At 43.8% G+C, this 60,948-nt stretch overlaps 2 protein-coding genes across 13 annotated transcripts; one reads left to right on the forward strand and one right to left on the reverse strand.

Annotated features, from left to right (window-relative positions):
- Nucleotides 1-7,746: 7,746 nt before the first annotated feature.
- Nucleotides 7,747-12,712, forward strand: HIGD1C (HIG1 hypoxia inducible domain family member 1C). 4 transcript variants are annotated; one of them, XM_073319405.2, is made up of 5 exons: nucleotides 7,747-7,833; nucleotides 9,915-9,984; nucleotides 10,264-10,366; nucleotides 11,463-11,597; nucleotides 12,049-12,712. In XM_073319405.2, the coding sequence occupies exons 3-5, from the start codon at nucleotides 10,273-10,275 to the stop codon at nucleotides 12,111-12,113; spliced, it is 294 nt and encodes a 97-aa protein (XP_073175506.1). In that variant the 5' UTR covers nucleotides 7,747-7,833; nucleotides 9,915-9,984; nucleotides 10,264-10,272; the 3' UTR covers nucleotides 12,114-12,712. The 4 variants fall into 4 exon arrangements, with proteins under 4 accessions (XP_073175506.1, XP_073175507.1, XP_073175509.1 ...); XM_073319406.1 differs by lacking the exon at nucleotides 7,747-7,833 and adding an exon at nucleotides 7,838-7,856; XM_073319408.2 differs by lacking the exon at nucleotides 7,747-7,833 and adding an exon at nucleotides 8,525-8,648 and having other exon boundaries at nucleotides 9,915-10,183.
- A 1,529-nt stretch (nucleotides 12,713-14,241) lies between these two features.
- SLC11A2 (solute carrier family 11 member 2) lies at nucleotides 14,242-59,819 on the reverse strand. 9 transcript variants are annotated; one of them, XM_073319389.2, is made up of 18 exons: nucleotides 58,893-58,974; nucleotides 44,799-44,978; nucleotides 43,326-43,409; nucleotides 38,193-38,329; nucleotides 37,012-37,137; nucleotides 35,207-35,326; nucleotides 32,806-32,912; nucleotides 30,093-30,163; nucleotides 29,884-29,951; nucleotides 28,983-29,138; nucleotides 27,423-27,581; nucleotides 26,720-26,806; nucleotides 26,311-26,430; nucleotides 25,839-25,988; nucleotides 24,468-24,541; nucleotides 23,568-23,721; nucleotides 22,699-22,752; nucleotides 14,242-15,985 (listed from the first exon to the last, which is right to left on the reverse strand). In XM_073319389.2, exons 3-18 carry the CDS (start codon nucleotides 43,357-43,359, stop codon nucleotides 15,908-15,910), a joined length of 1,695 nt encoding a protein of 564 aa, XP_073175490.1. In that variant the 5' UTR covers nucleotides 43,360-43,409; nucleotides 44,799-44,978; nucleotides 58,893-58,974; the 3' UTR covers nucleotides 14,242-15,907. The 9 variants fall into 9 exon arrangements, 8 of the variants coding, with proteins under 8 accessions (XP_073175490.1, XP_073175487.1, XP_073175486.1 ...); XM_073319386.2 differs by lacking the exons at nucleotides 44,799-44,978; nucleotides 58,893-58,974 and adding an exon at nucleotides 59,798-59,819 and having other exon boundaries at nucleotides 38,193-38,326; XM_073319385.2 differs by lacking the exons at nucleotides 44,799-44,978; nucleotides 58,893-58,974 and adding an exon at nucleotides 59,798-59,819.
- Between the last annotated feature and the right edge of the window lie 1,129 nt (nucleotides 59,820-60,948).

Below are 60,948 nucleotides of genomic sequence, written 5' to 3' on the forward strand. Positions count from 1 at the left end.
TGAAAATATAGAAAACATCAAAAAATTTAAATAAATGGTATTCTATTATTAACAGTGCGATTAATTGTGCGATTATTTTTTTTAATCGCTTGACAGCCCTAGTGGAAACTAATTTGTATATATCAGTATAAGGTGAATGTATATCATTTGTAACTGTACTGAATTAAAACCAGCAAGATGCTTGAGATAATGAATTATTTTATGCAACACTTCACAATGTCTGACACTAATAATGAAGCAGCTGGGCTTCACAGAACATTGTATTACCTGGGGGGAGGGGAGGGGGGAAATCAGCAAGCTGAAAAGGGACAGAGAGAAACAGGACTTTTCAAATGGCTAAAATGCTTCCACAGATATAAAAGTTCATAACACTCTAAAAACATGGGATATAAAACCTTTTCCTCCCACAAGTATTTCCTCTTTTGTTCTTTGTTACATCATCATTCAGGTAGCAGACATAAAAATTCTGGGTCAAGTTCAGTCCTGGAGTAGGAAGACTCTATTGGCTTCACTGAAATTACACCTGCTTACTTGGGCTGAATGTGGACTCAGATCTCTATATCGTAATAGCATCAATGCTGTCAGGAAGATTATATACACAATGCCACATGCTGCAAGTATTTGCCATAAAGAATATCCTGCTCCTACAAGGCGAAACTTCCTGTGGATTGGGGAAAAGCACAATCATGTGCACTCATCACTCTGTTGCTGACAGGGGCAGTTCTATGATAGCGTCTGCATCAAGACTGCTTTGATGGATTACTTGTTCACTCAAACAGATAGAGGTCATTTGCAAGTGGAAAATACCAAAATTTTAATTAGGGATGGGAGATTCTGATCAAGTGCATTTTAAACCCATTTAAACTTTCTAGTTCCACCTTTACTCCTAGAACTACTTCTTTGGAAAGCTATGAACAGTTTTGTTATTTTTGTTTGTTTTCCATATGCACACTGAAGGGGGTCCATCCGCTTACAATTCTCTGAAAGAAAGTCACCAAATATTTTGCTGTTCCTAGGCAACCACCATCTCCACCAGCATGCCAGAGTTGCTGTCAGTTGTGAACACGGTATCTTGTAAATTTTAGAGGTGTCAGCCCCCACAGTAGTAGTGTGGTGGGCGTGGAAGGGGTAAGTAGCCTTGATTCACAAGTGTAGTATCAATAGAAAGAATACCGGGTAATACAGGCACTACAAACACCCCAACAGCAAGGTCAGGACTGACCCAAACTGATATACTGTTGTTGGATTTAAAAATTACCTGTGACGAATCTCATACTAGGACACCTTGGACCAAATTCTTCTCTGGTGTAATTCCACTAAATCAGATGAGTTACACCAGAAAAGAATATGGCAGTCCCAATAAATACAGTAATTTATTGCAGTGCCTTGGAATCTGTTGATAAATCTTGGTAAATCTTGGGATGTCAGTCTGTTCTATTTGACTTTAAATTTATCTTCTAAGGTTCGTAGGGTAGGGTGTAGATTGCTTCTCAGGGAAGGACTAGGCACGTCAGTATCAACTGAACTAATAGCAAGTGATGTGAACTTATGAGCGATGTGGTAACAGCAGAGGAGGGCAGTGAGAGCATGTGGGTCTATGGGGGAGAGTGCTGCAAATCTCTATGTGGAAGGAAATGGTGTTGAGTGTGTTCTGTGCATGGGAGAAGTAGTGCATATGTGTATGCAGGGGAAATTATTGTGTTGCTATGTGAGGGAAGGCATGTAAGTGTGGTGCACGTGGCAGGAATGGACTGTGTCTGTGGTAGAGACAATGGTGTGTGTGCCTGTGTATTTGTGCATGTGCACAAGTGGGCAGGAATGTGAGTGTGAAGAGACTTGTTTATTCTGGGAAGGAAGGGCTTATGGCTGACCTGAGTGGAGCTGTGCATAGCAATGACAGGGTTTGGCAGTGTGCAAGCGGCAGTTGATTTTGCTTTGCCTGTATCAGTACATGTCACTGAAGCAGTATGCAATTACATTATTTTTCAGCAGCTGTGTTTATCCTGTCAAATAAGGGCATAAAATTAAAAACTTCTCATAAAAATAGCAACACAACTTCCACATTTTCATATTTTAATGTAAAATCAGATGAAACTCAAGCCAGATCATATTCACATGCTAGTTCCCCAGAACAGTGTAACAAGTATAGCTTCATCAGCATTGCATATACACTTTTTTTTAAAACAGACTAGCAAACTGGGATTTAGTGTTTTACATTTTCTCTAAAGGATTAGGCATTTCCCTCGTCCCCCTTCTTTAGTAGGCATTTTTGAAATGCTGAACTTATTTTTCATTCACACAGTCTTTTTGTGTGTGCGCGCACTAGTTTAGAGGAAATATGCGCAGATGTACAGTTGACACGGCCATACTTAAAAAGGCATGGTCATGTTACTGTTCATAATTTTTAAATAAATGTTCCTCATTTATAACACCACCTGCAAATTTGAAACTGAAACCCTTCCTTACAAAAGCTTCTTTCAGCTGCATAAGCACAGTGATTTGTTACTTCATGATAGCTTATAAGCATTCGAGTTGCACAAACTGATTTGCTGTTGCAGGGTTGCTTGAGTGTTGGGCTGCACACATTGGTTCGTGGCTATACGGTAACTCAGGAGTGCTGGGATATGCACCTTTTTAATTTGGGGACTGCTTTTTGTGCTGGAATGCTGGCACTGTATTTTAAAATAAGTACTCAAGTACTTATTTTGAATAAAATAATTATATGCATACTATACACAGCCACTCTCATACAATGGTAATAACTGGGACCCTATAAGAACTTGATTAGAATAGATTGTTGACAGACAAAAATAATAGATGTGGGAAATTCTGGCCCTTCCACACCTTAACAGTATCTTAGAAAGAAAAAACCCCAACACCACCGCAGTGACTGGCTGTCAAAATCAAATCAGATAGCCCACTTTACAACAATTTGACTGTATCCCTCCCCCCCTTCATATTTTGCTAGTTTTCTTACACTGTTAGCTTTTTGGGATGGGGATCCTGACCTCATGTGTTGATCAAACACCTAGCACTGGGGGTCCCAATCTTGGTTGTGGTTCCTGGGTGTTACTGAAACTGAAATAAAGTTATCCTTTTTGGAATTCTGTCTCATTCAGATTTACGTACCTGTTTTAGATTTTAGTCCAATTGCCTAATAAAGCCTCGGTATGTAGCTAAGTAGGACAAAAAGGTTTCTCAAACCTTTCTCCTCTCCTCCTCTTTATCCTTCTTGAGTTTCTTGTTGTTGTTTATCTTAGCGCTCAAAGAAGTTTTGGCTTGACTGTGTTGTATTTGGTATGAGAGAGACAAGAAGGGTGAGGTACTGACACAGCTACAATTACACTGTATTTGGTATGGTCTGATGCAGATTAGGCAGAGTCAGCATTTAACAAAGCTTTCTGAGCCCCCTCTCCTCCTGATTTGTAACATCTCTACCCTTCCCATTCTGGGCCTCCCTTGCAGAGAGGTTGTCAAATCCAGCACATCAATCTGGTGGTGGTGTAACAGAGATAAAAGTCCAGGAGGGGCCATGCCAGCAATCTGGAACTACTGTATTTCTATTTCATTCCCTAGAGCCTTGGGGGTTGGATATGGAATCTGTGCCTTACCTGTTCAGATGTGTGTTGTGGCTTCTGGCAGGTGTCAGTCCCAGCTATTACAAAACGATTACATATTTTCTTTTGGATCAACACATGGAGTTTAAGAAATTAGAGATTTCTAATGCTCTGAGATCTTTTTTACACTTGTATTTTAATCATGTATTGCTTGCTTCAGTAACCCTTTTCTACTCATTCTCTGGTTAACAACCTAAAGATCCAAAGCCATTACTTTTCTCTTCTCATTAACCAGTTTATTAGAACACGAGGGGAATTACATAAAATACCACCAACAAAGCAGCACTTGGGTAAATAAAACAGATTGACATTCCATTTTTTTATAGTCTGTTTGAGGAGATGATGCCACCTGCTGGGCACCTGTTGTAAAATCTTTTAAAAGGGGTATTCAAATAATTTCCACTCTACCACCTAGCCACCTCTAACCTGACTGGCAGATTTCAGATATTTTTCTCTAAAATTATTACTACTCATATTTTCATGTCTTCAAACTCAACAGAAACTTCAGCTGTGATCACAGGTTCAGTCCTTCTAGGGGCACAATGTAGTGTTTCCGCTGTGAGACCATATTTAGTTCCGATGGAAAACAACACATCCCTCTAAACCCCACCCACATGGTTCAGATATTTGGCATCCAGCAACTGATTCCCCTCATGGTTCAGATATTTGCAGTCCAAATCCATTGGCACAAGAGCACAAAATGCCCTTGATTAAAGGAAATGTATGTGACCATGTGGCTGGTGCAGTTTCACCCAATACACTGATGAATGATATAAGAAATACCTATGGGTCTGATTCTAATGCCATTACTCTAAACTGCAAGAGAAATTTAGGCAGGCAGAATGTAATTATTAGTCAGTATGGGAAGGGATTATGTCCCTAGCCTCTTTGCCAGAAGCTGGGAATGGGCGGCAGGGGATGGATCACTTGATGATTACCTCATCTGTTCATTCCCTCTGAAGCACTCGTCATTGGCTACCGTCGGAAGACAGGATACCGGGCTATATGGACCTTTGGTCTGACCCAGTATAGCCGTTCTTATGTTCTCAATTAGCTGCACTGGAATTTAGACAAGACATCGGGGTTCACATACCTGCTCCTGTAAAAAAAATGTGCCATGTCATCTTTAATGACAACAAACGATCAGGATCTTGAGTGTTCATCATACCCAAAACAGCATATCCAGTAGTGCATTGTCCCCTAACATCATGGTGAGACATTGGGTCAGTACTCACTCAGAGGGAAGACTGACACCTACTGAATCACCAGTCCCACTTCTTGCAGCATTATCCTTGAGGAAGATAGCGCTTGTAAGAGCAGACAAAATCACAGCATGAGGTGGTACAGCAGCAGGTGTTTAGTTATGCCAGAAATACTTTCTAGGAAGTCATAATAACAGAGAGAACTCCTCTTAGTATCTGCACTACCAAATTCCTCTGCTTTCTGAGGATGAAACTGTGCGAGCATATGGTTCACAGGCAGAGAATAAATATTTCATTAATCATAGGTGAGGATTCTCTTCTATGTATGTTCTTCTCTCTATTCTTTGTCAACTGCTCCCCCTCCTGGACATCTTCCTTTCTGCAATACGTTTATCGTTGTAAAATATGGATAACTTCTGTGCTTTCAGCTGCTGTGTTTGGATATATCTAGAGTGGTACTTAAATCTGAGAACTCCCAAAGGTGTCAGACAAACTCATCTTTCCTGATTCAGTGAATGTTCTTCAATAATATTTAATTATTGTATCTCTCTCTCTATATATATCTATATCTATATCTATATATATATATATGGAGTGGTAACATTTTCAGACCTTTTAAATAAAATAAATTCGGGGGGTGGTTGTTTTTTTGCTTCTGGGTTGCTGAGTTATTGCTAATTATCCCGTCATCACTACTGGCAGAATGTTCCTTGTACTGCTGTCATCTTGTTCATGTTAACATTTTAAATACATCATTCAGACATTTAAGTATCAGCTGGAACAGCACTGTGAATGGGCTTTCTTTAGTGACTGATGTGTGTCCTGCTGGAGGTGCACTAACAGTAAAACCAGGCATAATATCACCCAAATTTATCCTTAACAACAATTTGGATCATCAGTGACAGTGAAGAATGGGCTAAAGCTACATTTAAGCCAGACAGGCTTGATCTCTCAATCATAATCAAATTTACTTCTACCCCACACACTCCTACCCTAGTGTTTATATCACACTGTTTATTACAGAACATGATGGTGAAACTGGTTAAGTAAAATGGAGTATGTCCATGCTGGTAGTCTGCGGAGAGTTGGAAAGTCACAGGGTGCTGGCTTTTCCTCGTTTCCCATTGCCTGAATGCCTATAAAAGCAGCTTAAACAAGGAGGAGGAGCCAGCCTAGCCATCTCTATTAGGAGAGGCTGCTACATAGGAGAAGGATGAGATGAAAGGGGAGTCACAAGCCACCATCAGGAGTGGAACTAGGAGTTGCCAATGGGACCAGAAACCTCCACAGGGGAAGGAATGTTCAAAGCAGAAGGGAATCGGGCAGCTGGTGCAGAGGAGTGGAGAAGAAAGGGACCTGATTACAGAAAATCATATGCCAGGTACCAGAGGTGAGAGAAAGGGAGAAGCGTAGAGCGAAAACTGCGGTGTGATCGGTTTAAAAAACAAAAAACAAAAAACAAACGTGCATTGCATTAAAGATATTAACTCTACCTCAATACTTTCCTCATTTTACTTTTCCACATAAGCTATTATAGTAGTTGCACAGAGCTGATGCCTGACTGCAAATGGGATGGTGTTGAGAGGGGAGATGTTCTCACTATTAACAGGTAGCCCACATTGCCTGGTGTACAACAAAGCTCATTTCAAGCTCCCTGCTGTGTTATTTTGGGGGCTGTGTCCCTCTCATTAAAGGTTCCCATCACATGAAATGGTTTCTTTGGTCAAACAAAAAAGCCCCGCATCTTTTGCAGCCTGACCCATACAACAGAGCCGCAATCAGCTCAAACGCTCCCTTCCTCCTGTTATTTTTATTATTCTTCCCCACAACCAAACTGTCATCCCCCCCCCCTTAAAAAAACCCATATCCATTTTTGAAAATCACATACTTTTTCCAGGCACCATACACAGATGTTTTCTGCCTGATGGAAGGATGCTCCAGCCACTGCATATTTACAGCCTTTTAGCCAATCTCAGGGATGCCACGGGAGCCACAAAAGTGCCTGCTTCCTTACCTTCTTCCCACAGGGCCCGCAAAAGAAAATTGCAGGCACCGGTGGTGAGCATGGGTACAGGGCACTAGCTCAATACAAGCCCTGCTCTCCCTGCAGGCAAGGAAACAGCTGAGCCAGGTGGAAGTCATTCAGGGTTGGAAGGGAGAACAGCCCAGTGGTTAGGGCGCAAGCAGAGGACTTGGGAGGCTTATTTTCAGTTCCCTGCCTGGACAGACTTCCTGCCTCACCTTAAGCAAGCTGCTCCAGTCTTCCCGTGCCTCAGTTTCCCACCTGTGAAATCAGCACTTTTTTACATCCTAGGGGCATTGTGAGATTAAATGCATTGGGGACAGCGAGACTCTCAGCTCCTACAGCCATGGGAGGGAGGGCCTATAAATATCTTCCATAACAGGAGCCGGTTTTTGTGACATAAAAAAACCCTAGTGATCGGCTGGGGGAGAAATGGGTCCTGAAATTAAGCTGAGGACTCCATGTAGGGTGACCAGATGTCCCGATTTTATAGGGACCTTCCCGATTTTGGGGTCTTTTTCTTATGTAGGCTCCTGCTACCGCCCCACCCCCTGTCCTGATTTTTCACACTTGCTGTTTGGTCACCCTGACTACACGAGCTGCTGCTGTCTGTGTGAGGTCGCAGCTGGGCCAGGCCTTATAACAGGGCGGGGGGGCTCCTAGTCTAGCTCTCAGGTGGGCCTGGCCAGCGCAGCCCTGCCCCGTGACGAGCTGCCCGGGGTAGGGGAGGCCCCTGACTAGGGCAGCTTCGATTATTAGCCTTAGGGCGGGGGCAGCCCCGGGGCGCACCCGCCGCCCCGCCCTCGCGCGGGCTGAGCCCACGCCAGCGCGCGGCTCGGCCTTTCCCGCCGTTTCTGAGGCAGCGCGAGCCGTGGCCGCCCGACAGCGCCCGTCGCCCCCTCCCCCGCCTCGCTGGCCATTGGCTGCCCTCGTGTGACGTACGCCAAAGCGGGTGCGGCTTTGGCCCGGAGGTGCGGCCGGCTGGCCGGAGGTTGAGTCATGCTCGTGCGGCTGGTGGGCGGGGCCAGGGGAACGGCGAAATGGGGCGGGGCTGGGGGGGCGTGTAGGATGGTCCCGGGGGGAGGGGAAAGAACAAGGGGGGGGGCCTGTAAAGGGGGGCAGAGGAATGGAGGGAGGGGGAGGGTACGAGAGGGGCTATAAAGGGGGACAGAGCAATGGGGGGCTGTAGGGGCAATAGAGGGAGGGGATGGTGCTGGTGGGCGGTAGGGGCAATAGGGGGAGGGAACTGGGGGGGCTGTACAGGGGGACAGAGCAATGGGGAGGATACTGGGGGGGCTGTAGGGGCAATAGAGGGAGGGGATGGTGCTGGTGGGCGGTAGGGGCAATAGGGGAGGGAACTGGGGGGGCTGTACAGGGGGAAAGAGCAATGGGGAGGATACTGGGGGGGCTGTAGGGGCAATAGAGGGAGGGGATGGTGCTGGTGGGCAGTAGGGGCAATAGGGGGAGGGAACTGGGGGCGCTGTACAGGGGGAAAGAGCAATGGGGGAGGGGGGTGGTACTAAGGGGGAATAGTGGGAGGGTACTGGGGGGTTGTAAAGGGGGACAGCAATGGGGGGAGGAGGATACTGGGGGGGCTGTATGGGGTAGGGGCTATAGGGGAAGGGGCAATGTGGGGAGGGGGAGAATGCTGGGTGGCTGTAGGGGGGAAGGGCAATAGGGGGAGGGTACTGGGGGCCTCAATAAGTCATCTGGTTCAGGCCCCTGCACTAAGATAGGACTAAGTATTATGTGGACCATCCCTGACATGTGTTTGTCTCACCTGTTCTTGAAATCTAACCTCCCTAGGTAATTTGTTCCACTACCCTGACAGGAAGATTTCCTAATGTTTAAACTAAATCTCCCTTGCTCAGTTTAAGACCATTCCTTCTTGTCCTGTCCTAAATGGATAATGAGAACAATTTATCACCCTCCTTTTCATAACAACCTTTTACCTACTTGAAAATTATCATTCCCTCCCCTCCCCCATCTTCTCTTTTCAAAACCAATCCAATTTTTTCAGTCTTTCCTTATAGGTCATGTTTTCTAGATCTTTAATATTTTTTGTTGCTCTCCTATGGGCTTTCTCCACTGTGTCCACATCTTTCCCAAACTGTGGTGCTCAGAACTGGACAGAATACCGCAGTTGAGGCCTTATCAGTGTGGAATGGAGTGGAAGAACTACTTATGTACTGCTTACAATGTTTTTTTGTTTTGTTTGTTTGTTGCAACAGTATTACATTGTTGACTTATTTACTTTGTGATCCACTATAACCACTCATCCTTTTCTGCCCTACTCCTTCCTAGACAGTCATTTCCCATTTTTTATTTGTGCAATTGATTATTCCTTCCTAACAGGGATACTGTGCAGTTATGCCTATTGAATTTCATCCTGTTTATGTCAGACCATTTCTCTAGTTTGTCAATATAATTTTGAATTCTAATCATGCCCTCCAAAGTACTTGCAACCTCTCCCACCTTGGTATTGTCCACAAACTTTATCAGTGTACTTTCTATCTCATTAGTAATATCATTTATGAAGATATTGAATAGAATTGGACCTGGGACAGATCTCTGTAGGACTCCACTTGATATGCCCTTCCAGCCTGGTTGTGAAAACACTGATAACTATTCCCTGAGTCGATTTTCCAACCAGTTGTGCACCCACCTCATAGGTTTGTCAAGGCTATATTTCTCTAGTTTGTTTATCAGAAGGTCAAGCGACAGTATCAAAAACCTTACTAAAGTCAAGGTATCATCTACTCCTTCCCCGTGGCTTGTTACCCTGTCAAAGAAAGATATTAAGTTCATTTTGATTCAATTTGTTCTTGACAAATCCATGTTAACTGATACCTTGTTTTCTTCTAGATGCTTACAAATTGATTGATTGTTTGCTGCATTATTTTTCCAGATACAGAATATGAGCTGACTGGTCTATAAGTCCCTGGGTTGTCCTTATTCCCTTTTTTACAGCTAGGTACTATATTTGCCCCTTTCTTCTTCTCTAGGGAAGGGGAAATGGGTCTCTAGAACATCCAATTTTTTTTTTGAATGAAGTATGTGTTTATTCCACAGATACAGCTACGAAGGGGAAGCTTCATTTCCGAGCAGGTCCTGCTGAATTATCCTTTGGAGAACTGAGCAGGTATAAGTGACAAACTTCACCCAGCCCAATTGTAATGCCAAAATAAAACCCTTAACAGGGAACCAGAGGGCCTCTAAAATGAAATTAAGCAGCAGATGATATTGCATTAAATGAACGACAACTAGAAAAAGGGAATCTGCTTACGTACGACCACGATCAGTTTGCAAGTTAGCTGCTCTGACACCTGGGAGTCTCATAAGTAAGTGGTGCCTTAGCAAATAAACACTGGAGAAGGAAACAATCTCTGGATTTGAATTGTCAGCCCCGTTTTGTTTTTAGACGTGAGAAATGTCTTCTGATGATCACTGGTCTGCGGAGGAAGAAGACAGTCAAGTATCTAAACTGACACGGAAAGCCAGAGACTCTCCATTTGTTCCTGTAGGTGAGTTGAATCTTTCTGTGCACACAGAGTGCTGTGGACAGGGTTTTATTGTAATAATTCTGGCCTGTTTTTCCTCAGAAATAATCTCTTCAGTTATTAATGGAGATTAATGGATTTTTTCCAGAAATAGCTAAAATTTACACTAGTTAAACATGGAACAGCAAAATTGATAGTGTGAAAAGGTTTTTCTCCTTCCACTGTCACCTATCGTACTCTATCCTAATAGGATGGCTAGACTGGAGTATAGATGTGTTGCAAAAGTGGCTGTTACTTTATCAGTAGTCTGATGGAAGTCTGTTATAACCTTCATTTAAAAGGTGTCTTTTTAAAAGGTGTAATTGTGCAGCTTCCTATAGTACCTTCTACAAACTAGGTTTTCAGGAACTGTGCAGACCTGGAAAGGCAAGGAGAAGCCTGGCAAAGTTTCATCCATCAAACTTCATTAGGCTTCCCTAACATTTAGCAGCAACAGCAGGACTGTCAGAACAGAAGCTCTTCTAAACCGTAAAGTGATTTGTATGTACCAGACTAAATGAACACAGGATAATCTGTATACACTGTTGTCAATTTAGCAGGTTGCGATGATACAGCTTGCTTTTTTGCAGAGTGTGGGGGTGATTAATTGAAAGATAAAAGAATAATTGTTGTTCAATTTATATACCAAATAACAAAAGTAATTGAAAGTGATTTATAGGCCCTGACTTCACTTCAAAAGCAAAAAAGGTAGAGATAAAATTAAACCTCTAACTGATGCTTCCTTCCCTACTTCAGAAAGAAAAGAAGTCAGATAATATGAGTGTGGTTATAGCTATACTAGATGGTTTTGGGAACAAAACCACCATTTCCTGGTACAGAAAGTTGGATGCTTTGTTCAAACAGCATGTCTAATTTAGCATTTGGTAAACACTAGTTTTTTAAGTCAGAAGGGGCAGATTCTGCAAACCTTAATATGCTGATTCCTCACCCTATGCACTATTTGGTAGATTTTAGCTTAAGGCATGTATTACTTAGAATAATATCTGACATTCTTTAAGCCAAAGTTACATTTTCTGGTTGTACAAATTTATTGAACTTCCCCCTCCTTCTGAATGCATAGGGATGGCAGGCTTTGTTGCTGTCGTGGGCTACGGTCTCTACAAGCTAAAACACAGAGGAGATCAGAAAATGTCAGTCCATCTCATTCACATGAGAGTTGCAGCACAAGGCTTTGTAGTAGGAGCAATAACAATAGGTAAGATACTGATTTGTGCAGAGACCTTTTTAAGATACCTTTGCCATAGCTGAGCCTCTTTCTGAGGGGTGGATGGGTTAGTCTTCTGCCCATATTGTAGTGAGCCTACTCGTAGGCTGCTTGACTAACCTCTACTTTCAGCAAGTATTCTCCCATTTCAAAGCTCACAGCTATATCTTCTGTAAATCACTATAGCTCATGATTCATGATATAGGTATTCAAACTGGGATGTCTTGGACCATTTAATGTCCAGCTGTTACCTCCTTGCACCACTTATTTTTTAGGATATTTAGAGAAGACATTTTTACTGCTGAATAATTTTACCTGTGCTTCTTTGCAGACATTATAATTAAATGAAAAGAAGCAAAACTGTTTGCATGAAGAGTAATTGCTGAACTATCTTTCATATGAAAAACACCAATAGATAACAGTATCTGCTCTCTTTTGTTAGGTGTTCTCTTCTCTATGTATAAGGATTACGTTAAACCTCAGATCAAGAATGGGGCCAAAAAGTGAACCAACTCCATAGGACCAAGCAGGAGAGGAAAGCATATGTTCAGAATTATTTATTTAGAATTTCTCTCTGTAAACATTGTAAGAATTTTAAGTAATCACCACCAGGACTTCTGTTAGCTCTGCCATTGAATGGCTGCTCTATGCTAAAGCCAACTGTTGGGATCAATACCTAAACTCACAATATCTATGTCTATGATGCTAGAGGCAATAGACTCATCGTGACTGACAGCACAGTCAGTATCAATGTTTCAGCATTTCCTGCCAGCTAGAGTACTGTGCAAGGAGGAGACCTGTTATCTAGGGCAGAGGCAGCCATCGACCTACATCAAGCTCAGAATGTTGCAGTACTCCTCCCATGCAGCCTAGTTAGGAAAGAGGGCTACAGTATGGTAAGAGAGCATTACAAGATTGTTCTTTGGGGTTGGCAGTAGACAGTTAACAGAAGACCTGAATAGTCGAATGTCTTGTACCACTGCTGGTTGTCTAAATGTTTCGTACGAATATATTTAGTAGGCTGCTGTTTGTTTATGCTGTTTTATTTATTAAATCTTTATATATAGTGTAACCCACTTGGTTACAATAAAATACTCATGTTTCAACTTGCTTAAGCCAATGGTTTTAGTTACAATAAGTAGATTTTGAACAGGTGCTCACCATGAAATACTGGGTCACTACTCTTTGGCCTGCTGCATATTTCATGTCATTGCTGTTGAGACCTTCACCTGCCGGACTCGGTTTAACAAAGATGCTCTCTAAACCACAGCAGTGATTAACGTGATACAAGTAATGAGATTACAACAAGAGCCTCTTCCTTCCAACTAAAGCAAGTGTTTGCAAACAAAAGCTCTGGCAGCTATTTAAAAACTCCCCAGAGATAACACATTAGAGGGACTCCTGGTTCAGTTACTGTACAGGCTGAGACTTGCCTGACACGGAAAGATGGCAACAAATTACAGCTAGCACCAACTGGGGTAGAGACCAAGGCTAGAGCCAGCCTGCCTATAGAAGGAATCAGCTGAGGAGGTACTATTCCTCAGCCTTAAACCAAGTTCCTTAGTGTCCCTTGTATGTAGCTACAGCAGCAAGCAGAAGCCCAGTATCTAAATGACACTAGGCCAGCTTGCTAGATGCCTAATCCACACTGGCCAAGGGTAACATTGTAATGGGATTTACTAAAAACAAAAGCAAGTACCACCTGCAATAGACTTAGGCTATGTCTACACTACAGGCCTTACAGCGGCATTGCTGTACAAGCGGTAAGGTCTCCTGTGTAGCTGTGCTTTGCCAGCAGGAGACAGCTCTTCGGCTGGCATAATTAAACCACCCACAATGAGCAGCATTAGCTATGTTGTCAGGAGAGGCTCTCCTGCTGACATAGTGCTGTCCACACCAGCACTTTTGCTAGTGAAACTGATGTTGGTCAGGGGTGTGTGGTTTTTCTTCTACACACTCCTGACCAACAAAAGTTTTACTGACAAAAGTGGTAGTGTAGACAAAACTTTAGTGTGAGAGAGAGTATCCGAATAAGACTCATTTTGCAAAAACATTTACAGCATGTGTTTCCACATTAACTGGTGGAAACTTGGACACCATTGCCCATGCTACACTTCAATCCAAACTTTAGGGTCTCTCTACAGTTTGGAGCCAGAGAATATCCTCTGGTGTATTGCATTCAGTACTCACACTGGGGGCGTTTTACTTCCCTCGCATGTAATAGCCACAAGTTTTTGCAGTTGTTCATACTGTACAGTCTGTTCTTGTACAGAAAACAGCCAGTGAAAGTTATTAACTTTCTGGGTAATCTGATCTGAAGAATATCAGCATTATTTCTTAAGCAAATGAAGCCTGAACAGAAAAAGCTAAAGTGAATTTGACACATTTATTTGACAGTCTGGACTTCCATCATGTTCATCTCTGCTCAGTGGCCCAGTTCTGGCAAACCCAGACTTTGACAAGCCCTTTATGGTGTTCACCAACACCTCAGACAGAGGACTGGGGGCAGTGTTAATGCAGGAGGATGAGAAGGGAGGGAGTCACCCCATCATGTACCTGAGCAACTTCTTGCTCAAGTTAAAGTGTAATCAATATATTTAATAAATTAGTGCCAAATACACAGGGACAGAAATGCTTCATGGGTAAGAGATTTAATTAAAAAACAGAAATAAGATGCCTCAGAACTGAGCCCACATAGACATATATAAAAATATAATTCAGGGCATCTTCCATGTGAAGGCAGTTCCTGCCTCAGGGTTCTTAGCACAACTGCAAAAGATTTATCCTTTTAAAAACAAAAAACAAAACACTTTCCCACCCAGAATATCATGGCCTCAAGCTCTGAGTTTGGAACCATCCAATTCTCAGAAATTATCCTAATCATTCAAGACTTCTTGAAATGGCAGGAAAATGCAAAGCTCGTGTTCAATGCCATTTGAGATAAGCAGATAAAAGCTAGTCCCAGGAACAGTTACCCCCATTCTGTGTTTTTTGGATTTATTCAGTTGCATTTATGGCTGGAAGAACTACATGAAGAATTTCTTCACAGTCCCTCTTCAGGACTTAATAGTTAACAGGCACTTTCCATGGTGAGCACTCTTAAAAGAGCAGTGTCCACTCCTATAACTGTATAGACAGGTACTTAAACCAAGGATTCTATAGATCCCCACCTCTGATGTCAGGAGTAAAACCTAAACTTGCATTGCCTCTGCAAACTGTTTGTATTTTGAAATTGAGAATTAAGCAATTCAACACAGTCAGTCAAATAAAAGCTGGGATGCGATGACAAAGAAAACAAAGTTAGACTGAATGCACAAACTCTTTTTATCCTCCCATTTTAGTTACACTTTAGTTACCATCTCCTAAGCAGCAGTCAGCAATGTAGTTGTGGGGGGGGGGGGCAAGGCAAGCACTTGAAATAAAATCCTAGAGTAGTAGCTCATTATTGAAGAACTGGCCAGATGCTTAGAAGAGGTGGGCAGGGAAGTGAGGATTGCCATGCTCTTGGTAGGAGACCTCTTGAGATAGCCACAGTGGAGGCTACAGAGGTTTGAGATGATAGGACTCATTGCTATAGTAACCAAGCACCTAAGTACCTGGACAGATAGGGAGGGTGTTTCTAGAGAGAAGGAAGCAGAAATGGAAGAGAATGCCCAGAACATACTCTGCATTTTACAGAAGCTTTGTACGCTTCTTCCTTAGGCTCCAATGGATTTACACTTCAGAATCTGCCCATGCTTTTGAGTTAATTATTCCTCATTGTGTAGTCTCCTTAGTGTACTTCATAAATGAGATTCAAAATCAAATGTAAAATCTTAATATTACTCATTTGGACAATCTTCCAAAAGCTGGAAAACATGTTAGTGTCCCATCATTTAGTTGGCCTAAGAAACACCAAGTGGAATAAGTTTAGATCTAAATCAATAAGATATTAAAATATCTATAATTTACTCCCCAAATAATTTACAATTAAAAAAAGGATTAAAGAAAATATTTTGAGTACCTAAAGGGAAGACAAACCCATAGGGTGTGTGATATTATGAACTGGTTTGACTCTGGCTCTTCATTGGTCCTATGAGAACCTTCATGGCTGATGTCAGGTGCAATGTCTGTTGATTCCATCTGACACTCCTCTGCAGATGTCAGTTTTATCCCGTGCTCCTTCTTGGAGGAAATCTTTCCATCATTCTTGATGCTTGACCATACCCGTTTCTGAACTAACCAAAAGTAAGGAAAATCCTTTTCCGCAGCACAAAGGGGCTTCAAAATTGTTTTTGTTCTTGCTACTGCAGTTCAGGGAATCATCTAGTCACATTTGAGTCTGCATCAACATTGTTCAGAAGGAATTGTTCAGGGTGAGTAGTAAGTCCCAGCCGATACTAGAGAAGGCAAAGAAGAAAATTAGGGAAACCACTTTGAAACAGAAGCCAAAGACAGTGAAATCAAGGATGATTAGGTTGAAATCACTAAACAGAGGGTTTTGTGCTTTGGCTTTCTTCAGCCTAAAACTTTGTTAAAAAGTCCTTGATCAATGCTTCAAATCCTGAAGTAATACAGAAACATCTTATTTTGTTCAGACAATGAGTTTCATAGGACTTGTACAATCCAGAAGTGCAAGCAGGCTCGCCTGGAGTCCATGTAGAGAATACTCCTCCAGGGCAGGTAGTTTTTGAGACAACTGCATGCCACAGGCACTTAGGCATGACCAAGAACAAGTTATTTTCCAGCAGTTAAGTGCTATTCTCTCCTAACTGCTACATACTCTGCAGTTTTATTTCACTAAGGGCTTGCCTACACCGTGATTAATGCACAGCAAGCCAGTATGAAACAGCAGTATGTCAAATCACACTATGGAATTTTTAGTGCGCGGAAGCAGGGGCTTTGTGGCTAGTTAGTGCAATATAGACAAGCCCTTAGGAACTGGTACTGCCAGAAGGCCAAGTAGCTCCAAGCCACACAGTACAGTAGAACCTCAGAGTTACGAACACCAAAGTTGTGAACTGACCGGTCAACCACACACCTCATTTGGAACTGGAAGTATGCAATCAGGCAGTAGCAGAGACAAAAAAGTGAATACGGTACAGTACTGTGTTAAATGTAAACACTAAAAAAAAAAAAAGGCAAAATTTAAAGAATATTTGACAAAATAAGGAAACTGTTTCTGTGCTTGTTTCATTTAAATTAAGATGGTTAAAAGCAGGATTTTTCTTCTGCACAGTAAAGTTTCAAAGCTCTATTAAGGCAATGTTTAGCTGTAAGCTTTGGAAAGAACTAACATTTTGTTCAGAGTTACAAACATTTCAGATATAAGGGGGTAGCCGTGTTAGTCTGCATCCACAAAAACAACGAGTCCGGTGGCACCTTAAAGACTAACAGACTTATTTGGGCATAAGCTTTTGTGGGTAAAACCCCCCATTCTTCAGATGCATCTGAACATTTCAGAGTTACGAACCACCTCCATTCCCAAGATGTTCATAACTCTGATGTTCTACTGTAGCTCATAAGGTCATCTAAACCATAATCTGATAGGTAAGAATCGTATTTAACACAGGTGACTGATTCTTTGGTCCTGCCACTTTCCTTATACAAAATAAAATAAAATAAAGTTTTGTGAGGCTGTTAGATGTTAAAACCAAAGCATTAAATCAATTTTTATTCTTTAATCAGCAGCACTAAGTCTGACTTGTTATAAATCTGATAAATAAATACTGTACCATAATTAACAGATTTATTAAAGTTATTTTGATTAATCTGAAGAAGTGTTATTGGAATGATTGAAGCAACATGGAGCTGATTAAAAAACAAAAGTGATTCAGCTGGTAGAACAGACAGGAGACAAATTTTTGCTTCTTTCCATGCTGATTATCACTTATTTCAGTAGATCTTGTACATTAATTACTAGTAGGAGCAGAGTGTGATCCAACAGGAAAACCCAGTCTCCACTTATCAGAACACAGGATTCACCCTTTTCAAGTAGTGTGGATTTGTTACAGAAAGTTTAGTTAACCAAACAGTGGAAGTTGTTTCAGTGCACCAGGTTTCCTATGCCAGGGTGCACTCTCAATTAGCCAGAGATAATAATTTATCTTATATCGGAACAGGCTTCAGTTGTTAGTGGCCAGCCAAAGAATACGCTGCTATGCTCTAGGACCCAAGAGTTACATCTTTATAAAATCCTGTTTTGTATCCAGTTTATGTCTCAGCTGTAGTAGTTTGAGGACTCTCTTTAAAAGGGATTTGTGTCCGATTTACAAGTTAGCTTATGAGAGCAATGGCTGTTAAGTTTTTTTTAATAGACACAATACTTCACATCAATACATATTACAAAAACATGTAAGGGATACAGATGAAATATCCTGTTACTGTTTCTGTTGGGGGGACTCTGGATGGTATTTTTCTCAGTTACAATTTCCTGTTACATCAACATGCAAGTTTGACTGATTCCATGTATATAGGAGATAGTTATTCTCCTCTGTGACTCTTAAGTTCATGCTTAATTATTCAAAATTTGTTAAATTCAGTTAGAAATCAAAAGGCAAGACAAGAATTTTCAATGGACTGAAACTTACCAAAAGTGTTTCTTACAAGGTAGAAACAAAGAAACTAAATAGGTATTAATTTAATTAAAGGCCTGTAGTGAGCTTACAAATTCAGTGTTTCCTCTAAGAGAAATAAATAATATGCATTACTTACAGCTTCCAGTTCACTTAAAGCAGATAGGGAAAGCTTGTAATAAAAAACGGGAAAGAAAGTTCCCATATCACAAAGATCAATTTCTAAACAGAAGCAAAAGTTCAGGCTTGTTAAAAAAAAAAAAAAAAGAAAAAAAGAAAGGAGTGTGCAATGCCTGCTTCTATCAGAATTCCCTCCCCACTCCCAAATAGATTTTAAGGCCAGATGGGACCATTAGATCACCGAGTCTGAACTGAGTAAGATCAGGCCACAGAATTTCACCCAATTACCTGTATTCCTATTCTAACTAAGCCGAGTTTATCCCCTATTAAGGTTGTTCCTGGCCAAAACATGTTGGCATTTGATTCGTTTTGTTAGTAAGTGGGTAGGCGAGATAGCCTAAAACCAGATTGTTTTAGTGCATTTGCTATTTTGACTGAGGATCAGGAAGTGAAAAGACATGCAGAAATATAGCAGTAAGTGGTCTAAATGTAGAATGGTAAGTTTGTCTTCCAGATAGAGCCACCCAAAGACACCTATAAAAATGCTCAACTGAACCCTAGCAATAATTTTTTCAGGTAGTCAGGCTGCATAAACTAATAGCATATCAATCCTTCGCTATTGCTGGGAGCAGAAGCACTCAATACTGCCCTGAAGGGAGTGGAGAATATCAAGCAAAGATAGCTTCTTGGTTGAATGTCTTGCACGAACAAGGACTGTAGTAGTAACAATTTCTGGCACCAGCAGTTAATGAGACGTTACTATGCACAGCTTGGAGAGAGTTAGTATAGAAATACTAAGCTTTGCATGCAATCTAGTGTACAGGGCCAATAACTCTATAGGTTTCAGAGTAGCAGCCGGGTTAGTCTGTATTCACAAAAAGAAAAGGAGTACTTGTGGCACCTTAGAGACTAACAAATTTATTTGAGCATAAGCTTTTGTGAGCTACAGCTCACTTCATCGGATGCATTCAGAGGAAAATACAGTGGAGAGATTTATATACATAGAGAACATGAAACAATGGGTGTTACCATACACACTGTAACGAGAGTGATCACTTAAGGTGAGCATCTCAATCATTTGGGCATCAATATGAGTTTCTTTTAAAGCAACATACTGGGTGTCGCAATTTTAAAAAAAAAGACCCAAGAAACCAAGTTGAAAAAGTGTCTATCCTTTTAATTGAAAATGTAGTAAATACAAATTGATTCATGGTCAATTAAAAAAATTAAGTTTCACAAAGAATAGAATAGGTGCTAAATTATAGCACACTAAGAGGCCTTTATACAGAAGCTCCTGCATATAGCTGTGATGTTGATATACAGTTCACATCATATCCAACAGTGACAGTCATGCATGTTCACAGTGGTCGTGCATTTTTGACACTTTTACAAACCAGAAATTTTTAAAATGCATGAAAATTTAAGGCATATAAATTAAACTACAGGAATTTATAAATGAATGAAACCAGCTAGATTCAAGCCTAACAGCAGTTCTAGATCATAAAACATGCCTTTGATTAGACAGTCTATATAATTTTGTTGCCAAAGGAAGACAGATTAACACACAAATCAGCGGAATTAGATATAAAACTACAAACCCTGGCAGTAAGTAGGATGCATACTCAGGATTTCTAGCTGGAATTTTGAACTAAAACCCTAAGTGAAATAATTTTTTTCTTTATATCAAGCATTAATATTTAAGTCAAGTATGTTTTGTCAGTTATCTTAACGAAGAGTACATTAGCCAACTTTGTAGGCTTAGTCAAAACGATCATTAAAAAAAGATTAGCAGCTTTAATTTTTGCCATCACAAATTCATCGTGTCTCTTGCTCACAGTTACAGCCTTCCTAACACTGAATTCCTTACCAAATTTATGATACCAACTCATTTATACACTTGGGAGTTTCTTCTTTCCTGTACGTCTGCACTTATTAGCATAACAGGAGCCGCACATGTAGGTGTTCTTTACTACTATGAGAAACCGTGAGGCTTATGCTTTACTCTAGCAATTTGAGACAATGGGCTAGACTCTCCATTGTCCTGCACCTTGTGCAGTCTAGGGCAAAGCAGTTGTAAATTTCTACTGTTCTGATTCTGTAGCATATTGACCCCAGTGCAAAGTAGATATAATGGACTACAGCAAGTCACAGGGCAATGGGAGAATCTGGCTGTATGCCTTTGCTTTGGCAAGACAGCAATTGTAACATTCAGTATCTGTTTCTGACTGCTACAACAGACAGGAAGATGGAAGTGGTCAAGCCCGAACTAAACTGAATGTTCTCACACCACCTAGTGAGAACCACATCCTATTTCCATACAGGAAAATATTTAAAGGCATTCTCCACACTTAGTCTGGACATATCTTTCACCTCCCATCAATCTGATGGATGTCCCTTACAGTCTGAAGTTTGTCCAAACAAGAGGCATTACAATAAAAAGAAAAAGCTACCATTCCATTGTGAAATCTGTCTCTCCAACCCTCTGAAAGCCATGGATAACCCCCTTCATCTGCACAGAAGAATCACCTCTCTTGTGGTGAGCATGATAAACGCTAAGACAATGAATTACCTGAGAAAGCCTTGTCTAGTTAGAACTACAGAAACTAAGCTTGAAAACATACCTACATTAGCCATTCTCAATAAAATATTCCCACTTAAAAAAAAAAAAAAAGAGGACTAATTTTAGAGATCAGGAGAGTGGAGGACTAATAGCATGGGTTAAGTCAGGCAAAGCAAGGGGAGATGTTGTGCAACCCACACAGATCTTCCAGGGGACCCCAATCCTGACTTGTAATACCCTGGCTATTCCAGTCCCTAGCCTCTGTTGAGCAGACTGCAATCATGCCATGCTTTTGGGAGGTTCACACAGAGGGATTGAGAAGTCCTTTGGAAGCCACTTTCACTTGTGACCCATGTCAGGATTTGAACCCAGTTCTCTTAAAAAGGTGAAAAAACTAATGCACAAACTAAAATTTAGTAAAGATCAAAATATCTGATGGGCACATGAGATGAAGGACAGAACTGAGATCATTTGAATTCTAGTGAAAATACCTACCAAAATACCTCAACGCAAACACAAATGCTTACACACAGAGTTATCAGCTAAAACTTCATCAAGTAGTAACAGAAGAAAAATCTTACTCAATAAGATCCAGAACTTCAGTTTCCCTACAGGGTCACTTTACAGGATCCACTCATGAACACACATTCCCCCCGCCCCCTCCCCTAAAAACAATATTATATCCTCAAGGATATAACCACTTGATTCATGATAAAATTAGGACAAAATGTGCAGTCTTTTCCAAACAGAGAAAAGGAATGCATGTTTCTCACTGTGACCTTTGCAATACTAGATTTAAGACTGCCTTGGGAGGTGGAAGAAGCAGGAGGTACAATGGGGAAAGTTTTTGGAGTATAAAAGGGCCAGACGGGAAGTGAAAGTAAGCAAGTTTAAAAAAAATGGAGACCCAAATCATGAAAGGCTTTTAGCACATTCCGTTACGTTACACTCCATGAATCATGATACAGCAAATTGCAGAAAATACAGAGAACATTTCTGTTAATGCCATACATACAAAATAAATCACAGAATCAAACAACCTGTAAACACGGATTTATTTTTTTCCTTTGCTGATCACCAGAATCACATACTAGGTAGGAAAAAAACATGACAGCTCTAATGCTTAGACTTCTAGTGTTTGTGTGCTAGGATTTCTCCAACACAATTCCCACCTCTGGGAAGGAATTTCTGCACCCCAAATTCATTCTGATTAACTGAAACCAGTAACTATTTTCTAATGCATTTAGAGTGTGAGATAAACAGGGTCAATTTGAGATTACAGAATACAATGGAGTTCTGATCTTTGGAGGTAGATTGTATCACTTAGTGTCACAGACTTTACACGTTGCTTGTCTAATTGTGAGAAGGAGGATTAATACTTCAGATACTGTCCAAGCAGCTTGATTTCTGTTTACTAGCTTGTATTACAGATTTACTGGAAGACTTCAGAGGCAGAGAACTAGCTAAATGGAAGTGTCATTTTGGAACATAGTGTCTCTTTGCCAGTCTGTTAAACTGGTTAGTGTCTGGGTAATAGGTAAATTACAGGCAGTTCCTACATTCCAGCAGCAAGGTAACACTATGTTTGTGATTAGAGGGGGTCAGCAAGGAAACTTACTCATCTCTTTAGTTACCTTAGCAACAAAATATTTCCCAGTACGTACATCTGAGCTTTTATACAACAAATTTACACAAGTATTCTCTGTGCAAATTGCACATACATTTGGATATGTTCACACAGTAAACCATAGAAACACACTGGCTCTGATGGCTACCTGTTGTGTGCAGACAGACCCAGTGTTTAGTTAATTTGAGTGACAGGCGGTTCTTCAGTAAGCCCTGTTCTAGTGACGCTTACCGTTTGCCCACAGGCCAGGAAGGAGATCCCAAGAGCAATCAGACACAGCCAGCTCTGGAATTAAAGAAGAAGGAGTGGACTATGAGAAACATTGCTGCAAGTTACAATCTTTTTAGCAGCCACACATTATTGAATGGAAACATGGAGGGATTACTAGGTGCTATTTTTCAATAATTACTCAAAAGTCAAGTTACCAAATCTCTTCATAATGAGTTCTACAGAGAACGTTAAGGACGTTAATGTTAATGTTAAAGAACATTAAGCCTGCTGAGATTGTGAAAGCTATTAAATAGATTGTTGAGCATGGTTATAAGCTGTTCTAAACTTTGGCACACTTTTCACAATCAGCAGAAACTTGGAGATACAGGAGCAGTCACAGGAAGGAAAGTCAAACTGCACGTTGACAGACATTTCCCCCCCCCCTTTTTTTTTTTTTAAACAAATGCATAACTGTCTCCTCTTACCATTTGAATACACACAAACAGATCTGGAATTCTGCATGATTCTGAAGGTCTCTCCCCATCAGATTATTAGATGAGTCACAAAAGGAACTGGAATGGAGGAAGTTGCAAGGAGTGGTGGACTGAGCACAGAATGGGGAGACAAATTCCTGGCTGAGTGGAGTTTGAGCGGGTCTTGACTTATGGGAAACTGAGGCACATATCTGAAATTATGCACCCCGTGGATGGTAAGGATTACTTAGTGTTTGTAAGAGTTCTATGGTTTATAAACAAAAAAGTTTCCAGCTCCTGGGAAAGCAAGTTCATTGTCTCAATCCTGCCTACAAGCTGCCTCAGCCCAATAATTACTGGAATCACAATTTTATACAGCAGTGGTCTTGCCAAAGAGTGTGGAAGAACAATACTTACCAAATATGCAACAAAGCACAGGTAGGCAACACAGACAATGGCTGCAACCACATACAAGGCAAGGTGTCCCAATGCGCTGACATAGACCACCACAAAATACATGTTAATGGAGCAGACAATGAGAATGAGCACACCGCCAGCGATCTTCCAGCCTCTGAAAGGGAAGCCAAAAGAAACGGGATTACAGGGGCATTTGGGGGGAGAGGGATGTTTCTATTTTCCATGGTGTTTGGAGGGAACACTTCTTCTAATGTAAATGCCAAGACTCTGAAAATAAAGTCACCAGAATAGAAACTTTCATTGAACGGCACTGACACTTTTCTAATAGGGTTGCTACTTTTAGACTCAAAACACAGACTAGATAAAGGGACAAGAAAAGATGTAAAGACAGAGCTCAGGAAGCAACAAACACACACCAGTTTCTAGCAGTGACATATCGGGCACCACTCCAAGGAGAGTGAGTTGTCAAACAGGTCTTGGGGAGACTGGGCTATGTAGAAGAAGCTTAGAAGTAGAAAAACTCTAATACTGTTTGGGGAATAAAAACAATTCACACGTTTTTGTGAACAGCTAACTCTGCTTAACTGAACTGAGTGAGGAAGAAAGGCCTAGTGGTTAGGGTGCCAGCCTGGACTTGGGAGACTTGGTTCTTCTACTTTGCCACAAAGTTCCCATGTGACTTTGGGCAAGTCACTTAGCCTCTCAATTCCCCATATGTAAAGTGGGGATAAAACTCCCCCCACCTCAGAGGGTGTTGCGAGGATAAATACATTAAAGATTGGGGTCGGATATCACATTTGTTGGGACCAAGCACCCAAGATAGACATCAGTATTCAGGGCTAAATCAAATGGTTTTAAATCAGGAAAAGGTCAGGCAGGTGGGATTCTTTTCATACTTACAGTCCATTGGCAAAGTCATTCATCACAGGGTGTAAGCTGGTGAAAGTGAGGACTGGGATTAAAGCAAAGGGAAGCTGGAATAAGGCAACAAGATGCAGGAGATTAGGGCTGGGACTTTGTTCACGTAAAAAACCCACCCAAAGTTTGTTTATACACAATAATTTTTCTCTTTAGCTATTGAAAGTGTGTCACCTAAGAGACCTCTCACGACTAGAAATGGGAAGCAGTTTAAAGCCACAGATGGTGCTTTCCCACCTCCCCTCAACAAGAGATTCTTCAGTGAAAGAATCCAGAAGCTTTATTTAAAGAAGCATGACCCCACAGTATTTTTCCTTCTCTCTTCATAGTCCAGCTGAAATAGGAGTTATTTTCTATGCTGGGATATGGACTGTATCATTCTTGAGTGTGAGGAGCACGTTTCAGACAAGAACCATTGGAAGCTAAAATTCTTCTACTCCGAGAACTTAATTCGACAGTTCCCATTCCCCATTTTACAACGGGAACAAGGCACCATAAATACATATCTAGGTTGTTGCAGAGCTGGAAACTTGAGGAGAATTGGACCAGCCAAGAAACTTGTTATTTTTTTATGACTTTTAAATATAAGCAAGGTATAAAATGTAACCCTGTTTAAATATGGTTCTTGCTCTTTGTAAATATTCGAGTGGTGCTCAGATAATCCAGTGAGAGGCATATAAGAGCCGAGAAGTAATTTACCTGTTCTATAACTCAGAGGTTCTCAATCTTTTTCTTTCTGAGGCCTTCCCACCATGCTATAAAAACTCCATGGCCCAGCTGTGTCACAACAATTGTGCTTCTACATATAAAACCCAGGCCCAGCATTAGGGGGTAGCAAGCAGGGCGATTGCCCGGGGCCCCACATCACAGGGGGCACTCTGAAGCTAAGTTGTTCAGGCTTTGGCTTCAGCCCCAGGTGGTGGGGCTTGGTGCCCCCGGCTGCAGCCCCATGCAGCAGGACTTTGGCTTTCTGCCCTGGGCCCCTAGTGACTAACACCGGCCATGCTTGGCGGACCCCCTGAAATCTGCTCACAGCCCCCTAGAGGGCTCCGGACCTCTGGTTGAGAACCACTGCTATAACCAATGTTGGCCACAGTCCACAAGCAGCTACAGATCAGGGGCAGATCCTACATTCACTGCTGCTGGAAAACCCAATTCTGATGGCAGCTGCTGCCATTTACAGGTCTCTCCCGCTCCCCTCCATACTTGAGCTCTCTGCACTCACGACCCCTCAGCCAACCACTTTACAGAAATGTTTATAAATGGGCCAACAGAAGGCCCTAAACCCAACACCAGTAGTGACTAAGAGGTTGGTTCTGAACGAGGAATTGCTAGTAGCTAACAGCCGCTCACCTGTAAGCTCTGAAGAACGTTTAGGAAGTCATTCATCCCAGTCAGGTGTTCAACATCTTGAAAAATGGCAACCAGCAGGGTTGGAGTGATGGCAATGGAGCGGGTCAAAATCACTCGAGCAAAACGTGACCACTTCAGGTTGAGGAATCCCTTCGAGGAGAGAAACAGAAGAGCTGCTGTTGCTACAGTGCAACATTCCACAGAGTTAAACTGTAACAGGGGGAAAGGGAATGATCTACTACAGGGTGAGTTTTTTCTCTTAAAGAAACCTGAGTTAGGCTGGAATTTTCCAAGGGGGAATCGGGGACTTAAGAGTCTGGCACGTGGGTCAATAGCAGGAAAGTCTGATCCTGCAGCAAACTACATGACCAGGAAAGGAACCTAGGCCTCCACTGACCATCTCAACTTCAGAGGATTACAAGGGGAAGGGGGAAAACAAGACATAAGCCGGCACAGCTGTAGAGTCACATACCTCCATGACAAACTGCCCAGAGTAGGTCCCAGTCATTGTTGAACTCTGACCTGCAGCAAGAATCCCAACTGCCCAGATGTAAAGAGCAGCAGGGCCAAAATAACATCCCAGAACAACACCCTGAAACACAGAGGGTTTCCAGTCACAAGTCAGTTGGTGTTAAATCCTAGATTTAAATGCTCAGTCAAAAGCAGAGTTCTTGGAGCCAGCTGCTCCAACAGACTGATCATGGGCCGAGACAGGAAGGAACGCTGTTCTGTTCCAACGGGACAACTCTTATAGTCTTAAAGGTTCAAGCCTTGAATAGTCTCCATTTATTCAGAAGAAGCAGCTGCATATAACTCAATCAAGGATGTTAAAATCATTCAGAGAAGACCACACTGCCTAGCCTCACTATAAAGCCACTCACCCCCTTGTAGATATCCACTTCCAAGGTTTCATTGTTATTTGGAAAGAGTCCGGCATGAGGGCTGCTGCTGTTTGTGCAGACTTTGTTCTAGAAGAGGACAAGACAGTTTAGGAAGCTTCATTTTTGTAAACAGATTTCAGAGAGCAGAAACCACGGCTGGTAGAGTTTGGGGTAGAGGAGCTGGCCAGATGAAATGCAGTAGCATTAATGTGTTGGGTGCATCTTACAGGCTAGGGTGAGATCAGTGCCTACATTTATGCATGCCAGGGCACTGTAAAGGGGCCTTAGTGTAAATGAGAATCAGGCCCTCAGTGTATGCAACACTCAGGCCCACTGTTAACACAGTAGCTATTATTAACCCAGGTGCACAGTGTTTTAGGGTGTCTACACTGCAGCTGGGAGGTGCGACTGAAGTATGTGTAGACATACCTGATCTAGCTTTGATTAACCAACAGTGAAGCTGCGGCAGCATGGGTTAGCCCTGAGTAGGTACCTGGGGTCCCACGCGGGCAGGGCTAGCCCATGCTGCTGCCTGCCTGCCTTGGCTTCATTGCTATTGTTACTCGAGCAAGGGTGGGCCAACATGTGCTGAAATCACACCTCCTGACTGCAGTGTTGATATACCCATCGTGTATATTACTCCCAGTAATCCAGAATCTCCACAACACAAGCACACAACCCCCAACAAACCCCACAGACTCACCACTTGTTCATTCGTCTTCCCAAAAAAAGCTTCAGCAAAAACAGAGACGACGAAGACGTTAATGAGGAAGGAGACAAAGAGGGCAACACAGGACTCTATGAAGAAATACTTATTGGCTTCTTGCACCTCCCTCTTGTCTGCACGATTCACCTGCCTCGACTGGAGGGAAAACATTTAAAGATAGTTATGATAAAATATTTCAGAACCTCTAGTCAATGGAATCAGCTGTATCTCCAACAGGTGGTTCCTCTGATTGCTATTGAACTTTGGCCAGAATACATCTATCCTGTCTGACAGCAAATATTAAGAGCTGAGCCCTGCCCCTGACTGGATCCCTTGTTAGGCCTTACAAACAGCAGTAAACACCATGAGACATTAGACACCAGCTAGCCAAGAGCAGCTGCTAATGCAATAACGCTGTGGGGTGTATACAAGAAGCAGGGCTGTGGCTGACCACATTCACACAAGCTAGCCCATCCTGTGGATGGGTACGCAACACCACACGTTTGAGCACATTGCTTCAGCAGACTGGATTTCCCCATGGTCAACTGCAGCTCCAAATGAAATGTCACTATGCTGGACATGCTTCCCAGTTTACCCTGGCTCCCACAGGCTGCCCAGCCTTCTGCTGTAATGTTGGGATGTGCCCCAAGATACAGGAGCTAGTAAGTTAAGGTTTCAGAGTAGCAGCCGTGTTAGTCTGTATTCGCAAAAAGAAAAGGAGGACTTGTGGGACCTTAGAGACTAACCAATTTATTTGAGCATAAGCTTTCGTGAGCTACAGCTCACTTCATCGGATGCATTCAGTGGAAAATACAGTAAGTTAAGGGGCGGCCTCAGCCTGAGCTCTAAACATATGCTGCTGCAGGGAGGGGGAAAGAGAAAAAAGCCTATCTTGTTTGCAAGGACAGACTGCTGGCCTTCACCTTTAAAATTAAACTGGGTTGGTCATCTTGTCCCCAACAGAATTAAATATGGATGAATCCCACAAGGCAGAGAGACTGGGAAGCACTGTTCAGATGTCTGAAATATGTTTTCAGGGGTTTGCCAAGTGTTAATCTAGACCCCAGGTTCTGTCACACAAACACATAGTTAACGTGTGTTCAGCCAATGTATTCAATTTACCCTGTTAATTACGTAATAAATACCGTATTTCTTTATCAGGTGCACGTGGCATATTCTAATTCTGAAAACTTACACAGAACAGTCAACATCGGAATCCACTTACTGAACTGATTCCAAAGTATGGAGAGTTCTCCGCAAAGGTTACAGGGACTGCTACTATAGAGGGGATTTTCAAAGGTGCTCAGCATTGGCATTCGCTTGTCAGAGGTAAAACTCCCACTGACTTTGGACTAACTCTGCAGCCTTTAAAATCAATGGGAGTTTTGCCACTGACTTCCTTGATGACACCCACTCTGAAAAGGGCAGTCACAACAATTCAGACATACCAGGCCTTGCAAGACGCTTTCCTCTCAACCCTCATGATCACATCCTAATAGTCTCATTGTACCCCTGCAGAGTGAACTAGAAAGGAGATGGGACTCAGTCCTCTCTTACCTTGACTAAAGCAGAATGCAGATACATGTTGTGTGGCATGATTACCGCTCCCACGATCCCCACAGCTTGTTCTAGCTGCTGGGTACCGCACTTGTCACAGTAAGGTATAAACATCCCCTTCAGCAGCTTTCCCTGGTCCGGTTTTACTGTAACATACTGCGCACAGATACAAGAGAGCCACTAGTACCTCTGGATTGGCAGAGTTCACACAGTTGCTTAGATGGGCAACTTGGAAGGTCCCAGATTTGCCCCACCTCAAAATTACGGTAATTTGGTAATAGCTTCCACCTTTAAAAAACTTAGATATTGGTTACCCACTAGCACTGAAACAGGAGTGTTGTACGCCCCCAGGTAGCTATTTGGAGGCAGATAAACAGCTAACAATCATTGGGAAGGTCTAACCTTCAGTGCCAACCAGATTTGAGCCAGGAAGCAAATAGAGCCCCAGGGCAGTTAAAGTGGGCCCCACCTCAAAATAAATAAATAAGTAAATAAATCTAGGAGAGCATTAAAGCACGTGCTTTAGAACTGGTCTAAAATTTTCCAATGAAACTGCTTTCCATGGCAATTTTTGTTTTTTGAACCAGAATTTTTCGGTTTTTGACTAAAACCTCAAAAAGCTGCATGGGAAAAACTTTTTTTTTTTTTTTTTGGATCAGCTCTGATATGCTTATCTTTAAGCCTGGGCTTAAAGTACTTTCCAGAATTGGGGCCACGGGCGAAGGAGACGTCACAAGGGCCTGGCAGAAGAGGACAAAACTCAGAGGAAGAAATGAGATTGTCTGGTTTCTAAAATGTTTGAGAGAAGAGAATGAAGACACAAGTTCAACAGAAAGAAGGGGGAGAGGGAGTGTCATTCTAATTGCTAAGCAAAGCTCGAAGATGTTCAAGTGAGAATTACCTCATATCCAAACGTAAGCGCCATGATGGTAATAAGAAAGCCAAAAAATGCTTCCAGTTTTCGCAAGCCTGTGGAAGAAACGTGCCATTAGCAAGTTCTGGAGGACAAGTCTCAGGCATAATGTTGAGGGGGCAGCTGTCAGATTTAATCAGTTACATGTACTTTCATGGGACATTAAAAATAATTAAAAGGAAAATAAAAGAATTTACCATACTTGTCCAAGAACAGAAACATGAAAGTGTCAGCAATAGTGATGAGCACTCCACCCCACAAAGGGACTCTGCAACAGAACAAGGGTTAGTTAGAATCGTGCTTTTACAAGCTCTTCTAGCCCTGTCAGTCCAAGCTCCCCTATATTCAGGGCAGGGATCATGACCACTTTGTGTGTGCTGTTATCAAACACTTATCTCAAGGTTTTATTTGTAATCTGACAAGCTGCTTGGTGACTTAAGACAAGAGACAACTCTGTTTTCTACATAAACAGTTCATATAAGAGTTCCACCTTAAACCATGCCTACATTTCTCTGCACAGCGAGCCAAGAGTTTCTGGAGCGAGACATACTTCTCATCTACTGTAGGGCAATGAGCCTGTAGTTTCTGATTAAGTTTCCATTTCTATGCTGCCTGGTGGAAGTGGCTAACTTGCAGGGAACACCCAAGCTAAAACACAGTTGGGCTCTGGACTTCCAGGCTAAGAGTCTACACCAGGGGTCGGTAACCTTTCAGAAGTGGTGTGCCAAATCTTTATTTATTCACTCTAATTTAAGGAGGACTTGTGGCACCTTAGAGACTAACAAATTTATTTGAGTGTAAGCTTTCGTGAGCTACAGGTCACTTCATCGGATGCATCCGATGAAGTGAGCTGTAGCTCATGAAAGCTTATGCTCAAATAAATGTGTTAGTCTCTAAGGTGCCACAAGTCCTCCTTTTCTTTTTGCGGATACAGACTAACACGGCTGCTACTCTGAAACCTGTCTAATTTAAGGTTTTACATGCCAGTAATATATTAACGTTTTTTAAATGGTCTCTCTCTATAATATATAACTAATCTATTGTTATATGTAAAGTAGATAAGGTTTTTAAAATGTTTAAGAAGCTTAAATTAAATTGCAGATCTTATCATTTTAGTGTGATCCTTGCCCTTGCTTTTCCTTGCTGAGTTTTCCAATGTCTGGCACGTATTTGGATAGTTTAAGAAGCACACAGGCTTCTGAGTGATCAGTTGTTAACCAGTTCCAAGAGGGACAGATTTAATGTGTGAAAATACCTGTTCACACAGGTATGTGGATCCAAATGCTGAAAGCATTGCAAAAGCAATTTTCTACAAACAGTTAAATTTCACTGGCAGGGACGTTCAGCAGGTCAGAATAGAGGCCCCATGATCTCTCTCGGTAGCTTTAAGTGCACTCTGCAGATCTCCAAAACTGATGCTTGCAATTCTGAGCTTTTTAACTGAATGAGCTGCATTTCAAAATCTTCAACATCCATCCACTGAAATACAGACAAATCCAAGTCGCTTTCGTTGAACTTTTCAGGTTTAATTAGAAAAGAAAGCATTGGGCCAAATCGCTGGAAATCTTGAAATCTGTCAGAAAATTCTGATTCCAGTTCTTGCATGTACATTCCAATCTCATCGACACCGACCGTGCAACATGTTGATAGCTCTTTTATGTGTTGGAAGTAGCGGAAAGTTGAAGTTCAAATATCCTGAGAAAAAACTGCTAGTTTTACAACAAATGCCTTCCAGGTTTCACAAAGATCCAGATCCATTTGCTCTGCACCCTGGAGACGGAGGTTGAGTTCGTTTAGGTGACTGGTGAGGTCACTTAGAAACATGAGCTTACACAGCCATTTGTCATCATCCAATTCGGGGTAGTTTTGTCCTTTTTCTGACAAAAAGGCCTTGATTGCATCAAAACAGTTATAAAGCACACCAAAGCCTTGCCATGACTTAGCCACCAAATGTTGCTGTGCAGTGAAATGAATGGACATCTAACTTTGCTTTCTTAGGAGCTGACATTTTGTCAAATGTACCCCTCAACTTACAGTGGGGAAAAAGATCGCAACAGACGGCACACACAATGTCAAAAGCAATGTGCTGTTCCACGTGATGTGATAGTGATGTAAGCAGAAAATCAGGAGTTAAAAATATCCCAGTATAGTGGTACTAGAACAATTTTTAAGGTGAGGGTGCTGAGCTGCGCCACCTCTTGCCCCTGTCTGCACCCCTCACTGCCTCACTGGCTGGGGCCAGTGGGCCACAGCTCAGGGCGGCTGCAGAGCCCCGGGCCAGCGGCTGGGACCCCAGGATGGCAACAGAGCGCCTGAGACCAGGGCCGACAGCAGGCTGAGCGGAAGCCAGCGGACGGGACCCTGGGTGGCAGGGGCCAGTGGTAGGACCCTAGACTGGCAGCAGAGTTCCCAGGACTGGTGGCCAGGACCCGGGCAGTGTGAGTGCCACTCAAAATCATCTCGCGTGCTGCCTTTGGCACACGTGCCATAGGTTGCTGACCCCTGCTCTACACCAATTTCCTTCCAGCTTTAGTTCGGATTTAACAGAAGCTCCTCCGGTGTTATGTATAGTAAGGTTCTGGTTTAACATGAGGCCTAAAAGCCAAAGGGAAGCTTATTTACAGTTCTACAATGTGTCACGTCAGCAATGGCTGGTGCCAACTGTGGGCTCAGAAATACCCATTTTATTTAAAAACCTTTAATCTCAAACGCTTTTTACGTAATACACAATGCAAAGAGGGAGCTCATACCCTGGTGAGCAGAACAGGGCAGTGATCTGCTAAGATTTTCAACTACAGGAAATAGAAGGGTCCTTTTTGGCATAAAGAGTGTTGTTTTCTAATGGGCTATGGGCAGCAGATGGAGAATGACATTCATTTCCTGTTTCTCAGGTGATAAAAGCCAACTTACTTCCCAGCAGACAAGAGGTTTATAGCGATTGCAGAGCCAATTACTTCTTGCATATCCGACCCAATGATAGCGAGTTCAATCATCAGCCACAACATAATTCGAGGGACCTAGATACAAACACTGAGCTTCAGATACTTGAAATTAAAACCAGAAATAATGAATAGATTATTACAGGGGATGTTTCTTCTCCCCAACTTCCTGCCGGATTTATGGAGGTTTACAGCACCATTTAAGAAACCCATCTCCTCTTCCAGCACTGAAGACAGCGGAAAACACCCATGACTTCAGTATATACTGTATCAGGCATTGCTAACGAGTTTTGAAGACCTTATGCGCGTCAGCTTTTACAGTTTATTTTCTGCTTCTTGCTCAGTTTGGATAGTGAAACTAGACAGATGCGTTTACTACAGCATATGAGCAGCAAGAATGGCAGGTGTGCATTTGTGACAGGTTTAAATCAACACCCCAAAATGCCTTCCCAACAGAAATGTAATCAAGTTGTCATGACTTTTCTTATGAGAGATTTGGGCAACCCAACCTTATGGCCTTGATTGTCTGACTCAGTCCCTTTAAACTGGTTTGTGTAAGATTACTGGAAATACTGATTAAGGGGAGATCCATGTTTTCCACTGGATGGCTTTACTCATTTTCAGCTGAAAAGTAAGTTATAAGCATATGCTTACACAACCATGAGCATTTCCTCAACAGCCAACTGCAATGCGCGTTCTTTCTTCATGACACCCCCCCGTGCTTTTTAAAACAAAGACTAGTTTTAAATCTCTCCAGTCATCTGAAGAGGAAACCTGATTCAGTGGTTTGAATCAGAAACTAGGGAGTCAGGACAATCCTGGGTTCTATGCCTGACTCCGCCAATGTTGTGAGACGACAGGAAAATCATTCAACGTCTGTGCCCCAGTCTCTCCTTTCTAGATGGGAACAATACCTCCAACCTCATGGTAGGCAGGCATGCTGTCAGGTTTCATGTTTGGAAAGTACATCAACACCCTCAAACATATGTGTAAAGTTGTATTATAAAGCCTATATCAAAGGAAGCTAGCGTGAGCCAGATCCAGAGACTTTGTTAGTGCTAAATCCGGGGTAACATTAGCATTTGTTTGCCACGTATCAGCACATAACCCTGCCGTTCTTTCAACCACAGGCCATTGCAGAAGTCAATCCTGAAATCCTCAGCTACATGGGCATTATGCAAAAGTGAACTTCACAAGTCTATTTTTAGAAATAAAACACCACCGTTAGAGGCTGATTTAACATATGTTGATCAACAGTAACATTCACATGAATCACAAGAGAGGTGCAGACTGCCTGAGACGAGTCACAAACTGACACATACCCACAAGATCGTCAGAAAGTTTCTTTGTAAAACGAAGGCTAGAAATTGGAGTAAGACCAATGTAAACTCAGCAAGGGCATTTAAACTACTGTTATCCCTTTCCTTTTCTTTTTGTTATCCCTTCAGAGGATGCACTGAATCTACCCTAGGGCTTCATGTCTAAGCTTTCCTTTCATCCCCCAGCCACTGCCCAGCAACAATCCACCTTTCAGACTAGTCACTGGGAAACCAAGGGTGCTTTTCCACACACACCCCTGCCCACCAATGAGCAAGGCTTTTCTTTGAACCCATTGTGCTTTACTGTACAAAAGGAAGAGTTGTCACACACACAATGAATGGCTTTTGAGATGGACCGTGTCTCTACTGGCCTTTATTGCTTTGCGTGCAGAAAAGCAAAAACTCTTTCCCTAAAGAGACGTATTTGGCTTTTTAAAAATCTGTCCCCTAAGAGGGTGCCTAGACTAAGCACACACGAGTCATTCAAGTTATACCAAAGTAGGCACTAAAGGGTATGGAAAAACCACCCCCTGAGCGACGTAAGTTACACTGATCTAAGTGCCGGTGTGGACAGCACTATGTCGGTGGAAGAAGCTCTCCCATTGGCTTAATTACTCCACCTCCCTGAGTGGTGGTAGCTAAGCTCCCGTCGGAACAGTGTCTCTGCACAAGCAGCGCTGAAGCTTAACTGGTAAAGCTATGCCACTGTAGCGATTCTAGTGCTGACTAGCTCTCAGACAAAGGAGGAAGCACCATTCACACCAATTTTGAACCAACAGTGGAAACCAAAGGAGGTGTCACCTGTACCATCCCCAAGCCCTTCAGTTCAGAACCATTTTGAAGGCACTGTCTGGAAGTGGAGGCTCCATGTCTGCTCTCCTCCCTCTCAGCCCTTCCTGGAATTTCAATTCCTCAACATTCCTGGGTCCCAGCCATTCAGAAAGCTTTATTTTCAGTGACACGACTAAGATCTCAGATGAGCAAAGCAGCCCAGTACATGGGAACAGCATCCAGAGTCACTATTTCAAATCTAAAGGCCTTTAGGTCACCCACCTTTTGATACTGCCGGTTACACATTTCTGCAAGGTGCAGTCCTGTTACCACTCCCAGCCTCGCCGCCAGACGTTGCAGGAGGAGACCAATGACAGTGGCCAGCAGCAGAACCCAAAGCAGCTGAAAGAGATGCAACAATGTACAGTAAGTAACCTTGAGTAATGAGGTGCTTCGGAGGCAGATGAACAAGTCAGGACTGTCACGTTATTGACTTGAACTGGGACCATATAGAATATGGTTGCAACCATGGTCCTGTAGTGGCACCAAATCCTGTATAACGGGGGTCAAATAAGGTGTCCAAGACAAGGTTATGGTTTGCTGGTTATGATTATGCGATCTGTATGCATGTATCATTTTTGTATTTAAAGTTATAAGAATTGGCTCTATACCGTCTGTATTTCAAACTTGTGCTATGCTTGTGGGTGACACCCCAGACAAGTTGGTGTCAGCTCTGCCTAGCCTGCTTGATGGCCCATTAAGGACCATCAGCTATACAAATGACCCATTGAGAGAAGGCAGACACGCCTTGTGACTCAGCAAGGTTTGCAGGGACATGCCTATGGACAGAACTCTGATGTTTTTCTATGCCATGTGACGGACAGCTTGACTTTGGAACAAAGAAAGACAGACCACATGGCAAGAGAATATAAGAAGCTGCTGCAGCTCCTCCATCTTGTCTTCAGTCCCGCTTCATACCTCTGGAGGGACTTTGCTATAAACGGAAGCTCTAAACAAAGGAATGAAACAAGCTGTGGATGTCCTCCAGAGACATGATTTGAACCTGAAGTTTATTCTATTGCTGCTAAAAGCCTGAACCAAGAACTTTTCCATCACTGTATGTCATTGATTCCATTTGATCAATTCTAGCTCTTGTCTATCTCTTTTTCCTTTTATGAATAAACGTTTAGATTTTAGATTCTAAAGGATTGGCAACAGCGTGATTTGTGAGTAACATCTGATTTGTATATTGACCTGCGCCTGGGGCTTGGGTCCTTTGGGATCGAGGGGACCTTTTTTCTTTTACTGGGGTATTGGTTTTCATAACCATCTGTCCCCATAACGAGTGGCACTGGTGGTGATACTTGGAAACTGGAGCATCTAAGGGAATTGCTTGTGTGATTTGTGTATAGCCAGTGGGGTAAGACCAAAGTCTTCTCTGTTTGGCTGGTTTGATTTGCCTTGGTGGGCATAGAAACCCCAGCCTTGGGTTGTAACTGCCCTGCTTTAAGCAATTTGTCCTGAATTGGCACTCTCAGTTGGGTCCCAGCAGAACCAGCATCATTACAAGGACTTGCACTGGAGAGCATCTGGGTGTCCTGAGATTACAGTTCTCTCCACAGGCCTTCTTGTTAATAGGAGCCAGGAACGTAGTCGATCCATTTGGAAGTGCAGTCCTGTTGAGATTCCATGCTTGGTTTTATAAGCCTGGCACTGACATACACAAGGGGCTGCAAGCAAATAAACCTGCAAGCCATTTTGTTGCCCAGTTTCACTCTCAGGCATACTGCAAGCCTAAGATCTGCTAAACCCACTCCTCATCAGTATCAAAGGCACATAACACCAGCCTGGAGTCAATGTGTCATCAGTGAAAAGCTTAGAGGGTAACTTCCAAGCAACACAGGGGGCAGACCTTTAGACCCCTTGCAGTTGGGAGTTTGGCCAAACCTTTCAGCACAACAGCACTGATGAGGCCTTTGGCACTTAGCTGAACACGGGCTCCGCACTATCATCTGGAAGTGGTGCTAGGCACCTGATAGGAGAGGTGGTGGGCCTGGATGTACAGCCTAAAAAAGCTTCACACTGACCTTAAACCCTGCGACAGCGCCTGACTGTAAATCCGACTCGATGTTGCCAGGATCCAGGTAGGCGATGCTCATGAGAAAACCTGGCCCTGTGAACGCCCAGAGTTTGCGGAAGCTAAACCATGAGTGCTTTAAAATGGAAGAGAAGATTGAGAGGTTAAGACTCTGCTCTACACCAAAGGCTGGTGTGGGTTCCAAACAAAACAGAGCTCAGCCTCCAGGAACCAGTCCATTTTTAAGACAAAAAAATTGGTAAGAGGAGCTTACAAACTTTTTTTAGCTGCCAGCAAAATAATAACCAGCCCCTGGCAAGATCTCTCCATTCCCTCATCAGTCTCTCTTCATTTTGAAATCCAAAGTGCAGCCCTTTATTCCGAGACCTTCAGTGTCACCCGCACTTTAGCTGCAGGATGATATCAAGTTAACTTTGCATGCAATCCTCTGAAAAGTGCTGGCTTGCCTGCTCTTTACAGAGAGGACAGCAACTGCATCCCTTACAGAGCTCCTTGTGAAGGGCATATGGCTCAGCCATTATGCTGATGGGCCCAGCTTAGCATTTAAACAGCTATTCTGACTTGCTTTTCTTGGTAAGAGCAAAGCCAGTTTTCACCTGGGAATCACACACTAGACGTCTCTCTGCTCTTTAGCAGAAGCAGAAACTGCTGTCCTGGGAAACATAACTAAAGAAAGCAATGTGGCTCTGGGGTGAGTGCTACGCCAATCCTCATTAGGAGTGTGCATTCACTTGAAACAGACAACTGTTTTGAAGGTTCTGTAAAAGTCTGCCAACTCTGATAGAGGCAGCATGAGGAGCGTCTGCTGTTCAGATTAAGCTGACCTGTTTACTCTGAATGCAGCAATAGCCATGTGGGTAACTGGCATCCACAGCAGGTAGTGAACCTGGCAGTCACTTGGTTTGTGTTAGTTGGCTGACAGTCACTCGTTTTGTTTTAGTTGGGTCACTGAATCCCATGCAAGCATGGCAGACACTTCACCCCCTTCTCAACGTAGCTCTCCATAGTTAGAAACAAGCAGCCAGCTCTCCTACCTAGCGCCTCAATTTAAACTGAAAAGGGACCCAGCGCCCACAAAGGGAAACAAGTCATCTAGATTACTACCACTTCCATTAAAGCCATTTCCCCACCAAGGTGAGCTTGCTAAGTCTGGGGCCCAGCCGCACTGACCTTTTCATCTTCAGGGATAGGGATCTTCTCATCGAAGTAGGTGGTGAATGGTTCATCATTGGACTCCGGAGACTGCTGCGGGACCGGGCTGTTGTAGATCGTGCTGATGACCTCCTCGTGGTCTTCAGAGACATCTTCTGGATTTACAAAAGCCACGTGTAAAACAAGGGAGGAGTCATTGTGCTGAAATGATGCAAGTTCCATTTTAAACCGGCCACATTCCTAGCAAGTGCCATAGGTGAAGCAAAAAGCGAGTGTTCTAGCCCCTCTGCCTTCCCTTGCCAGGACTGGTTGGTTGGGGGTTTCAGGTTTTTTTTCAAACATGTGGAGGAATGAAACGTGTGGAGCAGCAAATCCACAAAAAGAAGCTACTGCAATGAGACTGGGTTCTCCACTTGACACTCTCCAGCTCTCGTGTTCACATGCGAGCGAGACAAATTTATTTTTTAGTTTATTTTTTATTTCAAATATTAAGATGCCTGCCTAAACTCTCATTACCAAATCATTACCAATAGAATAAATGAAATTACTACTTCACTGCTGCTGGGATTTTGCTGAAAGTGCAACTCAGGTGGGCCAACATCTACAGGCATTCCCCACACCCTTCATTCAACAAACCTTAGCCCTGTCCAAAAACCCTACCATCTTTTGCCGCATGCCTGGAAGTTCAGTTTAAGCCCCTAGAAGATGCTGTTAATGCACTGAATTCAGCCTCAGGAAGGCACAATGCACAGTTTGCTAGATCTTTGGAAGCAAGGAGTAAGAGACATTAAAGGAGACTAGTTTCAGAGTAGCAGCCGGGTTAGTCTGTATTTGCAAAAAGAAAAGGAGTACTTGTGGCACCTTAGAGACTAACCAATTTATTTGAGCATAAGCTTTCGTGAGCTACAGCTCACTTCATGCATCTGATGAAGTGAGCTGTAGCTCACAAAAGCTTATGCTCAAATAAATCTGTTAGTCTCTGAGGTGCCACAAGTACTCCTTTTCTTTTTAAAGGAGACTAGAAGATCATTTTCCCAACTCCCAGGATCTGAAAGAGAGCACACAGCAGACACCCAGTCCGGCTGAATTCTCTGGACAGTATGTAATTTTAGGCTGTAAGTCAGGTAAACAGGGTCAGTCCAGTGACAGAATTACAACTCCCAACAACTTTCACATCAAGTCTTTTAACTCCATTCCACTCCTCCCAGCACCGGCCCAGAATAAAAAGCCGATTCCAGCCCCCATGTTATACTCACTCTGGCTACCACCTCCTAGCATGCTTTTGTTTCAGAGGAGGAAAAGCAGCATCCAAATTAGTCCTGCCTCCTTTGCTAAAGGCAAAAGTAACCATTTATAACCAGAGAAGTACAAGCAAGGTTTGGGCTCTTACACAGTTTCCAGTTGCATCATCAAAGCAAACTGAAGCTGGTTGTTCCTCCTCATTTCCCCGCCTCCTAAATACCTGACCGGCCTGCCAGCAGATCTGTTTATATAATAGATTTAAAGCAACAGCACCTGTTTGTCTCTTTTCCTAGTGGCTTTGGTTGCACAATATCTTGCTCAGCCAGTTCAACCAAACTAAGGAAGTTATATGAACAGTCAATCTGTTGCTTAATGGTGCTGGAAAGTGACAGCCTGAGAACTGGCTTCAGCCACAATTTTCATCCATCTGGAACAGCTAATCTCAAAGGTGTAAATCATACCAAAACAGGCCAGCAAAAGTCTTAGTTCTACCTGTGAGTGACGCAAAGAACCCCTTTAGTAACTCCCTACAAAGTACTGTAACAATCTTTGTACAAAATATGCCTTGTGAGGTATCATTTAAAAACTAATAATTCCCTGGACAATAATATCATGAAATATACATAGCAACATTATATGGAAAGTTATGAATTCCCCCATATGATGCACATGTTCAAAACTAGACAGCCCTGCTTGGGTAGAAGTTGCCAAAGAGAACAATCCGAAACAAAGGAATGTGTTTACCTCAATATATACATAAGTAGTAAACAGGATCATCAGGACAGCAGGGGAGGAGATGGCAGGAAGTAGAACAATCCACACATTAGCAAACACAGTGGGGAGGGAAGAAGGTGAAGGAAGCTCCATGCTCTACCAAACTCCATGTCACCTTCCTCAGAGCTTAGTGAAACTTTACTTCAGAAGAATACACTTCAAAGATTCAATAGACTATAAAAGAAAGGGGCAGAGAACCCCAAGTTCTCTTTCAGCTAAGCAGAAAAAGGCACCAGCACCTTTAGGCCTCTGGAAGAGATCCTGACTGAGGAGAAAGAAAAGGAGTATTTGTGGCACCTTAGAGACTAGCAAAAGTGAGCTGTAGCTCATGAAAGCTTATGCTCAAATAAATTTGTTAGTCTCTAAGGTGCCACAAGTCCTCCTTTTCTTTTTGCGGATACAGACTAACACGGCTGCTACTCTGAAACCTGACTGAGGAGAGGGTCAGTCACCATCTTGCTGGAAAACTCTGGGTGAGAAAGGCCATTTTGAACAAAGCCTTGAATCAAAACTTGCTAGATTAAGTTTTAGACTTTTAGGTGCGTGTTTTCACTTTTATTTGCTTGTAACCATTTCTAACTTTATCTTATACTTGAGCTCACTTCAAATCCTATCTTCTTTTGTTAATAAACTTGTTTTACTATTAATCTAAACCAATATCACTGTGTTTGTACTACAGCAGTGGTTTTCAACCTTTTTTCATTTGCGGACCCTTAAATTTTGAATGGAGATGCAGACCCCTTTGGAAATCTTAGACAGCCTGCAGACCTCCAGGGGTCTGCGGACCACAGGTTGAAAAGCACTGTACTAAAGTGAATGTCAACTCCAGTTAATGGGGCAAACTGGTGTGTTTTGTCTCATTAAAAGAGCAAACAGATCTTATTCCTTTGAACAGGGGTGGAGGCTGCAGAGCACATGGGTCTAGGGAATTTCGGGACTAGGGGTGTGCTGTGATCACCTCCCAACATTAACCAAGTTTGGTAAAGACAAAACTGGTTGGGAAAACTGCTGGCAGACTGCTGGATTCCAAGTGATTGAATCAAAGCTGTACAGCATACAAAGAGCATGCTGGCTGTGTGTAAGTCCTAGGCAGGGAGCCGCAATACCAGAAGCATTTTGGGACACTCAAGGTTAAAAGTGAATTGCACCCAACTGTGATACTGTCACTATCCAAAGCAAGTACTACACAAAACCCAGATCAATGTTACTCTAATTAGACTAAGGAAGCAGGATTTAAATGGTATGAATGCATCCGATGAAGTGAGCTGTAGCTCACGAAAGCTTATGCTAAAATAAATTTGTTAGTCTCTAAGGTGCCACAAGTCCTCCTTTTCTTTTTGCAAATACAGACTAACACGGCTGCTACTCTGAAACCGATTTAAAGTTACTGTCTGGTTTCTCCTCTTTTATCCACTGCTTTCACTAACTGGTTCACAGGCAATGCTGACAGGACTAAAGTTAAATCCATCTAGATTTTTAAGCAACCGGATTCTGAAGACCACAGAGCAGCTGTAACATCAGTAGAACCCCAGCTCCTGTTCCGGGAGAGTCACCAATAATGAGTCTCGAGTGTTTCCTCTGTGAGCACAGATACAAGCATGAATGCTGCTGAGCCACTCTTCTCCTCCATGAGCTGGTTATTGTATTTCACATACTGCTCTTGGAGAGCCAGAACAGGCCAGCCTGCAAGCCAAAACTAGCACTACAGGTCTTGGCAGGCCTGCCTGCCTCAACAGTGACCATTTCCTACTATAAAGGCTGGTTTCCATTGACTAGACTAGTACCCAGGTTATGGTGTTGACGCTCTAGTATCCATCCCACTTTTGAAGGAAATGACACACAGAATGAGCTAGCCGCAGAGGACAGCAATCTACAGCAGCCAACATAGGGCTGGAAGGAACCTCAAGAGGTCATCTAGTCCATCCCCCTGTGCTGAGGCAGATTAAATATACCTACACAATATTCTAAGCATGATTTACTTCCTTCTGCTGAGGCAACCAGAGAAAGAATATGAATCTTACATTGTGAATACTCTGGGGCAGGGATTTTCTTTCTGTTCCGTGTTCACTTGGCGCCTAGAGCAAGTGGGCCCTGGTCCAAGGTGCTACCACAATACAAATAATAAGTGGATTGTAGAGGCCCCAGCCCTATCCTATCTACTTCAAATCATTCTCTGCCAGGGTTGAAGCAACTGAAAACAGGGACAGAATTCTCAGCCTGTCCAACTAAGTTTTACCAATGTCAATTTCTGCCCTTCTTTGACAGTGGGGGCTTTGATTGAGTTTTCACCATCTTTGTCATTTATTTGCTGAAATCCACTTTGTTTTCTTACAGTCTTCACGGAGGAAACCCCCTCAAAGCGGACAACCATGGTCGAAACCAAGTAGTTTCCCCAAGTGTAGACGATGATGTTCTGTGTGGCACAGCAAGGGAAGGGAGCATGAGGAAGTCATCCTCCAAAATTCAATCCACAATGCAGGGGGCCCCTTTAGCACTGCAGTAAGATTGTCGTTTCCCAGGTAACCTCTCAACATATTTTATGCAATACACTGAAACTCCCTGCTCACAGCCAGGCACCCTCTTGCCTATTGTAATTCTTTGAGAGTGGCAGACGGTGCAACTGGAAAGATGGTAACCAGACCACTTGGACAGACGGTCCTATCTGTCTAGAGATTTGTTAAACTCTTTTCATGGAATCTCAAAACCTGTTGCTTTCTACTGCAAGTAGCAAGCAAATAACAATTAAGACTGGATTCAGTCACAATCTCCTTCTGATTAAGAGAGGGAAGAATTTGCACGGGGATTTCCAAAGCCTAGTAGAGTTAAGCACCCAAACCCCATGAAATTTTAGTGGGATATGGCCACCTACTTCCCTTAGGGTCTTGAAAAATCCCAGCCTTGGTTCTCCCATTTTAAAGTGGTTTCCAATCTATAACCTTGCCAGTTCACAGGAGAAGGATGGAAATTGCCTGAGATTGTTTATTATTGTTGATTATGGGAATTCTTGTATCTTTCTCTAAGGAGCCTGGTACCAACCACTGGCCTGAAACAAGGTATTGAACTAAATGGACAACTGGTCTGATCCTGTATAGAAATTCCTGTGTTCCTAACATGCACACGAGTGTGGAGTGTTACCATATAATATTTTCCGCTCCTTGCCAGGTGCCATGGTGGAAGACCTCTGACTGGAGGGGGAATCCTTAGAATAGGTCACATTAACTGCAAAAAAGAAGGGAAAAAGGCATAGTTAGGGCAAGAACACATCAAACAGAGACTGCATGAATCCAGGAGAAAAAACAAAAAAGAGAGGCTACAGTATGGACTATAGAACTAGCAACTTCCAACAGACAGATTAAAGCACAACAGCCGCATGCGTAGAATTTATACAGCCCTTTCCCGGCTTTAAAAGGGCTTCACCAAATATTAGAAATAGACGTTTTCATGTGGACCTGATTTAGAAAAAGCCTGCTTGAACAAAGAAAACAAGTCCCTTGGGAACGTAAAACAAGAATGGGAGGGGGGAGTGAGCAGACCACCTAGAGAAACTAATCAACATGGACATTAGTTCTTGCAGATTCTGGTGCCAGCTCCAAGATTAGAGCTGCTTGTGACAGACATCTCAACCCCATCTTTGGGGTCCACTGTTTTAAATGAATGGCTTGTGTGTTCTACTCTGGGGGTTGGGGGCAGAGGGGGAAGAGAGTTAATAATTTTATTTGAGGTAATGTTGAAATAAGGAACGGTACAGAGTTCAAGCATAGGAGTTTCTGGTCGTCAGGGGATAAGGTACAGATTATCAAGGGGTGCAGAATTCGATTTAGGCGCTGGTGGAGCAAGGATCACATAATAATCTGCAAATTCCCCGACTGGGGGAAAAGTTTTACCGGTCAGAGTACAGACATCGGGATATGGGGACTACAGCTCCTACAAGAACTTAAAACAGTGGGTGGTGATTAAGGCAACTTAACCAGGTTGTAACCCCCCTCAGAGAGGGGTACTACCTCCTGGAAAGGCTCACATATACTAGTTCAAACTAGATTCTCCAGAGACCAACAGATAAAGAAAGCACTTTTGGGTACATAGCCTGAGTTTAAACTGACTCAAGGCCTTCTTTCTGATCCAGAAAACAGACAGGAGCTTCTGTTCAAGGGGGGCCCACAATCCTTCCCGGGAAGGTCTGGAAGGACTTTGGCCTACAGAGGCTCCATAAGACTGATGGGTGACCTCTGGTAAGCTTATTAGCATGCATGTAGTGTTTTGGTTTTTTTAAAAATGTTTTCTCTATAATGCTGTTACCTTAAGAAGCAATGTGCTTACTTATAAAGAGCTGTGTGGTAATTCATAACTGCTGGCCAATACATTGTTCATAGCCTTCAAACAGAAAGTAAAGAGCAGACACTGGCCTCTTTAGGCAGTCTGGCTTACTGGGAATGTCACAGTGTAGGCAGGGAATGGTGCAGCCTGGAGAAACCCTGGTCAGGAGGGAGAGAGACCTGGATACCCACCCCAGAGAGGTGACAGCTGAGGACCCAGAAGCCTAGAATGCGTGCACTTGATGGATCACAGAAGGGAAACATAGAAGCGGTTGCCCTGAATTGTGACACTTACAAACAATGAAACCACAACAGGGAAGCAGGAAAGAATGGAAATTCCTTTATGTGTAGAACTGGCAACCACACATCCTACGCTATGGGGCTGTGGTTTAAGGATTGAGATCACGTTCATCACCATGGCATCAGAATGCTCTTCTAATGGCACTAAATGGCCAGTCAGGACCTCTTCCTGTGCCTATTTTTAAAAATGAAAATGTAGGAGATTTAGAAGGAGGCCAGAATTGGGTGCAGAGTTTCAGATGAAAGCTGGCATCCTCCCTAAATATTAACATGTCAACTTAAAAAAAATCCCAATGATATATTCAAGTCCCGATAACATCTAAGCATGGTATGTAAAGCACTTAATGTCCTCAAAGCCTGTTATATAGTAACAGGGTATTTTTGCTCCTGGGACAATGCCATATATTGGCAATGTTATCTTCCTAAATTCCATCTTAATGTGGGCATACAAGGAAAATGCCAGTTGGATGTTAACATTAAGTGAATTTGTGCCATAGTTAAGGTGTTCAAAGCATAATTACAGTTCATACATTCCATTCTGAACAAACCAGCACAGCTAATGTGTAGATGACGTTGTAAAAGAACAGACTTCAGCTCATTCACAGCAATTTGCTCAGTTGAAATGTCTCCGTTCCTTTTCTGCAGGAAAGGCAACCCTACTATTTATCTACTCAAGTATGCTCAAGATTTTAAATGGTTTATTCTAGAACAACAGATTAATGCAAAGTAAACACTGTTCTGTGAGCTCTATGCACCTCACGGTTCTCAATGAAATTTGCTAGCGCCACTTTAGACAAATTAGTTGTTTGCTCTTCACGTCACTAGCAAGCACATTTGCTCACTTTAGATGAGGGCCTACAGAAGTTCAGACTGTCTGTTTCAGTGCCTGGCACAGCACTTCAGATTTCATTTGCAATGTACAAAGGCTGCAATATTTTGGTGCAATGCTTTAGCTTTCACCTGCTCTGCAAGTGGAAAAAAAAAATCCTCCTATGGATCATCACCTCTTCCAACTCTGCAGGCACAAGAGGACCAGACAATTGGTGATCCTAGTTTGAAAGCTATTGTTTTGTAATGCTGACAGACCCCGGTCGTCCGTGGGCAGGATCAAACCAGGGATCTCTGGAGCTTAGTGCATGAGCCTCTACCGCATGAGCTAAAGCCAACTGCCTGGTAGCTAAGGCTGTAGAGCAGACTCAATCTCTCTCTAAGCGGTCTCGGTGCCACTAGATGGGACAGAACACCACACTCAGGAGGTGTGTGGGTTACACGTGCAATATACTCTTGTGGTCTTAAAAGCAGCAGAATTCCATAGAAACCCACATCCGTTACAGAAATGAATGCTGTTGTGGTAATTAAAATAGTTAGGTGAAATAATCACCTTGATCCAATGATGTGGAAACTACCACAGTCTGCAGCAGTTTCAACAGCACCACCAAGACTGAATGATTGGATATAGCATCAGCAAGATTTGATGCCAAAGAGATTCTTTTAGATCAAGAGTACAGTAGTTCTGCCTTAGACTTAGTTGTTAGTTTGCCTAAGCAGTTCCCTCCTAGATGGACACCCATCTTCAAGGCTAGATCAAAGTTTTACCCACCTTAGTTATGTGAGCATGTGACTTGTCTTCTTTACTGCTCTTTCAGAACAAGAGCTGCAAATGATTTTTATACTTGAATCTTAAGCAGCCACCACCGACAAAACAATTCTCTTTGCTGGTGTACAAAAGCCAGCAACAAATGCAAGCGCATCCTACAGAACAGTCTGAAAAACTCCAATACCATGGTAATTTGCCAGAACAGGGCAGAGAGGCTAAACAGGCGACTGTGTGATGTGCAAGTGATCCCAAACTGGCCAGGACAGTTCTGTCTTAGAGAGGGTCACTGACTACAATGGATGTGATTTACCAGAGTATAAAACTTGCTGTTGCTCAGGTAGGTCAGGTCAACCATCCAGACCAGCTGGAGAGAGATCTTGACTGATTTTCTACAGGATAGTAGAGACAGCTTTCAGCACAGTTTACCTTACAGTGGAGTAGATGTAGTCACTATGGGTAAAGTGTTAGGCTCCCTAAGTCACTTAGGTGCTTCTGAAGTCCCATTTTCAAAGGTAATTTAGGCACTTAAAAGCCTAAGTCTTGCTGACTTTCAATGAGACTTGGGAACTTTTGAAAATTTTATCCATTGCTCTACAGAAGCCTATTTACAGAACACAATCCTCACACATCCTCCCTCTGAATTTTAAAGCTTTACAGATTTATTTTTAGAAGCCATTCTGATGAAATCTTAATTCTAAAACCTAATAGAACGGATTCCTCAATACATTGTGTTTCCCTCAAAACAAGGTCCCCAGAAGGAAATTACTTATTTCTGCAGCAAGTTCTATTAACACCAGCCTCAGAGAGGTTAATAAAGGCAAAAGGGAAGATGATCACATGACAAACATTCGTTACAGAAAGACACTGACCTAAATATCTCCTTGCAAAACACATTTCTCTTTGGGTGTGAGATAAACCATTTCCCTCCTATCTCTGCTGTCAAGCTACAAACCCTGGCCCAGTTTAAACTCTCATGACACATTCATTCACTATGCCTGTCCTCCTTTGTTCAGACAGCAAATGCTTAAGTATGAAAGCTTGAAAGCATTGTTCACTGACCACGCTTCCTCAGCTCTCATCCCCTAATGCCCCTACTCTATTTGCGCTACATTGATGACATCATCATCTGGACCCATAGAAAAGAAGCCCTTGAGGGATTCCACCATGATTTCAACAATTTCCATCCCACCATCAACCTCAGCCTGGACCAGTCCACATAGGAAATCCACTTCCTGGACACTACACTGCTAATAAGCGATGCTCAAATAAACACCACCCTATACCGGAAACCTACTGACAGCCATACTTACCTACATGCCTTCAGCTTTCATCCAGACCATACCACACGATCCATTGTCTACAGCCAAGCTCTACGATACAACCGCATTTGCTCCAACCCCTCAGACAGAGACAAACACCTACAAGATCTCTATCAAGTGTTCTTACTACTACAATACCGACCTGCTGAAGTGAAGAAACAGATTGACAGAGCCAGAAGAGTAGCCAGAAGTTACCTACTACAGGACAGGCCCAACAGAGAAAACAGAACGCCGCTAGCCATCACCTTCAGCCCCCAACTAAAACCTCTCCAGCGCATCATCAAGGATCTACAACCTATCCTGAAGGACGACCCATCACTCTCACGGATCTTGAGAGACAGGCCAGTCCTTGCTTACAGACAGCCCTCCAACCTGAAGCAAATACTCACCAGCAACCACACACCACACAACAAAAACACTAACCCAGGAACCTATCCTTGCAACAAAGCCCGTTGCCGACTGTGTCCACATATCTATTCAGGGGACACCATCATAGGGCCTAATCACATCAGCCACACTATCAGAGGCTCGTTCACCTGCACATCTACCAATGTGATATATGTCATCATGTGCCAGCAATGCCCCTCTGCCATGTACAGTGGCCAAACCGGACAGTCTCTACGTAAAAGAATAAATGGACACAAATCAGATGTCAAGCATTATAACATTCAAAAACCAGTCGGAGAACACTTCAATCTCTCTGGTCACACGATTACAGACCTAAAAGTCGCAATTCCTCAACAAAAAAACTTCAAAGACAGAATCCAATGAGAGACTGCTGAACTGGAATTAATTTACAAACTGGACACCATTAAATAAAGCTTGAATAAAGACTGGGAGTGGATGTAATAGTAAAACTATTTCCCCATGTTTATTTTCCTCCCCTACTGTTCCTCAGACTTTCTTGTCAAGTGCTGGAAATGACCCACCTTGATTATCACTACAAAAGGTTTCCTCCTGCTGGTAATAGCTCACCTTACCAGATCACTCTTGTTACAGTGTGTATGGTTTCAGAGTAACAGCCGTGTTAGTCTGTATTCGCAAAAAGAAAAGGAGTACTTGTGGCACCTTAGAGACTAACCAATTTATTAGAGCATAAGCTTTCGTGAGCTACAGCTCACTTCATCAGATGCATATCGTGGAAACTGCAGCAGACTTTATATATACACAGAGAATATGAAACAATACCTCCTCCCACCCCACTGTCCTGCTGGTAATAGCTTATCTAAAGTGATCACCAGGTGGGCCATTTCCAGCACAAATCCAGGTTTTCTCACCCTCCACCCCCCCACACAAATTCACTCTCCTGCTGGTGATAGCCCATCCAAAGTGACAACTCTTTACACAATGTGCATGACAATCAAGTTGGGCTATTTCCTGCACAAATCCAGGTTTTCTCACATCCCCCCCACCCCCATACACACACAAACTCACTCTCCTGCTGGTAATAGCTCATCCAAACTGACCACTCTTCGAGTTTAAATCCAAGTTAAACCAGAACATCTGGGGGGGGCGGTAGGAAAAAACAAGAGGAAATAGGCTACCTTGCATAATGACTTAGCCACTCCCAGTATCTATTTAAGCCTAAATTAATAGTATCCAATTTGCAAATGAATTCCAATTCAGCAGTTTCTCGCTGGAGTCTGGATTTGAAGTTTTTTTGTTTTAAGATAGCGACCTTCATGTCTGTGATTGCGTGACCAGAGAGATTGAAGTGTTCTCCGACTGGTTTATGAATGTTATAATTCTTGACATCTGATTTGTGTCCATTTATTCTTTTACGTAGAATCCGATGAAGTGAGCTGGAGCTCACGAAAGCTCACGCTCAAATAAATTGGTTAGTCTCTAAGGTGCCACAAGTCCTCCTTTTCAGGTTTCAGAGTACCAGCTGTGTTAGTCTGTATTCGCAAAAAGGAGTACTTGTGGCACCTTAGAGACTATCCACTGAATGAATCATAGAATATTAGGGTTGGAAGGGACCTCAGGAGGTCATCTAGTCCAATCTCCTGCTCAAAGCAGGACCAATCCCCAATTTTTGCCCCAGATCCCTAAATGGCCCCCTCAAGGATTGAACTCACAATCCTGGGTTTAGCAGGCAAATGCTCAAACCACTGAGCTATCCCTCCCCCCCAATGTATCCGATGAAGTGAGCTGTAGCTCACGAAAGCTTATGCTCAAATAAATTGGTTAGTCTCTAAGGTGCCACAAGTCCTCCTTTTCTTTTTAGGTCAGAATAAAAGATCTAATGGTCTCTTCTGGCTTTAAAAATCTATGAGTTTGTTTAGATAAGCCCCTCCAGCCAAATTCTTAGTGATGTCCTGTGGATCTCTGCGGAAAGCCATGTTTTTGCCCTCTTGGGTCAGAGTAACAATTTGTGGGTTTTATTTTGTGTATGACATTCCCAGTAATGCAACATATCCACATGCTGATCACACACAACTCCCTGGAATTAAATCAAAAGGATAGTCAGGCCTGTGAATGCCAATACAACAGGGAAGGCAGTGTCAGGTGGATAAGGAAAGATTTAGAGCCTGTAGCTCCCCTCAAAAGGAGGAATCCATTTTTGAGGCTGATTACTAGGTTACACAGTTCCATCAGGCATTTCTGCTTCAGATAATTTTTTATCCCAACTACCTTGCTCTAGAATGCGAAGAGCAACAGTTTCTGTGTGCACGCCTCCTTGAACTGTAAAAGTTCCAACAGGTAATTGGAAGGTGTGTCGTACTCTGGATTATTATTCTCCACACCCTCTGAAGGTGCTCTAGTCCACAAGGCAAATACAGTACCTCTTTTGTTTAGACATCCAATACCTCTTTCAGCAAACAACAGACCATTCTCCTGCACAAATCCTGAACCACTACTTATCAAGTTACATACTTCAGTCCAGCGAGTCCTTCCTTTTTACTGGCATTTCTAGGGTTCTGCAATTCTGCTTCCCAACAGCAGTGAACTGGAAATCATGAATAGCTGATGACTGCTAGCCAGTCATTATCATAAGATGGGGATGTATATTAGACAAGGGGGAACCCGGTCTAGTAACATACCAAAAGCATGTAGGGTTACAGAGGCTCTTGCAGTTGGTGCTGGAATTTGATCTTTCCTGGCTTTCCGCTGGCCATGTGACCTCTCGATGCTGGAGCAGTTACTGGTTTTTAAGATGGCTTCAGCCAGAATGGAGGATCCCTCCTCCGAACTCTGAGCAGGGCCATATGGTTATTTTACCCATATCTGTAGGGTGACCAGATGTCCCGATTTTATAGGGACAGCCCCGATATTCGGGGCTTTTTCTTATGTAAGTACCTATTATTCCCCCCATCTCCTGTCCCGATTTTAAACCACTTGCTCACTGGTCATCCTGTCTATCTGGGCATTTATACAGTGCTCACCCACAGTGGTATCCCACCATCTTTCAGCATCATTACACACTTATATGGGGGAAACAGCTATACTTCTTTACAGCTCATTATTTGTACTGTGGGAGCAGCTAAGAGCCCCAGTCATGGACTCCACTGTACTAGGCCCTGTCCAAACATAGGACCAAAACATAGATTCATAGATACTAAGGTCAGAAGGGACCATTATGATCATCTAGTTTGACCTCCTGCACAACGCAGGCCACGGAATCTCACCCACCCACTCCTGCGAAAAGACTCTCACCTCTGTCTGAGCTATTGAAGTCCTCAAATCGTGGTTTAAAGACTTCAAGGAGCAGCAAGTGACCCGTGCCCCATGCTACAGAGGAAGGCGAAAAACTTCCAGGGCCTCTTCCAATCTGCCCTGGAGGAAAATTCCTGGTCCCTGTCCCCAAAAGTTTACAGTCGAATCCCTCTGGTATATCCAGTTAGCTGTTCACCCTCCATTATACAGCTAGCCCCCCATAGCGTGACCCTCTCCAGCCCTCCTGGGACTTCCCAGCACCTACAACTTTCTGTGCCAGTTACCACCTGAAGAAGAGCTCTGCGTAAGCTTGTCTCTCTCACCAACAGAAGTTGGTCCAATAATAGATATTACTTCACCCACCTTGTCTCTCTAATGTCCTGTGACTGACACTGCTACATCACTAGAAGTTTTCACTAGTCAGTTCTTCTTGACCAAGTGAGAGAGTCAATGTCCGGACGACAGAACTGTCTCTTTCCTCTCTGTGAAAGCTTTTGCCCTCCCAAAGCAGTTTCTTTATAGCATTCCCCCTTGTTATCTGGGCAGTTTCAACACACAAAGACATTCTGATGACCAGAGATAAGGGGGAGTGGAGTGGAAAAGATGATTCAGCAAGGCAGCTAGGCAGCTGACTATGGGTAAAATCAGCTTCTCCTGAACAAGTGGCTTAAATTGCCCTTGAGGGGGTTAAATTAACCTCATCCCTGGCAGTTACATCACTTCTTAAAATACTGCCAATACCATCTACCATTTCCAGTTCAGAGCAAAGGCCATGACAGCAAGGGTCTCTGAGCTCTTCTATTAACACCACAACTATAAGTTAGTTACCAATGGGCCCCATGCGAAGGGGCAACCCAGCCCCTAGGCTGGGATTATTGTATTGTAGTTCCAGATTTTGCTCATCATTGTTCTAACCAAATTGTGCTTTTATTGCAGAAAGAAAGATAGAGACTATTTTAAAAAATACCTGTTTCTCTCTACGTGAAATCAGAACCCACCAGGTTTTAGCACTCAGCAGAGTAGTCTGCAGCTGCCCCTATGAGACTGTTCTGTGTTTGTAGAGCCTGTAACACAATGGGGTCCCAGTTCACAACAAATACAATACAAATAATAATATTAGGATGCTGCTAGGGGAAAGGGAGCACAGTAGCCCGGGCGGCCCCTGGACCAGCCTCACTGACCACTGCAGAAGACACCGAGGTCCTGGAAAGTCACGGAATCCGTGACTTCCGTGACAGACTCTCAGCCTTAATTATGATATGAGGCCACACAGCCAGTTAATCTCCCAGCTAACTGTTACCAGTCATAAGATCATAAGAACGCCCATACTGGGTCAGACCAAAGGTCCATCTTCCCCAGTATCCTGTCTTCCAACAGTGGTCAATGCCAGGTGCCCCAGAGGGAATGAACAGAACAGGTAATCATTAAGTGATCCATCCCCTGTTGCCCATTCCCAGCTTCTGGCAAACCGAGCCTAGGGACACCATCCTTGCCCACCCTGGCTAATAGCCATTGATGGACCTATCCTCCATGAATTTATCTAGTTCTTTTTTAACCATTAATAGTCTTGGCTTTCACAACATTCTCTGGCTAAGAGTTCCACAGATTGACTGTGCGTTGTTTCCACGATATGCATCTGAGGAAGTGAGCTGTAGCTCACGAAAGCTTATGCTCTAATAAATTGGTTAGTCTCTAAGGTGCCACAAGTCCTCCTTTTCTTTTCACTGTGCGTTGTGTGAAGAAATACTTCCTTTTGTTTGTTTTAAACCTGCTGTCTATTAATTTCATTTGGTGACCCGCTAGTTCTTGTGTTATGAGGAGTAAACAACACTTCCTTATTTACTTTCTCCACACCAGTCATGATTTTATAGACCTCTATCATATCCCCCCTTAGTTGTCTCTTTTCCAAGCTGAAAAGTCCCAGTTTTATTCATCTCTCCTCATATGTCCTCCTTATTCATCCTATGGAAGCTGTTCCATACCCCTAATAATTTTTGTTGCCCTTTTCTGAACCTTTTCCAATTCTAATATATATATTTTTTGAGATGGGGCGACCACATCTGCACGCAGTATTCAGATGGGCATACCATGGATTTATATAGAGGCAATATGGTATTTTCAATCTTATTATCTATCCCTTTCTTAATGATTCTCAACATTGTTAGCTTTTTTGACTGCTGCTGCACATTGAGTGGATATTTTCAGAGAACTATCCACAATGACTCCAAGATCTCTTTCTTGAGTGGTAACAGATAATTTAGACCCCATCATTTTATATGTATCGTAACAGATTGATAGAGCCAGAAGAGTTCCCAGAAGTTACCTACTACAGGGCAGGCCTAACAAAGAAAATAACAGAACGCCACTAGCAGTCACCTTCAGCCCCCAACTAAAACCCCTCCAACGCATTATCAAGGATCTACAACCTATCCTGAAGGATAACCCAACACTCTCACAAATCTTGGGAGACAGGTCAGTCCTTGCCTACAGATAGCCCCCCAACCTGAAGCGAATACTCACCAGCAACCACATACCACACAACAGAACCACTAACCCAGGAACCTATCCTTGCAACAAAGCCCGTTGCCAACTGTGTCCACATTTCTATTCAGGGGACACCATCATAGGGCCTAATCACATCAGCCACACTATCAAAGGCTCGTTCACCTGCACATCCACCAATGTGATATATGCCATCATGTGCCAGCAATGCCCCTCTGCCATGTACATTGGGCAAACTGGACAGTCTCTACGTAAAAGAATAAATGGACACAAATCAGATGTCAAGAATTATAACATTCAAAAACCAGTCGGAGAACACTTCAATCTCTCGGGTCACTCGGTTTCTGATCTCAAAGTGACTATCCTTCAACAAAAAACTTCAAAAACAGACTCCACCGAGAGACTGCTGAATTGGAATTAATTTGCAAATTGGATACAATTAACTTAGGCTTGAATAGAGACTGGGAATGGTTGAGTTATAAAAAGTAACCTATTTCCCCTTGTTTATTCCTTCGCCCCCCCCCAGACATTCTTGTTAAACCCTGGATTTGTGCTGGAAATGGCCCACCTTGATTATCATACACATTGTAAGGAGAGTGATCACTTTAGATAAGCTATTACCAGCAGGAGAGTAGGGTGGGGGGAGAGAAAATCTTGTAGTGAGAAACACCCATTTTTTCATTGTTTGTGTGTATAAAAACATCTTCTGTATTTTCCACAGTATGCATCCGATGAAGTGAGCTGTAGCTCACGAAAGTTTATGCTCAAATAAATTGGTTAGTCTCTAAGGTGCCACAAGTACTCCTTTTCTTTTTGTGAATACAGACTAACACGGCTGCTACTCTGAAAGTTGGGATTATGTTTTCCAATGTGTATTAATTTGCATTTATCAACACTGAATTTCATCCGCCATTTTGTTGCCCAGTCACCCAGTTTTGAGAGATCCCTTTGTAGATCTTTGCACACTGCCTAGGACTTAACTATCTTGAGTAGTATTTTAGTTATAGGAGAATGAAACCCACTTTCCATTATCATCCCTTTTTAGATATTTCAGCACTAACAGAGCAGAACGCCTCCCTTCACCCAGGCTCAGCGGGGCAAAGAGGGGGGAATGGCCATCCACCCCTCACACACACACCCCTTGGGAGACACAGACACACAATGATCCCAAACCCTTTCTGCACTCAGGTCTCTAGCGTGTCTCAAAAGAACAGTGGGTAATGACATATAATTTTAAGATTTAGCCTTTCCTTTTAGTTGTGTTGAAAGCCCCTCCCACTGCAAATGCCCTCACTGAACTAAATTATGAAACCCTCTTTTCAACAATGGTTTCAGTATTCATCACTAAGAGAGCTACAAAGTCATGGCCACCATTTGATGTATTTGAAGACATGATGCATGCATCTCTTCTGCTTTAAACATCTGCTTCTTCATACAGATTCAACTGTCGTTATAACCCAGAACTCATCCTATGTTTAGAGTCGCTCATTTTAGGATTGCAGGCTGCTTTGGAAGAAAAACATAGATGCTGATCTGTTGAGCAAGGAGATCAGGAAATGAATGAGAGCATGTCTCCTGCTCCAGGTGTGTTCCAAAAGGACTTAGGGAGAGGTTAAACCGCTCTGATCTTATTTCAGAGGAGCAGCCGTGTTAGTCTGTATTCGCAAAAAGAAAAGGAGTACTTGTGGCACCTTAGAGACTAACCAATTTATTTGAGCATAAGTTTTTTATTTATGCTCAAATAAATTGGTTCATCTCTAAGGTGCCACAAGTACTCCTTTTCTTTCTCTGATCTTAGTATCCTTTCAACAAGCATCTGGATCTTAGTGGGAGTCCTGTGTTGGTTTCACTATGGGAATGCTCCACCCAAAAGTTCTGCTTATACCTGAACCTTCACTATTTGCTCTTGAAGGTTAGGCACAGGAGTTCCAGATGTGGATATAAACTTTTGAAGGATTACAATGACCTGTCCTGGGCTGAGCCTGGCATTATGCTGTATTGCGTTAGCCAAAAAGTACTGCACTAGGAGACGGATGTCACTTTTCGTCCCACTTTGCATCACACATAGTGAACACTGGAGTTTGGACTCCTGGACACGTGATGTGGCTTTGTGATAATACTAAGTCAAATAATAGTCCATGTTTCATGGCGAAGACAGGCACAGAGATACATGATGTCACCCCATTTCAAACAAAGTATTACATCAGGAGTAGTTAATTATTGTTTTTCACGGTCCAAATTTCTTGGTCAAGGTCCAGATTGCAGAGAAACGTTTTTCACATTGCAAGGACAATAATGATAATAAGTAAATAAAAAGATGCTGCAGTCCATTCAAAAGCGTTTGGCGGTCCAGATTTGGCCCGTGGTCTTCCTATTGACTACCCCTGTGTTTCATGATCAACGGTTTTACTCAGTGTCCCTAAACAGTGTGTCCAGTTTTAATACAAAGGTATTTATATAGCACCAACCCTTGCCTATCTAAGCACATTTTGCCCTGCAAGCTAAGCATAGGATCCTGGGAAGTCACCTTTCAAGAGAGCCTTTCTCCTGCCACAAGATACCAGTTGTATAGCACGTAAATACTTTTTATTAGAATCAGAACGAGTTTCCTAGTAGCAGCGGCCTTCTCACAGAACAGAGGCATCAACTGCAACCGCAGCAAGAACAATTGAAGAGCAGTTTCCATGTGGCTGTCTTTGTGCTAGTCGAAACAGTTTAAGCTGCATTTGATTTACAATGTAATCAAACATTTAAAAACAAACAGGGGAGGTGTGAACAGGTGACTAGGAGCCTTCTGGGTTTCTATTCTACCACTAGGAGAGGAGTGGTGGTCAGAGCAGGAGAAATTTGGAGTCAGGACTCCTGGATTCTATCATTGCCTTTGAATCCCTGCAAACAACTTTAGCAAGCCACATCCCCACTGTACCTCAGTTTCTCCATCTGTAAAATAAAGTTAATATTGACTCAGCCAGGATGGATTAGTAGTGTAAGGGAGGGCAAACAAGGGAAGGAGGAATTTTCACAGCAGAGTCACTTGAAGTGAAGTAAAGAGGGCGGGGAGAAAGAAGATTAGACCAAGAAAGAGATGCAAAATTATTTATCTTACATCAAATTATGATCCAAATTAAAAATTCTGGGGAGAAGGGCAGGGTACAGTCACTGATATTGTGTTGCACACATTTCTCTGTATATCATCAGCCTGGCCCTAAGGGCTTTGTACAGTGCTTATTACCATAGCACGTAAGAATTAACGCTATTTAGATTATAAACTCATTGGGCCAGGAATCTTCTCTCTGCCATGGCCTTTAAAGCACAAAGCAGACTTTAGGCTCTTTAAAAAAAACCCCACCAACAACAAAAAAGCAGGCTGCAAGATTCAAACTCCATAAACCCAAACACCACCACAGGCTCTGGGACACCACAAGGTCATAGAGCACGTAGGGGAATGCCAGGCCATGCATGCATTGCCATCATCCTGTTATGCAAGGTCAGTGTCTGGTGTTCTGAATGCAGCAAACCACAAAGGGGCACTGCCCTAAGAAGAGAGCATAAGAATGAGATGAATATAATATATCCTGCTGTACAGACTTGAGTCACAAGTCACCTTCCTCCTCCTCCCCTCATATGGCTGCTGCAACAGCAGTGGAAGCCTCCTGCGACAATGGCCTGTGTATACATTAACCAAACCCCACACGGGTAGGCAACCCCCTCAACCCACCCACAATTCCTCCAAAAGCCCCTGCACCCCCCAGGGTGTCACCTCCTCACTCCCTCAGGGGGGGTACATCATCCCCACAACACCAGTGCGCTGCTACCTGCTTCCCCATCCCAGGGATTTGCACCAAATCCGCCTAGCCAGTGACCTCTGCTCCCCCACCCCCCCACCGACCTCCCTCTCCCAGGGCACATGCACCACTCCAGAGGCCCCTGCAGTGACAGTTAATACCTCAGCCCCCACCCCCCCACACACACACCCGGGATCCTGGCCCTCCCCCATTGCCAGCTTCACTCCCCACTAGAATCCTCTACTCTCTTGGTACCAATACCGCCCCCCCAGGCACCTCTGCCCCCCCGCATGCCAGCTCCTCTCCCACTCCCGCCAGGCACCTCTGCCCCCCCAGGTCAGCTCCTCTCTCCCCTCCCCCAGGCACCTCTTCCCCCCCAGGCCAGCTCCTCTCTTCCCCCCCAGACACCTCTGCCCCCCCAAGACAGCTCCTCTCTTCCCCCCCAGGCACCTCTGCCCCCCCAGGCCAGCTCCTCTCTTCCCCCCCAGGCACCTCTGCCCCCCCAGGCCAGCTCCTCTCTTCCCCCCCAGGCACCTCTGCCCCCCCAGGCCAGCTCCTCTCTTCCCCCCCAGACACCTCTGCCCCCCCAGGCCAGCTCCTCTCTCCCCTCCCCCAGGCACCTCTTCCCCCCCAGGCCAGCTCCTCTCTTCCCCCCCAGACACCTCTGCCCCCCCAAGACAGCTCCTCTCTTCCCCCCCAGGCACCTCTGCCCCCCCAGGCCAGCTCCTCTCTTCCCCCCCAGGCACCTCTGCCCCCCCAGGCCAGCTCCTCTCTTCCCCCCCAGGCACCTCTGCCCCCCCAGGCCAGCTCCTCTCTTCCCCCCCAGGCCAGCTCCTCTCTTCCCCCCCAGGCACCTCTGCCCCCCCAGGCCAGCTCCTCTCTTCCCCCCCAGGCACCTCTGCCCCCCCAGGACAGCTCCTCTCTTCCCCCCCAGGCACCTCTGCCCCCCCAGGACAGCTCCTCTCTTCCCCCCCAGGCACCTCTGCCCCCCCAGGACAGCTCCTCTCTTCCCCCCCAGGCACCTCTGCCCCCCCCCGCCAGCTCCTCCCTCCCGCCAGGCACCTCCCCCCCCCGCTAGTGTCTCAACCAGCGTAGGCCTCTGTCCGCCTCCCCCCAGTGGCAGCTCCCGGGTCCCACCCGCTCTGGCTACTCTCCCCCCGCCCCATACTCTGCTCCCCACCCCGGTACCAGCCGCCTCCGCCCCACTCCTCGCCCGCTCCGGCGCTCACCGCCCCGCTCCTGAGCCGCCGCCGCCCGGCCCCGCTGGCCGCCCCGGCCCCATGCCGCCCGGCTCCAGGCCGCGGCGCCGCCGACCCGACCCCGCCCCTCGGCCCCGCCCCCTGGCCGCCAGGCCCCGCCCCTGCTCCCCGCCCCTTTGTCCCCCGCGGGGGCTGACCCCCTACGCTGCGTGCTGACGTGGCGGGGTTACGCTGACGCCGCTCGCCCGTCAAACTGAGACGGGCGGGGGCGCGCGCGCCTGCGGGGAGCCGCGCCGAGCCGAGCCGCGCCGCTGCGGCGGCCGGGGGGAGGGGGGGTTGGGACGCAGGGCCTCCCGGTGCGGCTCCACCGTGGGGACGCAGGGCCCCTTGGTACCATTCTGCGCTGGAGCCGCACGGTCCGTGGTGGGGACGGGGACCTCGCCCAGTGCCGCTCCGTGCTGGGAGCAAAAGGCTTTCTAGTGCCCTGGGGAAACTGAGGCGGAGAGCCCTGGCTTCTCCAAGAATGCCCAGCAGGGCAGCGGTGGCGCAGAAACTGGAACCCAGGTCGCCTGAGACGCAGCCCAGCAGCATTTTGGCCCTAGTGATCCCCAGAGATCGATGAGAGGGGGAGCTCTCGAGGGAGGAGGGGACTGTAACCCCTTTTTGGTCCCACCCCGATCGCAGAGGAAGACGGATCTCTGCCCTGGGAAGTTCACAGCCTAATCAGACCACAGGGTGGCGGGACATTCCCTGAAAGCTCTGCCCCCTTTCAGGAAAAAAATATTACCCAGGCCTCCCTGTGAGCAGAAAATCTGAAGTAACCAACAGAGCAGCATTCACCCCTAAGGGGTAGGAGGGTGGACTTGGGGTAACTGCTGCCTGTCTTTTGGGAACCCCACGAGAAGGGCCTTGGCCTGACTTTCAAAGGCACTCACCGTGCTCACTGCTGCTGCTGACTTCCATAGTAGAGAGACAAGGCGGGTAAATCCCATATCTTTTATGGAACCAACTTTTCCTGGTGAGTGAGACAAGCTTTTGAGCTACATAGAGCGCCTCTTCAGGTTTGGGAAATGTACCCAGAGTGCAGGGCTGGATTACCCAATAGGCAGACTAAGCCACATGCTTAGGTCACCAGCAAAGTAGGGGGCACCAAAAAAAATGAAAAGGAGTACTTGTGGCACCTTAGAGACTAACAAATTTATTTGAGCATAAGCTTCCGTGAAGTGAGCTGTAGCTCACGAAAGCTTATGCTCAAATAAATTTGTTAGTCTCTAAGGTGCCAAAGTACTCCTTTTCTTTTTGCGAATACAGACTACTTGTGTACAGTAACCCATCATACTTACCCAGGACAATATGTGATGAACTCATTGGTCTAATGAGTGACAAAGTTCATTCAGCTATTGTGGATGAAATAAGTGGGTACTTCAGTTTATCTGTCGACTCTACACCTGATCTTTCACATATTGGTCAATTGAGTATTGTACTAAGATATGTCTCCCCCACAGTTGGAAAACAAGTGAACGATTTATAACATTCCTCAATTTGAAAAGCCACACTGGTGAAGAAATGGCAAATCCAGTACTGCATTATCTGTGCCAAGTTTGCAAAATAGATTTCTCAAAGTACAGAGGTCAATCTTATGACACGTCAGGGCATTATCAAGGAATGCAGAAAAAGCTTTTAGAACAGAACAAATATGCCATATGCTGCACACTCTCTCAATCTTGTTGGCCGCAGTGCTGTTGATTGTTACCCGGTGGCAGTAAGTTTTTTCTCAACAGTCCAGTTTATACATTTTTCTCTGCCTCAACACACGGATGGGCAGTTCTTAAAACATATTTGGGCAATGACTGTGTGTTGAAATCTCTTTCTAATACTCGCTGGGAGGCACATGCAGTGGCAACAAGTGCAATTCTGGAGTCCTACTCAAAGATTGTGGATGCATTAGCAAGTATAGCTGAAGATCAATCACAAAAGGGAGAAACTATCTGCAAAGCAGAAAATATTGCAAACAAGATGCAACAACTAGAGTTTGTATTCATGTTGACCATGTGGAATGAAATTTTACAACACTTTTACCACACAA

Source organism: Lepidochelys kempii, chromosome 20, assembly GCF_965140285.1.
Source record: "Lepidochelys kempii isolate rLepKem1 chromosome 20, rLepKem1.hap1, whole genome shotgun sequence".
NCBI lineage: Eukaryota > Metazoa > Chordata > Testudines > Cheloniidae > Lepidochelys > Lepidochelys kempii.

Excerpts from the sequence above, each read along its gene's own strand:
- SLC11A2 (XM_073319385.2), bottom strand. The coding sequence starts at position 43,359 with ATGGCACCTGGCAAGGAGCGGAAAATATTATATG. Across the intron at positions 37,138-38,192 it reads CTATCCCTGAAGATGAAAAG|CACTCATGGTTTAGCTTCCG; the intron begins GTCAGTGCGGCT and ends TCCATTTTAAAG. Across the intron at positions 35,327-37,011 it reads GCGCTGTCGCAGGGTTTAAG|CTGCTTTGGGTTCTGCTGCT; the intron begins GTCAGTGTGAAG and ends CATCTCTTTCAG.
- HIGD1C (XM_073319405.2), top strand. The coding sequence starts at position 10,273 with ATGTCTTCTGATGATCACTGGTCTGCGGAGGAAGAAGACAGTCAAGTA. Across the intron at positions 10,367-11,462 it reads CTCTCCATTTGTTCCTGTAG|GGATGGCAGGCTTTGTTGCT; the intron begins GTGAGTTGAATC and ends CTGAATGCATAG. Across the intron at positions 11,598-12,048 it reads AGTAGGAGCAATAACAATAG|GTGTTCTCTTCTCTATGTAT; the intron begins GTAAGATACTGA and ends CTCTTTTGTTAG.